This window comes from Chiloscyllium plagiosum, unplaced genomic scaffold (assembly GCF_037043375.1).
Source record: "Chiloscyllium plagiosum isolate Xiang-an unplaced genomic scaffold, Cpla_swu_hap1 HiC_scaffold_46, whole genome shotgun sequence".
NCBI classification, from domain to species: Eukaryota; Metazoa; Chordata; class Chondrichthyes; order Orectolobiformes; family Hemiscylliidae; genus Chiloscyllium; species Chiloscyllium plagiosum.
The window spans coordinates 41,089,799-41,161,887 of record NW_028270184.1 but is presented as its reverse complement, the minus strand read 5'-3'; positions in this window follow the sequence as shown (position 1 = coordinate 41,161,887).

The window sequence follows — 72,089 nt, the reverse complement described above, 5'->3', positions numbered from 1 at the left end:
CTGTATTGAATTGAAAGGGGTGAACTGGAGCTATTTGTTCAGCGACTATGATTAATGTCAGTCGCTGTGGATCCTAAATGTGTCACTGGAGAATTAGCCTCTTCTTCAAATAAGGACTGGGTTCGATGTGATATCCCATAGTATGAGCAGGAGCATCACCGACAGCAATAACAGGGATCAGCAACTCCAGAGAGAGAGGAAGGAGAGATCAGCTTCTGAGAACAACAGACTGGAATATTCCAAAAATGGATCAGAATCTGAGAACATTTGACTGGAATGTTCCAATAATGGACAGGAGTTTATCCGAGAGGCTTTACTACCTTTCTCAGCCTTGGATATCATTAGCATCGCGGATCGAAGATATACTTTGGATTACTCAAGGTGGTTACTATCCCATCCTCGCTATAGGTGGTGTTTCTATTAAGTCATTCTCTTTGTCTAATATACCGGGCTGAACTGTGTTTCTGCTCATGTTAGGTAAATTTTGAAAAAAGGGAAATCAGTGTCTTCACTTCCAATCAAAAATTCCTTTCCTGATAAACTCTATGAAGCAAATTACTATTTATAAATTGCTCACTGATATGCGAGGAGGAACTAGACTGTTCTCAAACTCCATAATCCTTCTAGCCCTGCAGAGATCTACACTTCCATATCCTCCCCACTCACCAATCCGGCCCAGTATCACAATTATGATGTCCCAGTCTAATCGTCACCCTCTGTGCAACTTCTGAATAAACTTCTTTATTTGTGCCACGATGAAAAATGGATTCATCTGTTTCAAGTCCCTTCTAACCACATGTCCATGACAAGACAATTGTACTTGAGATGTTTAACCTGTTCTCTCCACAGAATCTGTCAGACAGGAAGATAGTGCGTGGTGGTCAAGTCATTGACTCTTCATGTAGAAGCACAGAATAATGATCTGTTGATGTCTCATAAAGCAAGTTGACGTAATTTAAAAGAAACCATTATTATTTGTAATAAACAGAAGCCCATCTGCTTGCGTCATGTCCTTTAGAGAAGGCAATGGGTTATCCTTCCTTGGCCAGGGCTCCGAGTAACTGCAAACCCACAGAAATGTGGTTTACTCTTTACTGTCCAGTGGAACAGCTGAACCAGTCACTCAGTTCAAGATAATATGCTTTTCTGACCAGGGCTTCATATACCTCGTGAAAAATAACAAAAGTAAAGATAACTCCCTTCTGCTTCCTGTTTCCCATATTCCTACTGCTCATTTCCATCAGGTAGGCGACTATTCCTTATTTTAGGTGTATTCCATCTCATTGAGTCTGTCCCCGACAGTGATGTCCATCTCGATAGGCACCTCTGGTGCTGGTTCTATTGACACTGACATACAGATGTAAGGAAGTTGTAAATTTCGCATCACTGGCAATATATAGAGAATGACGCTTTTTACCCCATAAGAACGAAATGGAGATGGCGAAGTGAGGGAAAGTAATTATTGTGATCATCCCTGAGAGTGTTGTTGAGGAAGTTTTTGGGATATTGTCCACAGATTTTCTCTCCTTTATAAGGAATGATCTCCTTACCACAGACAGAGTGCAAAGGAGTTCCACCAAACTAATCCCTGGGATGATGGTACCATGAGGAGTGAGTGAAGATTAATCTGTCGCACTGTGAGAGAATAAGATGGGATTGCATTTGACCTTCCGGAGGATGGACAATCTCACATGATGTTCTAAACAGACACTGATGCGGTGATAAATCCCACGGCTTCTTTCTTTACTATGTTTATGAAATTCCAGATACTTTTAGTCCCTCTGAGAACATTCCCCCCAACCACGCACACTCCCCATATCAATGAGAGAGCAGGAAATCCAGACACTGAACTAAAAACTCCACATATTAATACAGTGCATTTGGTGTGTGATCCCGCACTGAACGTAATGTTAGCCACAATACCGTCAATCTAAAACAGTTAACTATTCCCACCAGCTCATGACCCCCACGGAGAACATAGGTCTGCCTTTTCGGAGATGGAAGATGTCTCCAGAAAACATCTCGCTTCCCTCCTCACTGCCAGCAAACCACATTAAAGTAGCACATGTTCCAGAGACAATGGAGCCACGATGAACTTCATGATCTGCTCCTGTGATTTGTCATGTTGGAGCATCAGTGACATCCTCCTTTTCCTGTATAAGTCTTTGCGAGGGAAAATGACCGCCTCCTGGTCCCGTCTAACAGTTTCGAGAGACTGTCTGGGCTCGACCTGTTCCTGTTTAACAGTTTTATGTGCTGACCCGACCCCTCTTCTTCCTATGAAATAGGCAGGAGTATTGAATGTACTGCGACTCTTCCCGTTTAGTAGTGTCGATGGGCTGAAAGCTAGCTCATATTCGTGTGTAACCAGCTTGAGATGCTGAATGAGCTCCTTTTTTAACTCTGGAAATGTGCAGTGTCTGGCCGTGCTGTTACGTGAATGTTACCGACACCTTAACAGCACAAACTGGAATGCTGTCCGGGTCTTGCTGCACATGGACACAGACTGCTTCAGGAGATGAAGGGGGGAAATGTTCTGAACATTGTGTGATCTTCAGTGATCATCCCCATTTCTCACGTCGTGATGGGGAAGGAAATTGATGACGCAGCTGAAGATGATTGTGTCGAGGAAGCTACCCTGAGGATCTCCTGTAGGGATGTCCCGGGACTGAAAGGATTGATGTCCACCAACCATGAACATCTTCCTCCGACCCCCAATGGAGAGATTGTGACTGATTCCTATTATATTTAATTTAGTCAACGTTTCTTGATACCATCTTGAGTCAACTCCGGTCTTGCTATCAGGGTCTGTCACTCTTACATGAGCTGCTATGTTCACCTCTTTTGAACATACAAATCGGTTATTGTATATGTTTGGCGAGTGTAACCTTCTCACAGAGGATAGTAAATGTCAGGAATTATCTGGTCCAGAGAGTTCAGGACTCTAGATCACTGCAAGTATTTACAGAAGAGGTAGGTGGGCTTTTGACCTGCCATAAAATTGAGGGATGTGAAGAACTGGGAAATAAAGCAGAGTTGATAACAACAGTGGATCATCCATAATCTTATACAATGGCACGGCAGGCCTGATCATCCGAATTACAATCCGATCCTGTTCCTTAAATTCTCATATTCTGTAATTAGAAAGTTATTGGTTGTAATTTTCCCAAACATTCCATCATTGGACGTTGCAGTTAGAGAGAGCATAGCATTTTATGAGTCATCTCTGGGTGAGGTATGGGATTGTATTCACAATGAATCTGGATCTGCACCATGACCAACAAATGAAGCACAAGTTGCAGAGAGGAGACATTCTAGAAACAGACCAGAGGCGTTTTTTGAGCACAGGCTGGGTTTTGAATTAACATTTTTCAACCCACGCCAAACAGTGTGTGACAATTGTGAGGGACAGAAGGAGATCCTGTATTACTGTGGACCAGGTATTTAGAGCAATTGGCCTCCATCTACTCCTGTGCAGGAGCTGAGCGGCTGAATGGAATATAGGAACATCGGGCTGAGGAATAGGAGTCGACCTTTAGGCTCTTTGTCTTTGCTCTGCCACGCACGAAGATCGTAGCTGATCTGATTGTAGTCTCAGCAGTACTTCTTTTGTACGTGCACCATTTTCCTACATTCACTTGATATTTAACAGACACAACTTGAATAAATGTAAACATCCAGGCACCACAAACCTCTGGGGAAGGAATTCCCACTTGAACAGCCCTTCTAGAATTTGTGATTCGTGCTCCAATCAATGTTGCAGGGTCAGTGTTTCCTTTTGCAGTCACACTGCCCCACTGTTTACAACAAATTTCAAAGTTTAGTGATATAGCTAATGATATAAATGTCAGCTTGGCTCATCTTCTAGAAAAATGTGAAACTCGCACACACACATCTTAAGGCAAAACAGAAAAATGAAAGCTTTCCAGAGTTTCGTAATAGTTGAACTTCTAACAAGTGGATAGATGACAGACTGTCCCAAATGTTATTCTGTCCTCTGAAGTTATTAGATTAGATTCCATACAGTGTGGAAACAGACCCTTCAGCCCAACAAGTCCACACCGACCCTCCGAAGATGAACCCACCCAGTGCCATTGCTCTCTGGCTAATGCACCAAACACTCTGGGCAATTTAGCATGGCTAATTCAACTGACCTGCACATTTTTGGACCTGTGGGAGGAAACCAGACCACCCGAAGGAAACCCACGCAGACACGGGGAGAAAATGCAATCTCCACACAGACAGGCGCCCGAGGCTGGAATCAAACCCGAGACCCTGATGCTGTGGGGCAGCAGTGCTAACCACTGAGCCACCATGCCGCCCATTCTGCTTTGTCAAGTTAATTGTGATGTGATTTCTCCCCAGAATAGTTGGATTTAGCTGAATTCCCTTTGCTTCAGACGGTATAGAGATTCCAATGAACCTGTCATCAGGAATACTCCACAACTCATCATGTAGAGGTGAGTCAGGAATTTACTGTTGTCAGTTGGAACAAAAGAAGACAGAGGGATCAATCGGCTGCTGCTTCTCAGCCAGGGAACATTGTTCTCCCTCTCTGTGTTGAAATATGCAATCATTTCAACTGAACACCAACCTGGACCGTGTGCGCTCGTCTGGAATGGATCAGAATGGACGATAGGCAAGTGCATCATTGCTGTTGTTATACACAGTGCCTTTCATTAGCAAACGAGAAAATTCCTGCTTTTTAATTTGATGATATTTTGGTATGCATATGCTTAATTTTTAAAAATCGTTTGATGTCTTCATAGTATCAGTGCTAAAATCAATACATTTTATTCTTAAAATTTATTCCATAGTTTTTGCCTCCCTGAGAAAGAAAATGTGCATCTAGCTGATTTTTTTCAAAATCGTGTATGCTTCAAAAAGATTTCTCATCTAAGTCCAAAACTGATAATGTTTCAGAACAAAAGGCCTTCATTCCAGGAAAGTGTGAACAAAACACTATTGATAAACTTCAAAAACTTATTTTTAGGTTAAGGGATCAATACTGCACATAATGTGCCAGATGAGGTATTAACAACGCCCTGTCCAGATGTAGACTCGAAAAATGTGATGTTTGAAAAGCACAACAGGCCAGGCACACCCAACGAACAGGAGGCTCGATGTTTCGGGCAAATTCCTGATGAAGGACTTATACCCATGACGCCAAATTCTCCTGCTCCTCGGATGCTGCCTGATTGGCTGAGCTTTTCCAGCCTCACACTGTTCAACTCTGATCTCCAGCATCGGCACTCCTCACTTTTACCGGTACAGATGCAGTAAAACTTTCCTCATTAAACGTCGTACCCTTTGCCAGAAACACAATCATTCCACTTAGCTTTCAAATCACTTACAGCAAGTGCAGACTAACTACATATGATTCGTGTACCAGGATCATGAATACCGTCTGTATCTCAGAGCTCTGCAATTTCTCTCCACTTAAATTGTTTACCATTGTTTTATCGTTCCATCCAAAATAGACAACTCACATTATGCTATATCTGCTGAAGGTTTGCTCACGAACCTCCTTTTGCCTATATCACATTGATGACACACGACCTCCATTTGATGACATACTGGACGATCAGCTTGGTGTTTAAGCTAATTGGGCTTTGATATATTCAGTCCCTTCCTCCAGATCTTTGATACAGATATTGATCATTGATCATCCCATAGTGATCTCTGAGGCACTCCACCAGTTACAGCTTTGTAATGTGAAAATAAGCATTTATCTCTACTCTCTATTTCCTGTTAGCAACAGCTTCCTGTGTAGCAGCTCAGATGTTTACATGGCGTCCTGTGCAGCAAAATGTACTCCATGAGCTGAAATGATTCGTTCTATTTTCCTCTGTAACTCGTTAAATAGGCAGAATGGTCTCCTCCAGACTCATGGTAACGATAATGACTGGCTGAATGAGGTGGCCCACTATCTCTGTCACAGCTTCGAGGGGTGGATGGAGGTCACAAAACCTGGGGTAGTGGCAGCAGTATATCCCTGTAACAGCATCGAAGGGTGGCTTGAGGGAACAACACATTGGGTAGGCCCAGCAGTATATCTCTGTAACCCCATCGAAGGGTGGCTTGAGGGAACGACACATGAGGTAGCGGCAGCAGTATATCTTTGTTACAGCCTCGAGGGTTGGATTGAGGGAACAACGCATTGGGTAGGGGCAGCAGTATATCTCTGTAACAGCATCGAGCGTGGATTACGAGAACAACACATTACGTAAGGACAGCAGCATGTTTCTGTAACAGCCTCGAAGGTGGATTGAGGAACAACACATGGGGTTGGGGCAGCAGTTGGCCATTTGGCGCCACCACTCAGAATGCTTATGACTGATCCGATTGTGTTTGACCATTGTCTCCTGTCTGTTCCTAATAAATATTGACTCTTCTGTCCAGCAAAGATCAATCGAGCTCAGCTTTGAATATCTTCAAAAACCGAGTCTTCACTGCTCCCTGAGGCTGAGGACCTGACAGATATTTCAACATTAAAGTGAAAGTGGCGACCTCATTTCAATGTGGAACCTGTTATTTTAAACTGGGTTAACCTAACATGAAATCGCCACGTCTGTTGAAACACAAGAACAGAATAATTAGGCATAAACATAAACTATTCAGCCCTCTAAACCTGTCCAATAGGACCACTGACTCTTTTCAATTAAATATGTATTAAACTCATTCTCTGCTCCTGTCTCAGGAAGAGAATAACTGATAGCATGACACCACAAGAGCATTAAAAACGCAGAATTATTCCATTCGGCACATCGACTCTGAATGCCATTAAATAGTGGCATAGAAATTTCTCAACATCATTCTCCTGACAACTCTCTGTAACTCTTGACATGCTTATTCATCAAAAACCTATCTATCTCTGTCTTATAAGCACTAGTGTCTGTGTCTCTGTGCATCCGTGTGTGCACTTGTGTGTGTTTGTTCATGTGTCTGTGTGTTTGTGTATTTATGTGCTGACATCGGTTCATCTGTGTATTAGCCTGCGCGTTTTACTTGTGCTTGTGTCTATTTGTCTGTGACTGTCTATGTCTCCGTATGCCACTACTTGTGTGCGGTTCTATCTCCGTGTATGTACTGTGAGTGTCAGTATATTAGCGTGTTTACATATGTATCTGAATACTTTTGTGTCTGTATCTCTCTGCAATGAGATATTTGTTGTTTTGGGAGGGAGGAAATTGTGAGAACAAACAGAATGGTTTAAGTGCGAATTGCCCTTCACTGAATATTGATTTTTTACTCAGTTGGAGGGGCATGGATGTCACGGAATCTCCAGACGACACGTCCCGGTCCACTCCGGCTCATACCAGTGTCCTCCCAACATGGCTGGGGGGGGGGGGGGGTGGATGAGGGATCAGATATCGGGTGCTCCACAATCTGGTCTGGCCCTTTCTCTCCTATTACAGTCCGTTTCTCCTGGAATGGAGAAAGGGGGGAGGGAGTGATGGTGGGAATGTGTGGCCCTGCTGTTAGTGCTGGTGTAGGTGGAGGGGGAGGGGGAATGGTGAGGTGTCCGGAGGGAGTCAGTCCACAGTGTTGTATCCATGCAGGGTTATTAGTGTTGGGAGTACAGTGGAGGGAGAGAGAGCGCGCGGGGTGGGGGCGGGGTGGGGAGGGTGCTGAATTCAATAGTGAGAGTAGCAGTGCGTGATCCTTATTTGGAGATGGAGTGTGAGCCTTGTTAGGGGTTAGGTGCTATAACAGGTAGTGAGTGTGAGGGAACAGAGAGAGTACGGTGACAATTAATCTGACAGAGTGGGGAGGATATTGATACTTGTCCTGTGATGCTGGTCATTTCTTCAGATCATCTCAGCGTCGAGATGACCCTGCCCGAATGTCTTGTCCAAGTCTATCACTAATAACGCCACAGACCCTGTCCCTCAGATTCCACAGAATCAGTTTTGGTGGATCTTACAAATAGGAAAGAGAACCAAGCATTGGTGTATTATGTATCTAAACCACTGCTCTCGTGCAAATTCTGTGCAATGTATACTCTGGAAATTAGAGATACAAATATTGTGGGTGCTGCAGTATTATTGCATGATCTCAAATTTCACCCTAAACTGCGTTAACTAAGTGACTGCTAATGTTATGAAAAATGAATTCCATAAGCGTATGACAGGTTGGTTGAAGAGTACGTTGTGACTCATTAGTAACCTTGATCTGAGGGCGAGAGACGTTAATATGTTGTATTTTACGCGGCGCCTGCATACAATATAGAACCATTGAGCATGAAGTGGTAGACACGCCATGGTTGTTAGAGTCATAGAATCATGGAGCCCTGCAGCATGAATACAGGCCCTTTGGACCAAAGTGGTCCGTGCCGACCAAAATGTCCATCCTGCTAATTCCATTTCCCTGCCCTTGCCCTTATTCTTCTAAATCTTTCCTGTTCGCGTATTTGTCTAAAAGCATTTGGAACATTTTGAACCGCTGTCTGCTAATTCCATATGTGTACCATTCTCTGCATAAAAACGTTGGTGCTCAGGATACTTTTTATTCTTTCACCTCTAACCTGATGTCTTCTAGACCTGGATTCCCAAAACTGGCAGAAAGAATGAGTGCATTCACCTTATCCATGCATCTCATGATTTTATACTTTTCTATACGATTTCCCCTCAGTTTTTTACACTCAAAGGAAAATGTTCTGGCCGGTCCAAACTCTCGCTACAACTCAGACCGTCGAGTACTGGCAACATCCTTGTAAAGTTCTTCTGTCCTCTTTCCAGTTGAGTCACATCCTTCCTATGGCAAAGTGAACAAAACCGAACACAATACTCCAAGTGCATGTTTCACCAGCGTCCTGTCCAACTGCAATATAACTTGCCAACTTCTATACTCAATGCCCGGACTGATGGAGGCCAGTGTGCCAAAAGCCTTTTTCACTGCCCTGTCTACATGCAACTACTCTCAGAGAACCACGGACCTCAGCTCCAAGGTCCCTCTGTTCCTCTTCACTCCTTCAGGGTCTAACATTCACTATTAAACTCCAACCTGGATTTGACTTTCCAAAATGCAACACCCCACATATATCTATATTAATCTCCATTTGCCATTTCTTGGCCCACTTCCCCAGCTGTTAAAGGTCCTGCTCCAATTTCTGATAACCTTTCTCAATGTTCACAGTATTGCCTATTTTATTGTCATCATCCTAATTACTAATCATGCCTTGTGCATTCTCATCCAAATCATTGATATAGATAACAAACAGTAATAGGCCCAGCACCGACCCCTGAGACACTCCACGAGTCACAGGCCTCAAGTACAACAAGCATCCTTCCAGTATTAACCTCTGCTTTCTACCATCAAGCCAATTGAGTATCTAATTTGCTAGATCCCCCTGGATTCCATGCCATCGAACCTTTCAGAGCAGCCTATCACGTGGAACATTATCAAAGGCCTTTCTGAAATCTAGATAGACTACGTCTACCACCCTACCCTCATCAACATTCCAGGTCCCTTCCTCAAAAGAACGCTAAAGAATTGTGAGCCATGATATCCTGTGCACAAGGCAGTGCTGACTGCTCCTTCTGAAACAGTGTCTTTTCAAATGCATGTATATGTTATCTCTCAGGACCTTCTCAAGGAAATTGCACGTCACAGTTGTTAAGCTAACTGGTCTATAGTTCACAGGTTCTTCTTCGCAGCCCTCCTTGAGCAAGGGCACAACGTTCACGACCCTTTAGTCTTCCGGGACCTTCCCCGTGGCCAGCGATGATGCAAAAACGATCAGCTAGGATCCCTGCAATATCTTCTCTCGCTTCTTGCTGTGTTCTTGGATACACCTGGTCAGGATTATGAGATCTCCAGAAATACTGCAATGACTGACAAATATGTCTATTTCTTTAAGGTAGAATCACCAAAGAAAGGGCAAGTGACTTAATGAATGTTAACATAATAAATTAAAGATTATATTAATCATAGGTAGTGAGTTCAGAAGAATTTTAGACATTGTGGAAACCGGAGAATTCTCAGAAATTTGTTTGTGTGGAGTTTGCATATTCTCCCCGTGTCTGCCTGGGTTTCCTCCGAGTGCTCTGGTTTCCTCCCACAGTCCAAAGATTTACAGGTTAGGTGAAATTGACATGCTTATTTGCCCAAAGTGTTCAGGGATGTGCAGATTAGGAGCATCAGTCGCAAAATGTAGAATTGGATGGGAATGGGTCTGGGTGGTTACTCTTCGGAGAGGCAGGGTGGACTTGTTGGGCCCAAGGACCTTTTCCACACTGTGGGCTTTTAATGATTCTGTGAAAGAAGAACACGAAGACTGCATAAATCTACAATCTGTATTGCAAAGAAAGCAAAATAAAAGCAAGGTCAAATGTGGAATTTTGTAATCGGGAGAGGAGAGGTTATTGTGGAGAACAGGGAAATTGCCAAGAAAGTAACCAGTTACTTTGCATCTGTCATCTGTGGCACAGTGGTTAGCACTACTGCCTCACAGCGCCAGAGACCGGGGTTCAATTCCCGCCTCATGCGACTGACTGTGTGGGGTTTGCACCTTCTCCCCGTGTCTGCTTTGGTTTCCTCTGGGTGCTCCGGTTTCCTCACACAGTCCAAAGATGTGCAGGTTAGGTGAATTGGCCATGCTAAATTGCCCGTAGTGTTAGGTAAGGGGTAATTTATGGGTAGGGGTGGGTTGCGCGTCGGCGGGTCGGTGTGGACTTGTTGGGCCGAAGGGGCTGTTTCCACACTGTAAGTCATCATCATCTAATCACGGAGGATGATCCATAAAATCGCTGAGAAATACCAAATGATCACATGGAACTTGTGGAACTAAAGACATAAAGTCAATTCATATCAGTAACAAGGTAGAAGTTGAAATCTAGCATACTAGTAGTGTAGCTGGTTTTAGCATTGCTAAGTCTGGTGAGCCAATTGTACTTCGTATCAAAATATTAGAAATAAGTCAGCAATAAACGCATTAATTGTGCTGTCGATGACTGTTTTATTTTCCTGTATATTCTGCAGAGGCTGGAAGTTAGTAAATGTGTTCCAAGCATTGTAGATGAATGGAAGGAATTCAAGCATCTGCAAAGGGAAGAAGAGATAGTGTGGAGAACTGCAGACCAATTAACTTGACATCTGTAGGGAAACCGATGGAATCTATTATGTAGGATGTGATATTGGATATTTAGAAATTAACAGCAACATTGGAGAGAATCAGTATACACTGACAGAGTCTGACAGAGTCTTCATCCTTGACAAATTTCAGAATGATTTGAACTTGTTTATTGCAACATAGAAATGGCGTATTTCGATTTTCAGAAGGCTTTTTTATAAGAACTCATGCAGTGAATTCATAAATAATGTGAATGGTAATTGGAGGAATATATAGAAGTGGAAAGTTAAAGTCATGTTCGCCTTCATTTAAGAGAATCAGAAGATAGTCGGAAGGTTATGTTGAAGCAGTTTCACAGCTTGCTAATGAAACTGTACATAGAGTATTGAGTCCAGTGTTGGTGATCCAATCGGAGAAAGAATATACTGACCACGGAAGGTGTGCAATGGACATTCTCCAGATTAATCCCTCAGATGGCAAGATTGCCTGTGTTATTTAGAGTTTCAAAGAATGAGAGGTGATCATAGTGAAATTTAGAAAATGTCACTAAACATATGACAAGGTGGAAATAAACAGGATTTTTCTCTGGCTGTCTACTTTACGTTTAAGGCAAATAATGGCAGGTAAAGGATGGACCATTTCAGACTGCAATAAGAAGGCAATTCTTCATTTGAAGTGGACTAACGAACACAGAGACATGGAAACCTGCTGGCAGGAAAAGATTAGGGAGAATCCCCAGATATTCTACTAGTACGTCAAGTGGAACAGAATAACCAGGGAACAGGTAGGAATCATTAGTGACTTGCCAAATTGCATCCAAATCAACTTAGTAGTAGGAGACAGAATGTCTGCTGGTAGAAGTCTGTTTGTTTGACTGGAGACCAGCATCCAATCGTGTACTACAGGGATCAGTGCTGTGTCCCATATTATTTGTGGTTCGGAGATGCCAGTGCTGGACTGGCTTGCACAATGTTTAAAAATTACAGAACACTAGATGATAGTCCAACAGTTTATTTGGAGGCACGACCTTTCGAAAAGTATAATCACGTGATAAAGAAGCAGCGCTGCGAAAGCTAGTGGGTCCAAATAAAACTGTTGGATTATAGCTTGGTGTTGTGTGATTTTTAACGTTATTTTTTGTAGTATTCATAAATGATGCAGCTGTGAATATGGAGGGGGTTGGGGTGAGAGTGATAAATCAATTTGCGTTTGACACAAAGTTAGGCTGGTTGGTTGGCAGTGAGAAGGAAGGCCTTATATTACAGGAAGATACTGATGGAATGATCAGATGGATGGATCAATGGCCGGTGGAATGTAATCCTGATAAATATGTGGTGATGTACTTTGGAAGAGGAACCAGACGGCGGGGGGATGGGGGGGGGGGGGTGCTCAATGAATAGCACCACACTAGGAAGCTCAGAGGGTGCTTCTCCACATATCCCTGAACGTGATTAAACGGGTTAATGCACAAGTTGACAAAGCATAGTGACCATAAACATAGCCTTTATTCATGGAGGCACAAATTATAAGAGCTATGTGGAACTTTGGTTAGGCCAAATGGAATACTATGTACAGTTCTAGGAGTCACATTACAGGAAGTATGTGATTGCACTGGAGAGGGTGCAGTCGAGATTCACCAGGATGTTCCCTTGGATGGAGTAGATCAGCTCGGGTTGTTTACTTTGAAGCAGAGAAGGCTGAGAGGGACGTGCTTCAGTAGGATAAGATTACCAGGGGCATGGACAGGATGGACAGATCGCAGCTGTTCCTTTCAGTCAAAGGGTGAAGAACAAGGGAGTATCATTTTAAAGTGAAGGGTTTGATGTTTAGTGAGGATTTGAGGATTGGTTTTCATTCAGAGGCTGTTGGGGTCAGGAATGCACTTCCTGAGAGGGCTGACGGCACAGGTAACCTCACAACCGTTAATAAATACATGGTCGTGTTTTTGAAGTGCCATAACATACATGGTTATGGGCCTCGTATCGGAAAGTGGGACGAATGTAGATCGTGCTGTATTTATGACAGTACAGAGCCAGTGCTTCTGTGATTGTATGGGTTGGACGGTCAATCATTGAGTGGCATAAGTCAGGAATTGATGAGTTTCTGAAGAATGCATTATCTAGGGTTATAAAAGTGAACTTGTCTCCATGAGCTAGAACAGGGAAAACTAAAAGTCTCTAATGCCCTGCTCCCTTCCTGATGTTTCTGTGCAGTGTGCGGGAAAGCTCTGTCATTGTTGTCACAAGCTCATAAACATTAGGAAGGCAGCATCTGTCTGGTTGAAAGGACTGTGTTTCCCGTTCCCTTTTCCAAAGCTCGTTGCCGGTGTTCTGTCTGGGTTTATCCTTTAAGAACTCAGAGCAAGTTGATACAATTGAGTGTCTTGCTTGGCCGTTCCAGAGACCATTGCAGAGTTTATCACATGCCTGTTTGTCAGGAGACACTTGGAGGCCAGACCAGGAAGCACGGGAGATTTACTTCCTGAAATTACATTGGGGAAGGAACAGATGTTTACAATGGACATTAGATTCAAGGACAATATTACTGGCAGCAGATGTTATGTCTCTATATTTTGTTAATCGTTTTTAAATTCCACCAGCTGCCAGAGCATTATCCTGGTCTGGATCAGTAATCCAGTGACATTTCCAGTAATCCAGTGAAACAGCTTCCCAGCGACACGACTTGTTGTGCAGCACAATCTTCATTCCTATTGCAGGAATGGTGTCAGGGCCCATTGCCTTTGTCATATCTATTGTGTTCAGCTGTTTCTTCATGTCACGTGCAGCGAATCGAATTGGTTGAAGACTGGCATCTGTGATACTGTGGGCATCATGAGGAGGGTGAGGTGGATTATAGAATCAACACTTTTGGCTGAGGATGGTGCAGATACCACATCCTTGTCTTTCACACTGAAGTACAGGGCTGGGGATATTTATAGAGTCCTCTCCTCCAGTAAGTTGTTTATTTGTCCATCGACATTGATGACGGGATGTGGCTTGGCTGCAGAGTTTCGATCTTATCTGTTTGTCTTGGGATTATTTCCCTCTCTCCACCAGATGGTAGTTCTGCTGTTTATAATGTAACCAGTCAATTGCAGTAGCTTTAATGGGTTGTCATCAGGTTTAGATACACATGGTTCTGACTCTGGCATGGTCACCCAAACTCGTCACTGAACCATCACTCGGCTTGACGATAATGATAGAGTGATGGATTATCCTGGGGGAAAATGTTATGGATTGTGATTGAATGCAATTCTGCTGCGGCTGCGGCTGTGATCGACAGCATCATAAGATAACCCAATGTGAGCTGCAATATCTGCAAATCAATTCTACTGACTTTCCCCCGTTCACACCGAGACCCGTTCACCTATCAGCCCTGTACTCAGTGACGTAACCTGGTTTCTGATGAGCGAACACATCCAGTTTCCTAATCTCATTCTGATGAGGGTCTCACCCTGACGTCACGCCTCCAATTTGTTACATTACTCAGATACTTTAAAATATTACTCTGAATCGTTTCCTTTTCCATAATACCGTCTGCTGTGCTGAAGTGAATGTTTTTTTTTTCCTCTGTCTTTCTCCCTGACCATGATTAAGACCTCAGTCGTGTCAGCGATGCCAGCCTTATGTCGTTTCAGAGCCAATGAACTTGTGCGCTTTGCGTTTTTGTTCAATTCCCAATGTACAGCGCTCTGTGCTGGACAGGGCGTTTGAGCAGATTCGACACACGTCTTTGGAAAATGTTCAAAAACAGAAATTGCTGAAGAAACTAAACAGGTCTGGCTGCATCTTGTGAAGGGAAAGCTGAGTTCATCTTTCGGGTCCAGTGACCCTACGACAAAGCTCCCACTTTCCAGAGCAATTTGTGCATTTTTTTTTCCAATATCCATAGTTATTTGTTTAATTGAAAATTTGTGCTGTGCCTATTCATTTCTGGAGAAACTCAACAGGTCTGACAGCATCTACAGAGACAGAGAAACAGAGTTAGCGTTTCAAGTCCAGTCTGACACTTCCTCAGAACTGAAAATGATTGGAAACTGGGCATTTTAGTCCCGTGCCAGAGGTGGGGGGTAGGTGACAGCGAAAAGAGGGTGTAACAACAGATAAACAGGCTTTTAGCAGTGGTGAACGAGGAGATGATATAAAATGAGTTTAAATTAAGATGTGAATGGGGGAAAGGGGTTCTCTCTATTGAATGTAAGATAAAGAAGACACAACCACAGAAGGTCATACGGAGGCCAGGAGGGAAAATGTTGAACATGTGGTCTTATATAGATCTGGCCAGAGATACATTTTCGTTGTAGAGATCATCACCGCCGTCAGACAAAGGAATTCATGTGCTTGATGGCTTATTGGCACTAGTAATATTTTCATGCTGCCTCAGTATTGAAAGAAAAGAAGAAAACAAATAACAGTATGAAGTTTGGGCTGAGTATTGTTTACCTGACACTTTTAACATTGATTCAAATTTGCAGTGCTGATCTTTAAATGTTTGTTTTTGAAGTTATTATCAAATGGAGTGTAGGAGGGTGAGGGGTGACATTATAGAAATTTACAAAATCAGGGGAGGCATGGATAGGGTGAAAATCCAAGGTCTTTTCCACAGGATAGGAAAATTAAATCATAGAGCCATAGGTTTATGGTGGAATAGGGAAGATTTAAAAGGGAGGAAGAGGGAATTTATTTTACACAGAGGGTGATGTGTTTATGGAATGAGCTGCCAGAGGAAGACTGGCAGATGCAAGGGAGCAAACAGGTAATTTACACCAGCATTTTACATCGTTCCTCACAGGTGAAGGTGCTGTAAATATTTCAATGGTATAAACAAAATGATAATAGGAGGGATGATCTAGAACTCTCTCACAAAAGGAACAAAACATTTCTCAAACAGATAAGAGCAAGGGTAAACAGGTCATCTGCAATTCATAGCTTTTTTTAGAGAAGTGGTCACAGAGTGGCTGGTGGCACTGTGTGAAATATTCCATAACTCTCTGGATCAAAGGAGTGTTCCAGTGAAACTGGAGACCCTCCAATGTGGTGCCTGTGTTCAAGAAAGGAGCGAGACAGAAAGCAGGAACTACTTAGCCTAACCATTATTGCTGGGAATCTGTGAGAGCCTGTTATTAAGGAAGGGACTGCAAACCACATAGAAAAGATTCACAGAGAGTCAGCGTGGTCATGTTAAAGGCGAACTATATTTTGTCTGTAAAATAATGCAAAGGTTTTCTGGAGATCCATTAGAATGCAACAAGCGGCCTTGAAAAATGGGGATTGGTAGACATAGAGTCATCGACATGTACAGCATGGAAACAGACCCTTCAGTCCAACCTGTCCATGCCGACCAGATATCCAGTCTAGTCACACTTGCCAGCACCTGGCCCATATTCCTCCAAACTCTTCCTATTCATATATCCATCCAAATGCCTCTTAAATGTTGCAATTGTACCAGCCTCCACCACATCCTCTGGCAACTCACTCCATACACGTACCACCGTCTGCATGAAAAAGTTGCCCCTTAGGGCTCTTTTATATCTTTCCCCCTCACCCTAAACCTATAGCCTCTAGTTCTGGACTCCACGTCCCCAGGGAAAAGAGTTTGTCTATTTATCCTATCCATGCCCCTCATAATGTTGTAAACCCCTATAAGGTCACCCCTCAGCCTCTGACGCTCCAGGGAAAACAGCCCCAGCCTGTTCAGCCTCTCCCTCTTGTTCAAATTCTCCAACTCTGGCAAATCCTTGCAAATCTTTTCTGAATCATTTCAAATCTCACAACATCTTCCCAATAGGAAGGAGACCAGAATTGCACGCAATATTCCAAGAGTGGCCTAACCAATGTCATTTATAGCCGCAACATGACCTCCCAACTCCTGTACTCAATACTTTGACAAATAAAGGAAAGCATATCAAACGCCTTCTTCACTATCCTATCGACCTGCGATTCCAATTTCAAGGAGCTATGAACCTACACTCCAAGGTTTCTTTGTTCAGCAACGCACCCTGGGACCTTACCATTAAATGTAGAAGTTCTGCTAAGATTTGCATTCCCAAACTGCAGCACCTCGCATTTATCTGAATTAAACTCCACTTGCCACTTCTCAGTCCATTGGCCCATCTATTGTAATCTGAGAAAACCATCTTCGCTGTCCACTACACCTGCAATTTTGGTGTCATTTGCAAACTTACTAACAGTACCTCTTATGCTCACATCCAAATCATTTATGTAAATGACGAAAAGTAAAGGACCCAGCACCGATACTTGTGGCACTCCACTGGTCACAGGACTCAAATCTGAAAAACAACCTTCCACCACCACCATCTGTCTTCTTCCTTTGAACCAGTTCTGTATCCAAATGGCTAATTCTCCCTATATTCCATCAGATCTAACCTTGATAATCAGTCTCCCATGGGGAACCTTGTCACCATCCTAACCCCCAGAACCCTGAGAGGAACAGCACCCCTGCTCATGACTCCAACCCCATTCCCCCCACCACCACACCCACTCCAGTTACACGATCCGCCCCCTCTCCCATCTCCACACTCACACCGGGTCCCAGCTCCCAGCCCTGCCGAGTTTTCACTATCCTTCCAGATCTGCCCCTCACGGAGGATGAAAGATCAGTCCATGGCAAAGGACTCGCCTGTATCACCCTCCGCCCACGCATCAATGAATTTAATACACGCCGTGTCGTCAAACTCTTCTTCTGCCACCTCCGTGCTCACTTTTATAATCAGGACCCCCGCCCACCTTCCGAGGACCCCTTCACCCACCTCCAACACGCTCCTTCCACCTGGACACCCCGTGCCAGCCTATTACCCGTCCTCAACCTCTTCATTCCCATTTGCCACTGGGATGTTAACCGCCTCAACCTGTCTACCCCCTCCCCATTCCAAACTCTCACCCTCACAACGCGCAGCCCACCACTCCCACTGCTCCAATCCCGACCTCACCATTGAGACAGCAGACAAAGGGGGTGCAGTGGTAGTCTGGCGCACTGACCTCTACACCGCTGAAGCCAGACGCCATATCGAAGACACCTTTTCCTACCATCCCCTCGACCATGACCCCATTCCATCACCAAACCGTCATCTCCCAGACCATACAGAACCTCATCACCACAGGAGATCTCTCGCCCACAGCTTTCAACCTCATAGTCCGGGAACCCCACACTGCCAGATTCTACCTTCTTCCCATGATCCATAAGCCTGACCGCCCTGGCCGACCCATTCTCTCAGCATGCTCCTGCCCCACTGAACACATCTCTACCGACATCGACACTGTCCTATCCCCCCTAGTCCAGGAACTCCCCACATACGTTCGAGGCATCACCACGCCCTCCACTTCCTCTCAGACTTCGCTTACCCCGGCCCCCAACGCCTCATCTTCACCATGGATATCAAATCCCTATACACCTCCATCCGCCATGACCATGACCTCCAAGCCCTCCGTTTCTTCCTCTCCCGACGTCCCCAACAACACACTTCCACCGACACTCTCATTCGTTTGGCTGAACTGGTCCTCACACTCAACAATTTCTCCCTTGAATCCTCCCACTTCCTCCAAACCAAAGGGGTAGCCATGGGCACCCGTATGGGCCACAGCTATGCTTGTCTCTGTTGGTTACGTAGAAAGGTCCATCTTCCATAGTTACACCGGCATCACTCCCCACTTCTTCCTCCGCTTTGTTGATGACTGCATTGGCGCTACTCGTGCTCACACAAGGAGATTGAGCAATTCGTCAACTTCACCAACACATTCCATCCTGCCCTTAAGTTTGCCTGGAGCATCTCTGACACCTCCCTCCCCTTCCTGGACCTTTCTATCTCCATTAATGACGACCGACTTGACACTGACATTTTTTCCAAACCCACCAACTCCTGCAGCTACCTGGAGTACACCTCTTCCCAACCTACCTCCTGCAAAAATTCAATCCCGTATTCCCAATGCCTCCGCCTCCACCGTATCTGCTCCCATGATGACTAGTTCCACCACAGAACACACCAGATGGCCTCCTTCTTGAGAAACAGCAATTTCCCTTCCCACGTGGTTAAATATGCCCTCCAACGCATCTCATCCACATCCCGCATCTCCGCCCTCAGACCCCACCTCTCCAACCGTAACAAGGACAGAACGCCCCTGGTGCTCACCTTCCACCCTACCAACCTTCACATAAACCAAATCATCCGCCGACATTTACACCATGGTCAAACAGACCCCACCATCAGGGATATATTTCCCTCTCCACCCCTTTCCGCCTTCTGAAAAGACCATTCCCTCCGTGACTACCTGGTCAGGTCCACGCCCCCCTACAACCCACCCTCCCATCCTGGCACCTTCCCCCGCCACTGCAGGAATTGCAAAACCTGCGCCCACACCTCCTCCCTCACCTCCAGCCTTGGTCCCAAAGGAGCCTTCCACATCCATCAAAAGTTTAAAAGAACACCCACCAATATTATCTATTGTATCCGTTGCTCCCGATGCGATCTCCTCTACATTGGGGAGACTGGACGCCTCCTAACAGAGCGCTTTAGGGATCATCTCTGGGACACCTCCACCAATCCACCACACCGCCCTGAAGCCCAACATTTCAACTCTCTCTCCCACTCAGCCGAGGACATGGAGGTCCTGGGCCTCATTCACCGCCGCTCTCTCACCACCCAATGCGTGAAGGAAGAACGCCTAATCTTCTGCCTCGGAACACGTCAACCCCAGGGCATCAATGTGGACTTCACCAGTTTCTTCATTTCCCCTTCCCCCCTCACCCCTGCTCCAAGCTTCAAGCTCAGCACTGTCCCCATGACTTGTCCCACCTGCCAATCTTTCTTTCCACCTATCCACTCCACCCTCCTCTCTGACCTATCACCTTCATCCCCACCCAAATTCACACATTATACTCTTTGCTACCTTACACCACCCTCCTCCCTGACCTATCACCTCCATCCCCATCCCCATTCACCTATTTTACTCAATACTAAATTTCTCCCTACCCCCATCCTCCTCTCATTTATCTCTCCACCTTGCAGGCACTCTGCCTCTACTCTTGATGAAGGGCCTTTGCCCATAACGTCGATTTTCCTGCACCTCGGATGCTGCCTGAACTGCTGTGCTTTTCAAGCACCACGCTAATCTAGAATCTGGTTTCCAGCATCTGCAGCCCTTGTTTGAACCTTGCCGATCGCCTTACTGAAGTCCATATAGATCACATCTCTCTGCTCTGCCCTCATCAATCTTCCTTGTTATTTCTTCACAAAACTCAATCAAGTTTGTGAGAAATTATTTCCCACCACAAAGCCATGTTGACTATCCCTAATCAGTCCTTGTCTTTCCAAATACATGTACATCCTGTCCCTCAGGTTTTCCTCCAACAAAGTGCCCACCACTGAGGTCAGGCTCACCGGTTTATAGTTCCCTGGCTTTACTTTACCGCCCTTCTTAAAGAGTGGAACCACGTTTGCCAACCTGCAGTCTTCTGGCACCTCACCTGTGACTATAAATTTTACAAATATCTCAGCAAGAGGCCCAGCAATAATTTTGCAAGCTTCTCACAGAGTTCTCGTGTATACCTGATCAGGTCCTGGGGATGTATCCACCTTAAACCGTTTCAAGACATCCAGCACTTCCTCCTCTGTAATCTGGACATTTTGCAAAATGTCACCATCTATTTCTCTACCGTCTATGTCTTCCATATCCTTTTCCACAGTAAATGCTGATGAAAATATTCATTTAATATTTCCCCATTTTCTGTGGCTCCACACAAAGGCTGCCTTGCTGATCTTTGAGGGGTCCGATTCTCTCCCTAGTTACACTTTGTCCTTAATATATTTGTAAAAACCCTTTGAATTCTGATTAATTCTATTTGCCAAAGCTATCTCATGTCCCCGTTTTGCCCTCCTGATTTCCCTATTAAGTATACTCCTACTTCCTTTATATTCTTCTGAGGAGTCACTCGATCGATCCTGTCTATACCTGACATATGCTTCTCACTTTTTCTTTACCAAACCCTCAATTTCTTTAGTCATCCAGCATTCTCTATACCTACCAGCCTTCCTTTTCACCCAGACAGGAATATACTTTCTGTGGATTCTTGTTATCTCATTTCTGTAAGCTTCCCATTTTCCAGCCGTCCCTTTACCTGTGAACATCTGCTTCCAATCAGCTTTCGAAAGTTCTTGCCTTGTACCGTCAAAATTGGTCTTTCTCCAATTTAGAACTTCAACTTTTAGATCTGGTCTACCCTTCTCCATCACTATTTTAAAACGAATGGAATTATGGTCGCTGGCCCCAAAGTGCTCCCCCACTGACTCCTCAGTCACCTGCCCTGCCTTATTTCCCAAGAGTAGGTCAAGTTTTGCACCTTCTCTCATAGTTACATCCGCATACTGAATCATTAAATTGTCTTGTACACACGGAAGAAATTCTTCTCTATCTAAACCTTTAACACTATGGCAGTCCCAGTCGATGTTTGGAAAGTTAAAGTCCCCTACCATGACTACTCTATTATTCTTCCAGATAGCTGAGATCTCCTTACATGTTTGTTTCTCAATTTCCCTTTGACTATTCGGGGATCTATAATACAATTCCAATAAGGTGATCATCCCTTTCTATTTTCAATTGCACCCACATAACATCCCTGGATGTATTCCAGGAATATCCTCCCTCAGCACAACTGCAATGGTATCCTTTATTAAAAATGTCACTCCCCCTCCTCTCTTGCCTCCGTTTCCAGCATTCCTGCAGCATTTGTATGCAGGAACATTAAGCTGCCAGTCCTGCCCATCCCTGAGCCATGTTTCTATAATTGCTATAATATCCCAGTCCCATGTTCCTAACCATGCCCTCAGTTCATCGGTCTTTCCTGTTCGGGCCCTTGCATTGAAATAAATGCAGTTTAATTTGTTAGTCCTACCTTGTCCCTGCCTGCCCTGACAGTCTGACTCGCTTCTGTTCTCAACTGTACCAGTCTCAGATCGATCTCTTTCCTCACTGGGTCCCAAACCCCCCTCCCCACCACACACTACTTTAAATCCTCCCACGCAGTTCTAGCAAATTTCCCTGCTAGTATATTAGTCCCCTTCCAATTTCGGTGCAATCAGTCCTTCTTGTACAGGTCACTTCTACCCCAAAAGAGGTTAAAAAAATCCAAAAAATGAATCCTTCTCCCATACACCAGCTCCTCAGCCATGCATTCAACTGCTCAATCCTCCTATTCCTGCCCCCACTCGCTCGTGTCACTGGGAGTAATCCAGGTATTACTACCCTTGAGGACCTCCTTTTTAACTTTCTGCCTAACTCTCTGTAATCTCTCTTCAGAACCTCAATCTTTTCCCTTCCTACATCATTGGTTCCAATGTGGTAATGACCTCTTGGTGGCCCCTCTCCCCCGTGAGAACATTCTGCACCCTCTCTGAGACATCCTTCATCCTGGCACCAGAGAACCAACACACCATTTTGCTTTTTTTTTCTGCTGGCCACAGAAACGCCTGTCTGTACCTCGGACCACAGAATCCCCTAACACAATTGACCTCTTGGAAGCCGACGTACCCCTCGTAGCCACTCTCAATACCAGAAAATTGGCTGTTCGTGCTACGTTCCCCTGAGAATCCATCACCCCATACATTTTTCAAAACAGCATACCTGTTTGAAATGGGTATCACCACAAAAGGTGCCTACCTCTCTTACCCTTCCTGGAGATAATCCATCTATGTGACTGTATCTCAGACTTCACCCCCTTCCTATAACTGTCATCCATCACATCCTGTTGCTGTTGCAAATTTCGTCATCGCTTCTATCTGTCTCTCCAACCGATCCACTCAATGGCAAGAGCTGCTTACAATCTATACTGATAGCCTGACACGGGAGCTGAGCGCAATATACATCCGAGTTTGTGGATGACACTGACAACCAAAAGGCAGGCTGTTATTTAATGGAGATGACTCCCAAAAAAGGAGCAGTACAACGTATTGGACTGTTCCTGTATATGAAACGTAACGTCAGCATGCTGATGCAGAAATGTTGGTTCATTAGACTGGTTCCTGGGAAGAAAGGGTACAATTATGAAATAAATCAAAAATGCTGAGACGATATTTCATTGTGGTTTAAATGATTGAGGGTGACATTTATGAAACGGACAAGATACAGAGGGGGCTTGACAAAGTAAGTGTTGAGAATGTAATTCCACACCAGGGCAGAGTCTGGAACACAGGGATGTAGATGCAGAAAAAGCAATATCGATTTCAAACTGAAACATAAAGAAATGTCTTCTTTCAGAAGGTAGTGAATGGCTGGAATTTCCTAACCCAGAGTTTTGTGGAGGCTGGGTCACTGAATGTATTTACAGACGGGGTTGATTGGTTTGTGACATTTCAGCGTTTTGAGGGATGCAAAGGGTTAGCAGGAAAGTGGAGTTGAGCCGTGGAGTAGATCAGCCATGTTCTTATTGAATGTCAGAGAAGGTTTGAGGGGCCAAATAGCCTGCTCCTGTTCCTATTTCGTATATTATTATTTATGCTTTTGGAAAATAGCTGGTTATTTTCATGACGTAAAATGTTGCATTCAGGGAGCGCAGATGTTTTTTCTGAGTTGATCTTGTGTGATGTATGGGGGCTTTATTCACTGCGAATCTGGGTCTGTAACATGACCCACATCTCGAGCAGAAGTTACAGAGAGGGGAATCCTGGAAACAGGGATTGGGGGGTGTCACTTCCTGACCCACCTTTGAATTTCCAAGTACATTTCCCAAACTGCACCAAACCATCTGGGTGGCCTCAGTCTGCTCCTGTACTGCAGGACCAAAGGGCTGAATGGAACATCAGAACATAGGGCTGACGGACACGACTGGGCCATTCGGCCCTTTGACACTATTCCACCAGTCAATAAGGACATGGCTCATCCCATTGCGTTCCCAGCTGCACTTTCGTCTCATAGCCCAAATTATCCCTGATTCACCTATCTATGGAAAATCAGACAAAGTCAGCCTCGATATAATGTAAAGATTCAGCCCTCCCAAACTTCTGGGAAAGAGAATTCCCACTGGAATGAATTCCCACTTTGTGAATTTCTCTTCACTCCAGTTCTGACTGAGGTTGGAGGATGTCACTGTTTCAATTTCTAGTCCCACTCCTTCACTTCTCACAACAAATTTTAAATGTAACCAGGTTGGTGATATAGCCGAAGATAAAGGTTTAAGACTGGGTCAGGTTCAATTATCAGAACAAGAGAGTTAGATTTCGTTAGTCAGCTACAAGTAATTAATAGAACTAACTGAGGAGTATGATGGATATGTGGTTAGCACTGCTGCCTCAGATCACCAAGGAGCTGGGTTCAATTCCAAACTCAGGTGAGTCTGAACATTCTCTACGTATTTGTATGGGTTCCCTCCCAATGCTCCAGTTTCCTCCAAGAGTACAAAGGTCTGCAGCTCAGAGTGGATTGGCTATGCTATATTGCCCATTGTTAAGAAAGTGTCCTCGTCATGGTAACCGCTATCCATGTGGGGAATTGAACCTGCGCTGCTGACCTCCCTCTGCATCACAAACCAGCCGTCCAGCCAACAAAGTGGGAGACTGTGTGATTGTTACAGACAGAAACAGTCACAGATAAAGTGAAAAAGAAACTTCATAACAAAGAAAGTGATACATTTCAAATAATGTTCAAGATAACAGTTGAGGATAAAAAGTTCTATACTAGAAATTTTATTTCAGAACGGGACAAGTGTTTAGAAGCGGTTTTTCGCTGAATACTATATAGTGAGACAAAGTGAAATAACCAGAATTAATAATTGTAATTGGATATAAAATAAGTGCCTATGTAGAGTGAGTCAGAGAGAGAGAGATGAAAAATCGTCGTGTAATTTCCCTTATCTGCCATGCGCGGGGTCGCTCCAAACTGAGAAAGTTCAACAGTGTGCCCATTGACCTTTGAAAGATGGGACAAATGCCAGTGATCACGGAATATCCAGGGGCTTCAGTGCAATGGTGAGTCCCTCCAGCCATGATGGGTTGAAGAAACGGGCTGGCATTGAATGAGAGGAATACTATGAGATTGAGTGGGTAGTTTTTGAGGTGAGTTGGATAAGATAGCATCAAGAAACTAGATCAGCCTCGTACAGACGATCCCACTGTCACAATTAATAAAATTGTCACTGAAACAAATTATTGTTAGATGCAGCCCAATGAAACAAAGACTCTGCTGACCCCACACCCAGTTACAAAGTTGCAGAACAAATGCTCATCCAAAACTCTCCATCATCTGTACTGACACCTATATCCCCTTCAGCTATCATTCCTGGGAATACTGGCTCATGTTGCTGTCGAAATTCTGAATTCTATGACCTTACATGAAATTGTCCCTCAAACTGCCTTTCTCTTTTTTCTCCAAAATCCTTTTGATTGTTGGTAGCTAAACTGATTTCCTCGCCATCTCTCTCTGGCAGGGGCGAGGGAATACGGACTAGGCAATAAGGACTCTGTATCAGAGTGATAATGTAACTGACGGGTAATTCAAAGCAAAGGGCTGTGCTTCCAAGGCAGGGTTTAAATCCTACCACGGACGATGCCAGAGTTTAAATTCGAATGGCAAAAATTGGAATGAAACCTAATTTCACTCATGGAAACCAGAAACCATCAGGATTTATTTTTATTATTTCACTGATAGTCTTTGGTGAAGAAACTTAACATTATTGCCCAGTCTGAACTCAGTGTGACTTCAGATCCACAACAAAATTGTTGGCTCCATTTTGTCTTGACAAGTGGCCATTTGGTCAAGGACAATTAGTGATGGACAACAAATGCTGTCTTTGTCCATGATGCTGGCATTCCGGAAAACAACAACATTAAAGATGAAATAAGCCAAGGAACGGTGGGTGCTAGAGATCGGAAATAAAATGAAACACTTCACGATGGCACAGTGGTTAGTACTGCTGCCTCACAGCGCCAGAGACCGGGGTTCAATTCCCGCCTCAGGGGACTGACTGTGTGGAGTTTGCACGTTCTCCCCGTGTCTGCGTGGGTTTCCTCCGGGTGCTCCGGTTTCCTCCCACAGTCCAAAGATGTGCAGGTCAGGTGAATTGGCCATGCTAAATTGCCCGGAGTGTTAGGTTAGGGGTCAATGTCGGGGTATGGGTGGGTTACGCTTTGGCGGGTCGATGTGGACTTATTGGGCCGAAGGGCCTGTTTCCACACTGTAATGTAATCTAATCTAATCTAAAAAAAAATGTAAAACTCTCCGGCATCTGAAGGTGTTGGAGAATCTAAGCAGGTATGGCAGCCTCTGTCAGGAGAAACCCAGATAACGGTTTGAGTCCAGTTACCCTGCTTCACAACTGAAAGCAAACTGGGAAATAATATTATTTATCCTGGAATCAGGGATGGTTGGGTTGGGAGAGAGAGGTGGGAGCTCGGTTTAAATAGAATGGAAAGAGAAATGGCCAGAAAAAGAGAGGAAAGGAAATGAAAAGTGAGCAAAGGGATTGCTGATGATGAATTGAAAGGAAAACAAAATGGCAAGTTATTCTCACATTTCCCTATTTCCCATATTCCTGAAAAGCACGTCCATTTTGATATGTCCCTGTTTAATGTAAGTTAGGTTCCCTCCATCTCTCTTCTCTGAGTGTGATGATCAAATCCATTGGCAATACTGGTGCTGCCCTTATAGTTGCTGAGATACAGAGAAAGGTAATGTGACACTGTCAACTGCTTCTTTGGAGAGAGAAACTGTTACTGTGGGACTATACGGGGATGCAACGGCTTTCTCAGCCAGGAAGAGAAACTCAGAAGTGGAAATAGATTTCAATGCTGAACGTGTGCACCATGCGTGCGGGAAATTGACTTGTTCCTGTCATTGGAAAATCAGTGGAGTGTCTGTGGATGCTTATCTCAGGTTTGTATTGCCAGCTGCTGGGTCTGGTGACCCCACTCTATACACTGCATTTACAGACAGTCTGGTTCCATGGCAAACAAATGGACATGAGACTCCACAGAAGGGAAGCTCTATAAATAGGGTGGAGCAGGACAGTGCACTATCTTCCCTGGGATTTCCCGGGATTTTTGTCTCAGCTGGACTAGGTGTAAGGTATGAAACCAGTTTGTTTCAAAATTGAGGTGGTCTCTGAGCTGTGTCCCCTCCTTCAGTCATTTAGCCATTTAGCCTCACACCAGTGACAGGACTGTGCTGATGCTCACCATGAATTTAACTGGATTAATTCTGGAACTTTCCAGACAGGAGTGAGTAACATATCCATCATCACCGAAGTGCAGTCCTCCGGTGTATTCACTGGCTGACAGACGTCACCTGTCTGCTGAGAGCAATATATTGAGTCCATCTCCCTGAGGAAGGTACAGAATCAAACTTCGAGAATCACTAGGAAAAGAGTGACTGGTTAAAATGAGGAACAGCAGGAAATTAGAATTAATAAAAGGTGTGTCTTTGAAAATCTCATTGAATTGAAGGTCGGTATGTTGCTGCATCAGATGAGCTACATCCCAGAGTAGTGAGGAGGTGGCACTAGAGCAAATAAAAGAATTACTGATTATTCTTCAAAGCTGGTTTGATTCTGGAAAGGATCCTGCAGACTGGAAAGCAGCTATTGTAAATCAAAGTATTTAAAATACAACGGAGAGGTCAAACAGAAAACTAAATTGTAGTTAGCTTGGTATCAGCTGTCAAAAAAACATTGGAACCTTTTGTGAGGAATGTGAGAACTAGACACTTGGAAAATAATGACATAATTTGGCAGAGTCAATCTAAATTCAGGAAATGGAAATGATCTTTGATAAACCTGCTGGATTTTGTGGAGGTTGTGCGTTGTGACATCGACAATTGTGAATCAATGGAATTGGAGTATTTGCATTTTCAGCAGACGTTGACATGGTTGAATACAGTGAGTAGAGAATGTTCGAGCCCATGGGTAGGTAGTGGTGGAATAAACTGAATGTCTTAAAAATTGGATAATCGAGAGAATGAAGAGAGTTGTGTTTTTATCTAGAGTGAAGACTTTGGGGTATCTGAAGGATCAGAAGAAATAAAATGTTTCAGATGGAAACAACAAATATCATCATTCACATTTACGTTCATTAAATACTTAGAGGTTGCGAAGTGCTGTTGTTGAAACAGACCTGGATGTGCTTGGTCATAAATGACTGACAGAATGTTTAATCAGCAAGAAGTAAATGATATGTGGCTCTTCTTGCAAAAATGATTAAAGTACCTGAGTAAATGTATCTTTCCCAATCGTATTGTTATGTTTCGAGACTATTTAGCGTATTGTGTACAGGTTGGAAATACTTTATAAATAATGATCTTGTGAGTGATGCAGTCCGAAGGGATTTCACCAGACTGAACCCTAGCATGGTGTTACCATGAGGAGAAATTGAAGAAACTTGTGTGTAATATGTAGCACTGTGAGGGAATAAGAAGTTGAAACTTGATGATTATGGATGGACACTCTTTATGTCCCAATCAACTGAATAGGGTGAAGATTCCATCCTTCTCATTGGATGCTTGTTTCCCGGTAGTTTCTGTCCCTATGCAGAGCCCCATGTATATTGACAGATAAGTAAAGACTTTGAATGAACTTTACTGTCCAGTTGCTGTGTGACACTGCACTGAATGCTACATTGTCAGCAGCAGCAATACCTTCACTCTGAAACAATTTGCCATTCCCCACCAGCTTCTGACCTCCATAGAGACCATGGATCTAACTTCTTGGAATGGACAACACGTTGGTGAATGGGTAAAAATGTTGTCTTCACTCCCACTGCCAGACAACCATTTTAAAATAACACATATGTACTATGAGTAATGTAGCAATGTGGAACAAGTTAGAACAGTCTATCTGTTCAGCCAATGCACCATTGGAGCATCTTTGACACCTTCCTCTTCCTGTGTCAGTGACCGAAGAAGCTGAATGACCACTTCCTGTAGCTTTGTAAATGGCTCCAGATTTGAAATGGTCTCTTTCGGACCCCATGTAAATGATGCATGGGAGTGAGTGGTCTCTTTGTCTTCCGATGGAATAGGCCGGAGGGACTGATTGGGCGATACCATTTCTTGCCCAGTAGTTTTGATGGGCTGAATGACTTCCCCATATTCTTGTGAACACAGATTGAGGTACTGAATGAGCTTTTTCTTTGTCTATGGAAATGCGTTTTGTCTGTTACGTGAATGTTACCCAGACTTTACCAGCACAACTTTGAATGTTGTCTGCATCTTGTCGCACTTGGACAACGATGGCTTCAGAATCTGAGTGCTGAATTTTTTTCTGAACATTGTGTAGTCTTCAGTGAATATCCTCACTTCGGATCGGAGTGAACTCAATGGACTGAATGGCCTGCTTCCACACTGCAGGGATTCCCCGCTGGCCAACTGCAGATGCCTGGGCTGAGGGAGATACCCAGAGAATCTCCTGCATAAATACGCTATGGCTGAGATGATTGATGCCCACTGATAATAAATACCTTCCCTTGTGCAGTGAATAACTCCGAGCAGTGGAGAGATCACAATTTTATCTCATTTTTGTGACTTTGCTCAGGCTCCTTGATGCCATCCTCAGACTAATACTGCCTTGAGTACAGGGCAGGTCTCTCTTACCTGAGTCCTTGTGTTCCCTCTTTTGTTCATATCAATAGGTCATGGTGTAGAAGTAAAGAGTGATTTCTTCAAACAGAAGGACATGATTGTCTGGAAGTTTCTTACACAGAGAGTTAATGGAGCTAGATCACTGAAAAGGAGCAGTGGTGTCCTGCAGGGATCGGTTGTGGGACCGCTGCTTGTTGTGATTTTTATAAATGACTTGGATGATGAAGCGGAAGGGTGGGTTAGTAAGTTTGCCGATGACACGAAGGTTTGTGGAGTGGTACATAGTGTGGAGGGCTGTTGTCTGTTGCAATGGGGCATTCACAGGATGCAGAACTGGGCTGAGAAGTGGCAGATAGAGTTCAACCTGGAAAAGTGTGAAGTGATTCACTTTGCAAGCTCGAATATGAATGCAGAATACAGTGTTAAAGACAGGATTGTTGGCAGTGTGGAGGAACAGATGGATCTTGGGGTCCATGTCCAAAGATCCCTTACGTTTGCTACCCAAATTGTCATGGAGTTGTTAAGAAGGTATATAGTACTTTAGTTTTGATTAGCAGGGGACAGACACTTCTGTCCAAATTGTCCATGCTGACCAGACATCCTAATCTGATCTAGTCCTATTTGCCAGCATTTTGCCAATGTACCTCTGAACCATTCTTATTTATGTATCTATCCAGATATATTTTAAATGTCTAATTATACCCGCTTCCATGGGTGCTCTTGTACTCTGAGATAATCTTCCTCACTGTCCACTGCACCACATTTTGCTGTTATCAGTAAACTTAGTAATCATGCCTTTGATATTCACATCCAGGTTGTGTATATACATGATGAAAAGCAGCAAGCTCTACACTGATTCTTTCAGCACACCACTGGCCACAGGCTTCTAGTCTGGAAAATAATCCTTTACCTTCAAGACAATTATGCATCCAATTGGTTAAATTTCCCTGGATTCCATGGGACCTAACTGCTTTAAATTTTCATTTTTATGCTGTAACTCAATTAGTTTAGCTGATCTAAACATTTTTTCATAATCACATATTTATTCCTGTTTAGTTTCAAGTATCTGATGAAACAACATTAATGCCAATGCCACTTCAGATTCCTCGTCTTTACATTTATGATCTCTCCTGTTTGAGCTGGTGACATTGTGACCTTGTGACACCACAATCAGGAAAGATTCCAGGATAAGGCTCCTGCATTGCTTCAGTTGCCTGTGACTCCACTGGCTTTTCAACCAGAGCAGGCAGCACTTCAACCGGTGAATCAGCTGCATACTTTACAAGGACAAGTTGTATTCCTGGTGCTGAAAGTTTGTCCAATACTCCCACCGCAATTTCTCTACACTTTACTGGGCACTCCATCCCGGCTTTACATAATTGTACGCTTTTTGTCTCACATGAATTCACTTTTGCAGTACCTTTTCTGGAAATAGTCCTTCAGGAATACATACCTTCGTATCTTTCAGCACACAGACTGAGAGGATCCTGCGTCTCTAAATAGTGCATGCTCTTTATCTGCTACTCCTGACCTATGTGAATACACTTTCCCTTTGCAGGTATATTTAATAAGCAGATCTGGCACTTCCTCCTTGACCAACCTCCGATCAGCTTGTACACTCTGATGAAGCTTTCTAGCCTCCACTGTGCTTTCTGTTACCACTCCAATAAAACTCCCAGACTTATCCTGTTTTACTACATCTGTTTTTTTTCCCTAGCCCACCAACAGAGTACTCTCCTGTGACCTAATTTATTGCAACGAAAACACCGGAGCTTTTTAGCTTTTTTGTCCCCTTCAAGGATTTCCTTTTTACGCTGTGGTAAGTTATCCTTCTGATCTTCACTGAGATCTACATATCCATTTCCACGTGAGGATTTCTCTATCCCTCATGAACTGAAATTGATTCTGAAAGGCAAAATGTGTTTTATGAAACAATTCATGATCATCAACTTCTTCAGTTGCTAACTATGCTGTTTTAACTCTCTGCTCTTCCATTGCACTAATTCATGCAATGAATCTTTGAATTTTTCCAAAATAATTATCTCTCTAAGTGCATCATACATTTGATCGATTTTTAACGTTCTTATCCATTTATCAAAATAACTTTCTTTGACCCTTTCAAACTCAATATAGGTTTGACCAGGGTCACTCCTAAGATTCCTGAAATGTTGTCTTTAGGTTTCTGGCACAAGCCTATATGCACTTTCTTCGCCTCCCCATACTCCCTGGATCCCTCCTCTGGTATTCTTACGGATACCTCGCTCGCTCTACCTACAAGTTTCGTTTGGATCAAAAAGCCCACATGGTCACTGGCAAATGCAATAGTTTAGCCACTTATTCAAATGAAATGAAAATGTACTCCATGTCCTACTTAGGCAATGCGTGAGTATACCTAAAAAGTATCTCACCAGACTTTTGACTATGATGGGTTTGCTAATCCTCATGCTACTCCTCACTAAGCTTACTTTCAGCCTTCATCTCCATCGTTTTCAGCTGAATTTCCACTCTCAGTGTCCATCTCTGAAGCTCAGACGCTCTCTCTTTTTGTTTCTCTCCAGCTAAAGCCATTCGTTTGTTTTTTTTCTCTTTCCTGGATAAAACCAATTCGTTTTCTTTGTTTCTCTTTTAATTTTAGTCGTAACGCAAACTGCTTCACTTCGGCTTCTGACTCAAGCTGCTTTATTTCCGATTAAAGTTTAGTCATTTGTACAGACCACAATGGAGTTTCCAGCAAATTGGAATGCTGAACTATTGTTGCAATCATCTAATCTTTCCTCACATTAGGAGGTAGCTTCAACTCCAGCTTGTCTTCTAATTCCCGCAGCTTGGTCTTATGTGCATTTTGTAACAGTCCCAAGGTCGATTCTCCCATCTCCAAAACACCCTTTGTGACTGCAAGAGCTATTGTTTTCTGAAGTTTTGTTTACCCACCAAATCCACACACGAAAAAAGAGACTCTAAAAACTGCCATTCGCTGTCTAAATTCCGCAAAGGCCCCCCAACCTGGCCCGACCCCTCAAAACATTTTTAAGCAGGTAGTCCAGACGTAACTTTGGTATTTGTTGAAGGTTACTGTATAGTGGATATTTCCGGAGTGAATTAGCTGGTCAGACTGCCGAGTTTTAAACAAACATTTTTACAAAATTACGGAATGAAGCACATGAAACTGAAAATAGAATATTCAACTAGCTTACTTTATCCAACCAAGAGGCTATCCTGACTTTCGGATGTTGTTCCAAAATGCTTGCAAGAATTCCAAAAAACAAATGTTTTATCACAAAAAGCAAAACTGATACAAAAAGCTTACAGGTCATGAGGTTGGAAGAGCAGGAGGGGGAGACCGTTCAATTTCAACAGTGACCCTAACTCATTTAACCCCCAACTGAATCGATCTGCTCAGCTAGAGAGCTGGCCACGTCCTCTTGATTATACAAGTTTTTATTTAAAGACTTGAAAGCGTTCTGCCTGAGGCATTACCAGTTAGGTATAAACAAAAGGACCCCAAATTAACCTTTCAAAACTCAGAAATATTAGAATCTCGGGTCATTTAGAACCTCACTGAAGAAGAAAATACAAGGATAATATAACCTTGTAAAAGGACCGGCTTTGTGACAACATACCACATTTGGCTTTGGACTGAATTCAAACAATTTAAGTCTTCCTGCTTTGAAGACAATAACGTGTGTTAAGGTGTTTGTAAGTTTATATTTAAAAATAATGCTGAAGCACATTGAGTATTGAAGATACAAAATTGCCTCATTAGGTCAATGAAAGGAATACCCAGGCAAATCCACATTTCCTGTGTAATGGAGTGCAAAGGTGTCATCTGTAAATACATTAGCTGGTGCCTGTTCTAGTCGAGGAGCGATCAGCACGGTAACAACATCTAGATTGTGGTTTTTGAGGTTGGTGGTGGTGGAGGTTCAGGCGGTTACAGTATTGCAAATGAACAACGCCTGTTTGTTCAGTGACTATGATTGAAATCAGTCTCCATGGATCTTAATGATGTCACTGAACGGTTTCCCTCTCCTATTAGTAAGGGGTTTCTTGCAATGCTTTATGCCATTGTATCAACAGATGCATCACCTCCGTGACTAACAGGGGTCAGCAGGTGCAGAGACAGGAAGAGGAGAGGTAAGCATCTGAGAATAGTCTGGAATGCTCCATTAGTGGATCAGAATCTGCGAACATTAGACTGGAATGCTGCAACAATGGACAGGGATTTGTACTGGGGACTGTTCTATCTTTCCTGGCATTGGTCGACATTATCAGATCGGATATACGGTGTACTGATGATTATTCAGACAGGTTACTATCCCATGCTCGCTATTGTTGGTGTTCCTGGTAAGTATCTCCATCTCTATCCATTTACTAATTCCATAAACCATGGTGAACTTCCTTGCTATTTCTGTTACCTATATTTGGCAAAGGTGGAAAATGTTGTCTTCCGATACAAATGCAAAGCCATTCCTTACCACAAATTTCAGAACCGCCCACACCCCTGCTCTCACAAACACCTGAGAGTAAGATTGTTCACAATCTCGAAGTACATTTTTACCCGGAATTCACTTACGTCTCGATATTCTGTCCATCATCAAACTTATCCACTATCAGCTCAATAATATCCCCAGTCGCCATCTTGGCATCGATGCTGACGCTTAATAAACAATTTTTCATGCCTTTACGGTTACAGGTCTCCTCGAAGCATGATTTCAGTTGCAAATATTTCGATCACAACCTTGTTCTTGTCTCTAAAATAATCTCATAACAGGGACACTGTCAGAGTAATAATGTTGCAATAAATGTAATTCAGTGGCACAAGTTATTACACATAAAGGCACTGTTTCACATCCTACCACAAATTATGTCAGAACGTAAATTCGAATGACAGGATTTGGAAATAAAAACAAGTTTCACTAATTCTGACCATAACATCACCTGCATTTAGTCTATAAATTTATCTATTTCACTGATGTAGTTTGCAAATGAAATCGAGCATTATTACCTGATCTGGCTTAAGACTGACATCAGTCCCCCAGTAATGTGCTTGGCTCTGTACTATCTTCGGGAATGCGCTCACCGTAAAGGGTCAACTAGTCCTGTCCCTGTCAGCCATCCAGACATCCCATGTAATAATAAAAGTAAAGGTTAAATAAAACAAAGAATGATGCAAGAGATCAGAATCAAAAAGAACGAGAAAGTGCCAGAGAAACTGAGCAGATTTGGCAGCCTCACATCGGGAGAAAAAAATAATTGGCATTTTGAGTCCAATGACCAGATATCAGAAATGAACGCCGCTGGGAAATAGTGTGATTGATGTTGGTGACATGGATGACTGTTGTAAATGGGAAAAGGATTGAGTAGAATAGATAGAGAAAGAGAAGGATAGAGGGAAAGAAGCAAACAAACAGATTGTTTATGATTAGCTGGGATGGAAAACAAACGAGATTAAGCTTATTTATTTTTCTCCTGTTACCATATTCCTAAAAACTGTGACCATGTAAGGTATACATCAAAACCACTGTTTAAAGTGAGTCATGTCGCTTTGTCTCTCTTCCTTGAGTGTAAACATATTATTTTATTCATTAATGGGATGCTGAGCCAGTATTTAATTCCCTTTCCCCATTGTCCTTGAGTAGGTGTTTATGAGCTGCCTTGCTGACCAGTGCAGGCCGTGGGCTGTAAGTAGTCAGTTCTGTCCGGTTTCATTTCTTTGAGACTTTATAGTGACTGATATAACTGAGTGGCTGGCTTGACCATTTCAAACTGCAACTGAGAGTTAACCATATTGCTGTGGGTCTGGAGTCACACGTAAGCCCGATCAGGTGAAGATGTTGGATTTCCTTCCCTGAAGGGCATGGGGGTGCCAGGTAGGATAATCGACAATGGTTTCATTGTTTTATTTGATTCTTAATTCCTGATATTTTATTGAATTCAAGTTCCAACATTTGCCGAGGTGGAATTCCAATCCTGGGTCTGGGTCATTACCTGGGTCCCTGAATTAATAGTCCAGAGATCATACAGCAAGGCCAGTGCCTATTCAGCATCTTCAACCATCTCCAATGGCAATCGTGATGATGCTGTTGGAGTGGCTTTGCTTCATAAGGCATAAAATGCTTTGGCAAAATATACCATCCTTCTCATTTTGTATTTATGAGAAGGCGAGATAATGGAAAGTGCTACTGGGGAAAATGAGCTAGATGTCCTTGGTGATGAGTCACTGACAGTAAGTTCATTGCAAAATGATTAAAGTGTAGGAGTGAAGCCACCTTCTAGCATTTGTAGAGTGTTCTTGCGATAGTACGTGGGACACTGTGAATAGATGTTCTCTCTTTTATAATGAATGATTTCCTTGCTACATAGAGACAGAATAAAGGAGTTTCACCAGACTAATTCCTGCAGTGATAGTACCATGAGAAGAGTGTGAAGGAAATTAATATGTAACGGTACAAAAGAATTAAAATTGATTGCATTAAAACTTGATGGACTAACACTAATTATTTCCAAAACAAAACGTTGATAGCGTGAAATATAATGTGTTTTCTGCAATACACGTCTTCACATTTGGACAAATATATAGATAGGCAACATTGACAACGATATGAGCCAAGTGCAGGGAAATGGGCTGAGCATGGATGAACATTTTGGTCAGCATGAACCAGTTTGGGCTAAAGGCCTGTCTCCGTGCGATAGGACTCTATGATAATGTACATAGCTCTTTGGACACACACCCCCCCCCCCCCCCCACCCCCACCATGTTGGTTGAGAGAGAGATCTAGGTTCTGAATGAACTCTCATCATCTCAATGTGCAGTTGTTGTGTAAGCCTGCACTGAACGTTATGTTTTTCACAAATCTGTCAGCAGTCGAATTGTGATAGAGTTCCCCATTTCCGCCAGCTACTGGCCACCGTACAGAACACTAGCCTATTTTTTCTGCCACAAAGCTAGTCCTTTTTTTTTGTTTAAATGCTGTTCCTTGGCTCAAGGAGACCCTGTCTTTGATGTTTATCAGAGGGACAATAAAACGAGGCCTGACTCCGATCAGTCTCCTTTGGTACAGAGATGAAAAGGATTTCCAGAGGCTTTTTGCTTATATGTAAACAGATGAGACTTCTGCCCTTCAACTTTAACCTGAAAGCATGTGCTTCATTTATACTGGTCTTTAAATGGAGTTTGCTTATTGTGACTGTTGTGTATATTTGGAACAGCATAATTAAGTCTATCTGCATAGGTTAAGTTCAGTAGGGCTTCATTATTCTGTTCTTTGTGTTTCATTGTGTAATTTTTTGAATACAGTTTTTGTCTGTTTTAAAATCTAGTAGACAACCTCACTAACTTAGTCCAGGTAATTTACATTGTGCACTTACCGAAACAAGTTGCAATGTTATGCTTTGGGCGGCCTACTTAAGAATGCTTTAAGTGGTCTAGCCGAGTCCATAACAGACTGGGGGCTCTTTGCGGGAGTTCACACAGCGAATGTGAGGTGCTTGTGTCTTTATTTGTGGTGTTGGGTTTGTTGGGCAGACAAAGCTTTGGATAGCAATGGCTGTTTCAGTCGCCAAAAGTTTTCTGGATGTAGATGCAATGACTTCTGAAGGTTTGAAAAAAGTGAATAACACCAAGCTGCAGGAATTAGCAGAGAAGCTGGACTTGGACCTGCCTGCTTCTGTGAGGAAAGGAGAGATACTTACAGCAGTAGCTCGTCAATTAGACTTGCTAGAAAAACCATCAGAATCTACAGAGCTGGCAAGAATTCAATTGTAAATGAGGCAGCTTGAGTTTGCGGCGAGAGTTAAGGAAAGGGCAGCAGAAATGAAACAGTTAGAGTTACGTTTAAAAGTAGAAGTGAGGGGAAAACAGCAGCAGAAGAGATGGAAAACGAGAGAGCAGCAGAGGAGAAAGAAAGAGAGAGCTTTTGAACAGCAAAAACTGTCACTTTAAAAAGGAAAGTCAGCGTAAAGGGCTGGAGATAAAGGCTGAGGGTAGGGTGAGTAAGGAAATGAGTGAGGATGAGCAAACCCCTGGTAGTCAGAAGCCTATCCTCGGTAAAGCATTGCCTAAATTTGATGAGAAGGATGTGGAAGGCTCTTTCAACTCATTTGAAAAGGTGACTAGACAAATGCAATGGCCAGAGTCAATGTGCGTTTTGTTAATCCAAATGGAACTTTTAGGTAGGGCTAGTGAGGCATTCGCATCCCTATCAGAGGGCGGATCTGGTTTCTGGAATCTAATGAGGGATCCTGGTCAAAACTACATTGAGTTTGAAAGGATCAAACAGAGTAATTTTGATAGATGAATAAGAGCTTGAAAAAAGCAAGCAATCCTATGTTGCATTACGAGCGGTAAGTAATTTGGAGAAATTCAAAAATTTACTGCTTGAAGCAGTGCGACCTCATGTGAATAAAAAGAGAGTTAAAACAGCAAAGTTATCAGCTAAAATGGCTGATGATTATCAGTTGGTCCATAAACTCAGTTTGGCTTCCAGACAACTGCCTCAGAGTGTACAAGATGATCAGAAGTTGATCAAGGAATACGTGCCAAATATGCTTAAAATATACATACAAGGGTAAAGTTTATTCACATAGGCCAGGAGTCATAGATAAGGCGGTCCCAATATTGAAGGAGACAGGATCTTCTCAGTCTGCAGTACTGAGGGATGAGAAGATATGCACGCCTGAAAGACTATTGCCAGAAAATGTGCTGGTAACAAGAATTCATGGTGAGACAAAAAGTGCTCAGTTATGTAAAGGGAGAACAGTGGATAATGTGTGATAGGAGTACTGGACCCCAAACTCTCAGCTCCAGGAATAAAATTTGTCCTTGTAAATGATATAGCTGATTCGTCGGTAGGTGTGCTGCCTACTCTAGTTGAAAATCCAGTGGAGATGCAGGCAACGGAAGACGTGCAGAATGTTTATCCAGGAATTTCCCCTGACTGCGTGATCACAGATCACAATGTTCAGGTTGAAGCAGGAGGGATCAAAAGGAAGCTGATGTAGAGTTATCCGAATCGTATTTTGATCAGACACGTAGAACAGAGAAGGAGCAAGTAGGAGAACATGCAAGTATTTTTAGCTCTGCTAAGTTGATTGACCTGCAGCATAAAGATGAGGAATTAAAACAGTTATATCAAAAGTCATTTAACAAGAAAGAAAGAAAGCATTCCTGTCTGTTATTACTTAACAAATTATGTCTTAATGAAGAAATAGAGACTACCACACTTTCAATCAGATCAGAAATGGGCAGAAATTCATCAAATTATTTTGCCAGTTGGGTATAGAAAGGAGGTGCTACGACTGGTACTTGAGCTACCAGTTGGAGGTCATTTTGGGGTGAGTACAACACCAGCTAAAATATAATGATTTGTTTAGAGGCCTGGACTATACAAAGATGTACCTGAATTTTGCCAGACGTGTCAAACATATCACGAAGACAGTAATAAAACTTGCACCTTTAATACCTATTCCAGCATTTTACGACCCTTTCACAAGAGTCTTGATTGATTGCGTAGGTCCTCTACCACAAACAAAAGGTGGCAATAAGTATTTATGTGTCGACAAGATATCCAGAGGCAATCTCATTATGCAGCATCACAGCTATAAAGGTTGTAGAAAAAAAACAACTTAATATTTTTCCGAGATACGTACTACCAATGTGATACAGTCAGATCAACGAACAAACTTCACATCCAAACTATTCAAGGAGGCGATGGATAACTTGAGAATAAAACAATTCAAATCTACTGCTCACTATCCAGAATCACAGAGAGCACGAGAGAGATGGCATCAATAACTGAAGACCATGTGAGCGTTTATGGTCAGGATTATCCAGATGACTGCGATAAGGAAATTCCTTTTGAACTTTTTGCGATCAGGGATGCACCGAATGAATCGACCAAATTCAGTCCATTTGAATTAATTTTTGGATTAAAAACATTTAAAAGTATCACAGCATACAATGAAACAGGAAGCGGATAAGAAATCACAAATTTACAATTTTGCATTTGGGAATAAGGTATTGGTGTTCTTTCAAGTAATAGGTGAGCCTTTAAAAACAAGGTTTTGCGTACCTTGTCAAATTGATAAGAAATTTAGTGAGATGTACTACTTGCTAAGGACTCCAGACAGGAAGAAATCTCACAAAGTGCGTCATGTATATGTGCTCAAAAGATAGGTTGATAGTGAAAGAAAGCATGACGAGAAGGTGTTCATGATTCCAGAACAGAAAGAAGAACCAAGTTCAGAGGGTTCTGAATGGGACATTCCTCAAATCAGATTGAACAATGAGAAAGTTGTCAAACATTAGAATAAATTATTGATTTACCTTCCACAAGAAAATCGAAATGACCCAAAAGATTTATTACTATCACCTTGGGAGATATACGGAGGTAAACTGGGAAGTACTAGCATAATTGTGCATCATGTAGATATAGGAGATGCTGTTCCGATTCAGCAACATCCTTATAGGCATAATCCTCCAAAGTTGGCACAGGTTCAGAAAGAGATAGAGTGAATGCTCCAAGATGGCATAATCGGAGTGGAACTCACCTATAGTCATGATGCCAAAGCCAGATGGTACCCCACAGTCATGTAGGGACTATGACAAAGTCAACACTGTTACAAACCTAGCAAAAAGTGAATTTACGAAAGCCCCACTCACGTTCCTAGGCCATGTTATTGGACATGGACCATTAGCCCCATGAGATACAAAATCGTAAGTAGTGCGAAAATTCCCACACTATCGACAAAAAGTAATATTACGGTTCCTGGGATTGACTGGATTTTACTGAATGTTTGTGCCAAACTTTAGTAGTGTGGCTGCTCCACTCACCAAGTTATTAAAAAAGGGCAAGAACCTTCAGTGGATAGCAAACTGTCAAAAGGCATTTGACAGCCTTAAGAACTGTTTTAACGACTGCCCCCAGTATGAGCTCCACCGGATTACACAAAGCCTTTCAAGGTGGCTATCGATGCCAGTGATGTGGGTGTCGGTATGGTGCTCCTGCAGGAAGATGACGAGGGAATCAATAGATCCATCGGATATTTTTCCAGGAAGTTGAACTTCATCAACAGAAATATTCAACGGTGGATAAAGAGACTTTAAGCTTGGTGTTGGCATGACAACATTTCAGTGTTTATATCACCAGCAATGCATCTGAGACAATAGTATACGCTGATCACAACACATTGATATTTGCGGAAAAAATTAAGGACAAAAATTCCAAACTGTTTCGATGGAGCTTGTTGTTGGAGCCATTCATTATGACAATTGTGCATGTGGCAGGTTGTGAAAATGTGATTGCTGATGCGTTTCTGAAATTTGAATGAGATATGGAGGCGTTTGGTTGTGAGTGTACTGCGGCCTGAATTTGCATGGGATTGTGCATGTTTGCATGTTTACAGTTGCTATAGTGCGTATGTGCATTTTTAGACTACCAACTGGGTTTGAATGGTTAAAAATGCAGTCATATTTTCGTATTGATGTTTTTTTTTTAAGGGTGGAGGCGTCACAAAGCTAGTCCCTTTTTTGTCAAGAAGCTTTTTTTGGCTCAGGTGGACTCTGTCCTTGATTTTTTTTCAGAGGGACAATAAAAAGGGGCCTGATTCTGGTCAGTCTGGCTTGGTACAGAGACTAAAAGGATTTTCAGTGGTTTTTTGTTTATCTGTGAACAGATGAGACTTAAGGCCAAAATGTTGGCTTTAGAAGTGACCTGAATAATGAAAGGGGAGTGGTGAGCTCTTTTAGCTGAACTAGCTGAGCTGAGCTGAGCTGAGCAGCTTCAGTTGAGTCTAGAACTGGGTTGTTCAACAGGGAGCTGTGTGGAAACTCTCTCTCTTTTCTGCCCTTCAACTTCAACCTGTAAGCTTGTGTTCCATTTATACTGGTTTTCAAAGCGAGTTTGTTTATTGGGACTGTTATGTGCATTCGGAACAGCATAATTAAGTCTAGCTGGATCGGTTGAGTTTTGTAGGGGTACTTTATTCTGTTCTTTGTGTTCCATTGTGTACTTTTGTGAATAAAGTTTTTGTCTGTTTTAAAATCCAGTAGTCAACGAAGCTAAACTATACCACGTAATTTTCATTGTACACTTAATGAAACAAATTGCAAAGTTATGCTCTAGGCTGTTTGCTTAAGAATGTTTTGAGTGATCTAGACTCGTCCATAACATCTCGGTGATGGAAGATGCCTCCTTAGAACTTGATACAAACCATTGACTTTCCCTCCTCACGATCAGGAAACGTTGTTAACTTAACACGTGTGTACCATTAGCAATGGAGCCAGGAGGAACAACATGGATCAATCTGTCTCTGCAGTCTCTGTTTCATTAGTTTGTCATGTTGCAGCATCAAATACATCCTCCTGTTTCAGTATCACAGATTGGAGGGGCTGAATGGCCTCTTCTTTTTGATTGGTCAGTGTCTCGAGTGTCTCGAAAACACTGAGTTCTCCAATTTCAAATAACCTCCCTTCCAATCTGCTGACTCCCTTTCCAATTCCTCCCACTCTCTACCCATCACCTCCCCTTCCCTTCCCAGCCCTTCCACCTCCCTTCCATTCCTCTGATTCACCCTTCTTCCAGCTTCCAACTGGATTCATTCCTGCAATCGACTAATCTGGTGGTACCCTTTATAAGTGGTGATCTATCCCCAACTCACCACACCACCTCCTCGTCCCCACGCCGCTTCTTTATCTGTAAACCTCCTTACGTCCATCCCTACTCCTTAAGAAATGTTACACCCAAGGTGCTGACTACTCCACCTCCTGATGCTGCTTTGCTTTGTGTGGTCTTCCAGCCTCCTGGTTTTCAATTCTTACCTTTTTTCAAAAATCTCTTCAGGTGTAATAGGCAGGACAGAGTGAATTGGCTGTGGCCCTGCTTGTCCAATAGTTTCGATGGGCTGAATGGCATTCTCACATTCTTGTGAAACCAGCTTGACATGCTGAAAGAGCTCCTCTTTTTATCCTGTGGAAATGTTCAGGGTTGCGCAGAGCTGTTACATGAATGTTACTTACACGTTAACAACATGAGCTTGAATGTTGTTCAAGTTTTGAAGTTTTATGTGATTTCGACAGAACATCTTCACTTCTGATAGAATTACATAGGGAAAGACATTGATGAAGCAGCTGAAGGTGTTTGTGACGTGGAAGCTACCCTGAGGATTGCCCACAGAGATATCCAGGGACTAAGAGGATTGCTTTCCACTAACCACATTGTTTTCTGAATGACCCAGTGGGGAGTTTACTCCTGATCCCATTCAGTTCAACCTTATGCAGACTCCTTGACACCTTGCACCATCAAGTCCTGCCGTAATGTCAGGGCCAGCCACTCTAACGCTGAGTTTGTATCTTTTGTTCATGTCAATAGGCCAGGGTATATGTGTGGGGAGTGTTGCCTTCTCTCAGAGGGTAGAGAATGTTGGGGACTCTATGTCTCACACAGCTGCATAACAGAAATGATTGGGAGGGGTGGTAGTAGGTGTCAATGGATTTTGACACGTCAAGAGATTCAAGGGCTACAAGGAATTGGGCATGAAAGAGAAATTGCAGCCGAGACCAGATTAGCCCTGAGTTTACTGAAGGGAAGGGCAGGCTGAAGGAGCTAAATGGCCTCGTGTTATTCCAGTATACTCCAGAGTCCAGTCAGTTTGTGATCTCTTTGATTTCCTGTGTTACGGACTTCAAGTAACTGAATAGATTGATCCTGTTGCTGTTTATCTGGATTCTGGTGCTGCGTGATCTACTCTGGGTACAGTTTTATAGGCTCGAGGGGCTGATTAGCCTCCTCCTGTAACTGTATATCAGTGTCCAGGGGCCGAAAACATTCATCCTGTTCTGTTGTAACTAAATCCATACAGACTCATTCTACCATCCGAGGAGGAAGTGAGCACTGCAGATGCTGGAGATCGAAGCGAAAAACGTATGGCACTGGAAAAGCACGACAGGTTAGGCAGCATCCGAGAAGCAGGCGAATCGATGTTTGGACATTCCTGATGAAGGGCTTATACCTGAAATATCGATTCTCCTGCCCCTTGAATGCTGTCCCTGGGCTGGTGTGAATTTCCAGTCCAATACGTTTCGACGTCTAACAGCTAGCAAAAGTCAACCTTCCGGTTCACATCATCAATTAGGTTTAAAACGGTTTTAGGCATAAAGCTCCATGCACAAAGCCATACTTACTATTCCTAATCAGATCCTGCCTTTCCAAATACATGTACATCTTATTCCATGGTATCTTCTCAAGTAATGTACCTACCAATGATGTTAAACGTACTAGTCTATAGTTCCCACACGTTTCATTTACAGATCTTTTTGAATAAAGGCTCAGCATTTGTAATCCTCCAGTCTTCCAGAATCTCAAATTTGGTTAATGGTGATAAAAAGTTTTAACCAGGGTCCCCGCAAGTTCTGCTCTAGCTCCTTGCAGTGTTCATGGATATACTTGTTAAGTACCGTGAGATTAATCCACCGTCAAACATCTTTGTGCGCCCAATACCTCCTCTACTGTGATATGGATTGCCCCTAAGGTATTATCACTAACTTCCTCAAGTTCATAAGTATTTATATCTTTCTCCATGGTACATACAGTGAAGAAATATTTGTTGAGAACCTCGTCCATCTCTTATGGTTCTACACATATATGTCTAGTTTGGTATTTGAGGGGTCCTATTCTCTCACTTAGTTATTGCTTTCCTTTCATACTCTTAAAGTACCTCTTTGGATTCATCCCAATTTTCTCAGCCAAGGTTCTTTCGCACCTTTGTCCCCTTCTTGATTTTCATCAGAGATAGACTCCTATATCCCTTATATACCGCCAGGGAATCCGTTGATCCCAGTTGCCTGTACCTGAGCCACGCATCTCCCTTTTTTCAGTCAACGCCTAAATATCGCTTGTCATGCTGAGTTCCCCATTCCTGCCAACCTTGCCCTTCACTGTCACAGGAACATAAAAATCTTTGAACTCTAGCTATCTCTCGTTTAAAGGCCTCCCACTAGCCAGGGGACCATTCACCTGCAAACATACTACTCCACTTGACACCTGCAAGCTTCTGTCTAATCCCATCAACATTCATCTTGTCCCAATTTAGAACTTGAGCCTCTCCGTAGTTTTGTCCCTCTCCATAGCTATTTGAAAATTAATAGAATGATGGTCACTGGTCCCAAAGTGCTCCCCCACTGTCACCTCAGTCACCTGTCCTGGTCTGATTCTCAAGAGTTGTTTGAGTTTTGACCCTTCCCAAGTAATACCCTCTACATACTGCTTGAGGAAACTTTCCTGAACACACTTATCGGATTCCACTCCATCAAATTCCGTAACGCTCCCGCCGTCTCAGTCTGCTACAAAAATTAAAATCCACTGTTATGACAACCACATTGCTCCTGCATGTCTTTCTTCTCCATGCATATTTGTTACTCTAATTCACGTTGGCTATTTGGAGGCCTATAGTACAACCCGGTGACATCATCATCCACTTCCTACTTCTTAGCTCCACCCACAAAGCCTTACTGGTGATTGGTCAGTTATTTTATCTCTGATTACTGCTGTGATAATCCCCTTAATCAGAAATTCAATTCCTCCTCCCCTCCTTCCAGCATCCCTCTCCCACCTAAAGCACATGTACCCTGGTACGTTAAGCAGCCAATCCTGTCCTTCGCTTAGCTATGTTTCTATAAAGGCGGTATTATCCCAATCACATCTTCCTTTTCCCGCCCTTAGTTTATTGGTCTTACCTGCCAGCACTCTTGCATCGAAATAAATGCAGTTTAATCCAACAGGCATTCTTTGCTCCCTGTCGTTTTCCAGCCTAACCTGTCTCCTCGCTTTACTGTTTTTGATTATTGTATCTCCTTGCAGCTTCGCACTTGACTCCCTGATCATGAGAATACCCTCCTCGCCAGTATAGTTTAAACCCTCCTTTGTAGCACTAGCAAAATTCGCCAACACGATATTGGTCTCCTCCCCATTGCATGTGCCACCTGTATCTCCTGATCATGTCAACCCTGTCACAGAAATGACCCCAATGATCTAAAAATTTGAATCTCTCTGCCCCCCACCCCTGCACCAATTCTTTAGTTACTTATTTATCTGCCATATCCTCCTGTTCTTACTATCATTAGCTCATCCCACTGGAAGTAATCAGCAGATTACCACCTTCAAGGTCCTAGTTTTTAACTTTTCTCCTAGCTCTCAGTAATCACTCTGTAGGACCTCATTCCTATATTTACGTGTGTCATTTATGCCGACGTGCACAATGACTTCTGGCTACTTCCTCTCCCCCTTGAGAATGTTCTGCAGCCACTCGGAGACATCCTGGCACCTGGGAGGTAACACACCATCCTGGATTCCTGTTTGAGGCCGCGGAATCTCCGATCTGTCCCTCTAACAATCGACTCTCCTATCTCTAAGGTCCTGTTTAGTGCAACTGTACTAACTGCTGCAACACTAAAGTTGAATGGACTTTACTTGAGCTTCTCTGTAGGTTTTGCTAAGCTGTTGCTTTGCAAAGCATCTTGAGCCAAACATTACTACTTACTCTGCTACCAAAAGCGTGCCTCTCAACCCCTTCGCACTTACCTTTGGTTAGGGAAAGAGGGAGACACTGCAGTGATGTAACACTTGAGCTTTAAGCACTCCTTGACACCTAGCCACTGACTACCTGCTCTCCAACCAAGGTCACTGCTTGGCCTTGGAGGGTGTCCTACTGAGGTCTTCCTTTTGGTAGCGCTGACTGCGCTGATGCTAAACTTCACGCCGACAGCCAATCCGCGTTGTCACAGTCCCTTGGTCCTTTCTGTCGAATAGCACTGCATTTATGAATACCATGAATCCGTCGACTGCATTGCAAACTGTGTCTAACTCCATAGCGAGAGAGGTTGATGTTCCAGTGAATATAAGGCTATTGTAAAAATGATACAATTCGACATAGGAACAACAGTATGTCTATCCGCTCACTGAGTCTGCTTTTCTACTCAAGTAGATGAGATCTATTTTGATAATCCTCCATTCCACTTCTCTGCATTTTCCTCATAAACCTTGTATAAAAATCAGTCTGCCTCAACCCTGAATATATTTAATGAGCCAGCCTCAACAGCCCACAGAATCTTCTACAAATTTTCCCTCTCACTGATGTGAGACATGGTGGTCTTTAGTCCCATGAGGTATTTCTAGCACTCTGTTTGAAAGTTGTATCAATATTAGATATTATCCTGTCCTATCACATCTTCTCTGTGGCCAGAGGCAAAAAAAAATGAAAGGTTAAGAGACTGCAATCTCTTCACTCATCTTCCACGTCAGCCTAAGATACAGCTCTTCCTGATCTGTGGATTTTCCCACTCTCTATCCCGCATAAACTTCCAATTCTTCGCCAGCTTCAGTATCAATTCACTCAAGGATCACACGGTCTCTCTCCCTGAATGCAGGAACTCCTTCCTCAAAGTGAAGACCGAAAGAAAGTCCCCGTTTAACATATTCTCTGGCTCCGTGCACCCCCTTGGTCCATAATACTCCCACTTCTCTCCCGTGTTATCCTCTTCCCCTTAATAAACCGAAAGAATGTCTTTGAATTCTTGCTAATCTTACTCTCGAATGTTTTAACTCCCCGCCTCCACTTCTGCTCTTCTACTGACTTTTTTAAGTTTAGCCCTTCACGTTCTTATATTCTTTTTGGACCTCCATTGACCTGCTCACTTTGTAACTGCTTTAAGCTTCTCTTTCCTTTTTAATTCTGTTCGAAATTTGTGTCGACATCTGAGGTTCTCTTGGCTTGTTTTCCTAAATTGTATCTGCGGTGTAACATGCTGGGCCGACACTGTCATCAATTCCATTTTGATCAAGTGATCACCCCCCCCCCCCCACCCCCCCACACTGTTCTGCTACAGTTTCACCCAGAAGCAACTGTACTTTGGTCAGATCCTGTCATATTTTTTCATAAAATCGGTCTCTCAAATCCAATAAGCTTTTATTTTTCAAACATTTTTGGGTCTTTTCCTTAGCAAACTCAAAACATGTGAGTCACGGCCACTAGTCCTTTCATGCTCTCCCAATCTTGCCTGTAACATCTTACTGGTTTCTTTCCCCACGGTGAGGCCCAGCACAGCCCCGCCCATTGTTTTAACTGCTACATGTTGATATAAGGAGCTCTGTGGAATAATTTTCGAGGCATCTGTCCCCTCTGAAAACGTTATCACTGCCTGAATGAATATTTGGAATTGAAATGCCTGAATATAATGATCATATTGTTATATTAACACACCTCAGGAAATTGGTTTTATATCAGCTCCTGTACTTTCTTTTATCTGGGAGTCTACAATATATCCCCAACGGTGTGTCTCTCATGGTTTTGATCCTGAGCTCTAACCACCAAGCCTCATTAGAAGGTCCTTCTTACTGCAGTAACTGACTCCATAATTAATAATGTAACAACACTTCCTCTTTTACCACCTCTCCTGTCGTGCCTCTTGATCTTGTACCACTGGATATTGTGTTGTCAGCCCTGACCTCCCTCAAACACATCTCTGTGATGGTAAAAATGTCACAATTCCCCATTTCACCTTGTTCCCTTATCATCTCTGTCTGTCGGATAATATTCCCAACATAGAGGTAAATGACATCCAACCTGGAATATAACACCTGGAATACTCTATAATGCGGAGTTCTTTGGTCATTCATTGTTTGTTCTCAAGCTGCCCAATTCATGAACAAAACTGTTACTCTGGGAATGAATGAATATTTGTTGAATTGTAATTTCTCTTTTAATAAATGTATTCATCAAATGCAACTTTCCAGAAATAAACAGGCAGCTCCACATGCAATGAGTTTCTGCTGATTAATTCCCTGTTCAGTGTGTCGAGGGGACAGCTCTAAGTAATGGAGAAAGTGAGAACTGAAGGTCCTGGAGATCAGAATCGAAACGTGTGGCGCTGGGAAAGAACAGCCAGTGGGGCAGCATCTGAGGAACATGAGAGTCAAAGCTTTGGGCATCAGCCCTTCATCAGGAAGGAATTGGTCCATTCCCATGTTTTCTACTTCACGGTTGACAGGATATTGTGAACCATACGTATCCCAGAAGGCATCACTGTATATAGTCCTGAAATGGAAAGTAGTCAATCATTTGTTTGGGCAGAGAGTAGACATTTTGAGGTGAAGTACAGATTGAATTCAAGTACAAACACAAGAATTGATAAATCCCTTGGGCCAAACGGAAAAAACCCGAGGTTACTACAGGAAGACAGGGAAGGGATTCCTGCGCCCTTGGCGATGATCTTTACATCCTCACTGTCGAGTGGATTAGTGCCAGATGATTGGAGGGCGGTAAATGTTACTCCTTGTTCAAGGAAGGTACTAGGGATTATCCTGAGAATTACAGACCAGTCAGTCTTACATCAGTATTGGGCAATGTATTGGAGGGGTTTCTGAGAGACAGAACTTATGATTACTTGGAAAATCATAGATTGATTAGAAATAGTCAGCATGGCTTTGTGAGCAACAGGTCATGCCTCACAAAACTTATTAAAAACTTTGAGGATGGGATCACACACATTGAAGAAGGTGGAGCAATGGATGTGGAGTGCATGGACTTTAACAAGGCGTTTGATGATATTCCCCAAGGCATGTTCATTCAGAAAGGAAGGAGGGATGGGATACAAGGCAACCTGTCTGTCTGGATACAGAACTGGCTGGCACACAGAAGACACAAAGTGGTGGTAAATGGGAAATATTCAGTCTGGAGCTCAGTGATCAGTGGTGTTCGGTTGGGATCATTTCTGGGACCTCTGCTGTCTGTGATTTTATAACTGACTTAGATGAGGAAGTGGAAGTGTAGGTTAGTAAGTCTGTCGATGTAACAAATATTGTTGAGGTTGTCGGATTGTGCGGAGAGCTGTTGTAGTTTGCAATGAGACATTGACAAGATGCAGAACGGGGCTGATAAGTGGCAGATGGAGTTCAATCTGGAAATGTGTGAAGCAATTCATTTTGGAAGGTCGAATTTGAATGCAGAAAAAAGGCAGGATTCTTGCATTGTGGAGGAACAGGGTGATCTTGTGCTCCATGTCATACCTCCCTCAGAGTTGCCACCCAGTTTGATAAGATTGTTAAGAAAACGTATGATGTTTAAGAGTTTAAGAGCTGTGAGGCTATGCTGCAGCTCTATGGAACCCTGGTGAGATCACACTTTGAATATTGTGATCAGTTCTGGTCGCCTCATTGTAGGAACGATATGGAAACTTTAATGAGGGTGCTGAGGAGATTTATCAGGTTGCTCACAAAGAAGAGTTCAGGGCTTTTCTCATTGGTGCAAAGAAGGATGAGAGATGAATTGATAGATGTGTACAAAATGATGAGAGTCAAAGATAGAGTGGATAGCCAGAGACGTTTTCCCATGGTGGAAATATCTATCACGAGGGCGAAAAACGTTAATGTAATTGGAGGAAGGTTTAGTGGAGATGTCAGAGGTAGGTTCCTTACACAGAATGGTGGATGGGTGGAATGTATTGCTGGCAACTATAGTAGAGTCAGCTGCATTGGGGATACATTAAGCGACTACTGGATTGGCAAATGAATGATAGCATAATGAAGGGTATGTAGGTTAATCTGATCTAAGAGTAGGATAAAGGGTTAGCTGGACGTCAAGGGACGAAAGATCTGCATTGTGCTGTACTGTTCTGTGTTTCATGTTTCACTCAGCTTGAGGATTCTTATCAATTGTTGAATGTGTGTGAGTGATGTGTGTCAGATCAGGAAGCTTTGTAGGGGCGTTAGGCCAAGTCGTCTACATATGGTGAGCATTCTTACAGTCACCTGAGTATCAGTACAATATGTGTGTGACGACCTACACCAGACAGAATCCGTAGAGTTCAGTTATTAATGTGATGCTGGACTTGCTATTTGCTGCTGTTTTCTTCAGATAAATTCTGTTGGGTGACCCATGTATTAATTTTTGTCCATCAACAGAGATGTACAATTTTATTTTGATACTGGTGAATGTGAAGGTGACATTTATTGGACACGGTTCGAGAGGTTTCTTTACGAGACACAATGTGCTGCAGAATACTGTCAACTTGTTAACGTCTTCGCCCAGTATCTGGTCGAGGTATCAGATGCTTGGAGTCTGGGAGGCAGGCCAGATGCCATCGCCATAAGTAACTTGTGCGATGTGATTCTGACACTCCATGTACATTCATCTGCCCCCGGACAAGGCTCAGACCTAAGATGGAGTCGAAATAATTTGTTGTGAACTAATGATTGAACGACTGTCCTGACCCAGGTGGAAGCTCTCTGGATTCATTTAAGAGCAGATCAATGTCTTACCCAGTATCACAGGCAGCCTTGACCGAATTCCAATCTTTCAAAATCTTTTTTCAATGTAGGTTATGATTGCAAGCTGATCTGAAAAAATCAGATATTTGCTATGTTTGTAAATTGTGATATACCCAAACATATAAATAGAAAGCAGGAATTTTCAGCATTGGTTCGCATGAGGCCCACTGAAGATGAAGATGGTTAAAAGTCTGGAAATGAACCTCCAAGCTCGACGAGCAAGCCTACATCTAAAAACTCAACCTGAGCTACAAATATTCTCAAAGCTCGCTACAATTACATACTCATTGTCAGTATTCAAAAGAATACATCGTTGCTGCAACATTTGGAAAGTCGTTGGCTTCTGAATTATTGCATTTTTAGAGTGAGAAAACAATTGAGCCATCATATAGAAATAGCGTTCTTACAAATTTATATATAATCAATCAGATTGATTTCTCACTAAATGTGCAAGGTTCAGCTCTTTACCAACAATTGAAAAATGACAATTATTCAACATGAACAGAAAATATTAGTTTGAATAAATGATTTGTGTTATTAAATTGAAGTGAACAATAATTTGAAACCTTGCAATTTTTAGAATGAATGGTATTTAATGTGTATTGTGAAAACGAACGATGTACATACATCCGTGTGATTGAAGTCAGACAATTTCAAAGGGTTTTGTGGCAAAGAAAAGGAAATATTTGTTTTATTTGTAGGGATACATGATTTAAAATATTCGTGTGCTGAGTACTAATTAGACTTCATCATCAAGCTGACCTTCAAATATTTGCATTTTATATGGTTATGCTGCAGCAAAATGATCAGACATTTGCCAACATTTACAACTGGAAATAATCTGATACTGGCTTTGACTTGCATCTGTACATGATAGAGTACAGAACTTTAATGTACACAAGGAGGTTATTGGGCCACAGTGTATGCATCAGCTTGTGAAGTGTCTCCCAAAACCTCCCATTTGCCACCTCTATCACTGTTGCTCTTTAATTTCGGAACTTTCAAATATATCTCCAGTTCCCTCTTGAATCTTCATGCACAAATCTCCCAGGCAGCGCATTCCAATTCCTAACAACTCTCTCAATAAATAACTTTTGCCTAATCTCACTCCGAGGTCTTCAGCCGACGATCTTGAAATTGGGATCTGTAATGCCAGCTACCAGACAGGGAGTATTCTTATTTTACACTGTTTTTTTCATAATTTTGATCACTGCAATAAGTTCGCACTTCGTCTTTTCTGATCAATAAGGAGTAATTTCATTACTCTAATTTCTCGCATCCTACCTTTAACTAATTTCTTCATTCCAATTATCATTCTGATTATTTATAAGGTTCCAGGTATTCTTCTTCAAAGTAATGAAGGGTGTGTGTGTGTGTGTGTGTGTGTGTGTGTGTGTGTGTGTGTGTGTGTGTGTGTGTGTGTGTGTGTGTGTGTGTGTGTGTGTGTGTGTGTGTGTGTGTGTGTGTGTGTGTGTGTGTGTGTGTGTGTGTGTGTGTGTGTGTGTGAGAGAGAGAGAGAGAGAGAGAGAGAGAGAGAGAGAGAGAGAAAACAATTCTCTGTAATGTCTGAATTACACCCAGTGCCTCGTGTAAAAGGAGTAAGAATTAGGTAACGATTAACATATGTTAAAAGAGCTAGCTCAGGGACGAGAGTTTCAGATTTCTGGATCATTGGGCCTCTTCCAGGACTGGTGGGGGCTTTAAGAAATGGGCAGATTGCATCTTAACTGGACGAGCAGCAACATCCTGGTGTGGAGGTTTTCTAGTGCAAATTGGGTGGATTTAAACTAATAAACCAGGAGGCTGGGAAACAAAGCAGCAGGTCAGGAATTGAGCAGAAGGTAGAGGTGAGTAGGACATCAGGCACGGCCAGTCTCAAGACCATGCTGCGAGAAGGAATCAAATCAGTCCAAAATGTGAGTTGAAGGTTGGAATAAATGATAGAGATATTTATCAGAGATTAACAAATGAAGATGGAATGTATGGGGGACGTGAAGGAGTGAGGTGTGTGAGATCAGGAAGCTCGTACTCGAGAAAACATTAAAGTGGAAAAAACAATCCAAAGAAGTTATTTAAAAACCTTCGGCCTAAAAGCACACAGCATTTTGAATAAAATTGATGAGCTGTCAGTAGATACAGAGATAAATGGGTATGACCTGGTAAGGATGATTGAAACATGGTTACAGGAAGATCAGTACTTGACAGTGAACTATCCATGGGTACTCGGTATTCCGAAATGATAGACATGAAGGTAAAGGAGGTGGAATTGATGTATTGGTTAAGAAGGATATCAAGGCTTTATTCAGAAATGATCTTGGCAATGGGAACAAAATGAAGTTCAGTCCAGGTGCAAATAAAAAGCAACTGAAGAAACCTCTTTGGAAGAGTAATTTTCAGCCACCGTCTCCCCAAAGTACTTCTGAGGGCGGAAATAATGAGGGCTCGTGACAAGTTAACAACGGTGGGATGAACGTGCATATTGAATCAATTAATCAACTTGGCAATGGGTAGGCTCCAAATACAAATCGTAGAGTATATGAAGGATTGTTTCTGAGAACACATGTCATGGAGCCACCCAGAGAGCAGGGTACTTTAGATTTGATATAAGGAAGGAATGAAAAACGATCTTGCAGTTAAGGATCCTCTTGGAAAGAATGACCGCAACATACTGTAGTTTCAAAATCAGATTGAAAGAGTGAAAACAGAGTTACATACGAGAGCCTTAGTGTTGGGTAATAATACTTACAGTGGCCTAAGGAAGGTGTTGGTGGGGGGTGGGGGAACAGTCAAAGGCAGGACGGATGAAGAAATTTGGCAAATACTTAAGGGGATACTAAATACCTCTCAATTAAAGTATATTTGTGAGAGAAGAGGAATTGCATGACAGAGAAAAATGATCCATGTCTAGATAAGGAATTGAATGACAGCATGAGGGAAATAACGAGGGCAAATCATACTGCACAAGTTCGTCACACACCGCGGAATTGGGGAAGGCAGTGGTCTAGTGCATTATAGCTGAACTGTTCATCGAGAGACACAGATAATGCCATGGCAGATGGTGGAATTTGGATACAAATTTGGGATTAACAAACTGATGGTGAACATGAATAGATTGTCAGGAGAAGCTCACCTGTTTCACTAATGTCCTATGGGGAAGGAAACTGCCATCCTTACCTGGTCTGACCGATAGGTGACTCCAGACCCACCGCAATGTAGATAACCCCTAACTGCCCTCTGGGAAATCAAGGATGGGTAATAAATGCCAGCCTACGTAGCAATGCCCTCTTCCTGTGAATTAATGAAAACAAACAAAAAAATCAGCAAAGGGTTAACACACAACATTAAAAGAAGCTATGACAGGAAATGAACGGAAACATAAATACTGATACCAGTAGCTTTCATTAGTACATAAAAAAGAAGCGAAGAGTGACACTAAGTGATGGCTCTTTGCAACTGACAAGGTAACGATGAAAAACTCAAAAATGGCATCGGCATAAAATCAATGCTTTCTGTTTTCATAGACTACGCCATAAACTGTAGTTCCTACAGAAGAACTTGTTGGGATTACTGCTGTTTGTTATTTTTATAAATTACCTAGATGAGGGCATAAAAAAGATGTGTTAGTAACTTTAATGATGATACTAAAGTTGGTGAAGTGTGGATAGTGCTGAAGGATGTTGCAGGTTACAGAGGGACATAGATAAGCTGCAGAGCTCGGCTAAGAGGTAGCAACTTGAGTTTAATGTGCAAGAGTGTGAGGTGATTCACTTTGGAAGGAGCAAAAGGAATAAAGAGTACTGGGACAATGGTAAGATTCTTGGCAGTGTCGATGAGCAGAGAGATCTCGTGTCAATGTACGCAGATCACTGAAAGATGCCAATCTGGTTAATAGGTTTGTTAAGAAGGCGTACAGTATGTTAGCTTCTATTGGAAGAGGGATAGAATTTTGAAGCCATTCGATCATACTGCAGGTGCACAAAACTCTGGTGTGGCCGCACTTGGAGCACTGCGTATATTTTCGCTTGCTCATTACAGGAAGGACGTGGAAGGTTTGGAAAGGGTTCAAAGGAGATTTATGACGGTGTTGCCTGATTTGGAGGGAAGGTTTTATAAGAAAAGTCTGAGGTAGTTGACACTGTTTTCATTCGACAGAAGAAGGTTGAGAGGTGTGTGAATTGATCTATATAAGATAATCCGAGGGTTAGATAAGGTGGACAGTGTTATGAATTTTTATGCGTACTATCCCTTCAAGAGAGTTGAAAGGTTGGGCAAGGGTTTAACAATCGCACAGAGTACTGAAAAATTAAAAATGCAATATTTGGTCAAACAGCTAGCAGTATCTGGGTTGTTGTGGTTCTGTTCGCTGAGCTGGGAATTTGTGTTGCACACGTTTCGTCCCCTGTCTTGGTGACATCCTCAGTGCTTGGGAGCCTCCTGTAAAGCGCGTCTGTGATGTTTCCTCCGGCATTTATAGTGGTTTGTCTCTGCCGCTTCCGGTTGTCAGTTCCAGCTGTCTGCTGCAGTGGCCGGTATATTGGGTTTACGTTTGTTGGTAGAATCTGTGGATGAGTGCTATGCCTCTAGGAATTCCCTGGCTGTTCTCTGTTTGACTTGTCCTATAATAGTAGTGTTGTCCCAGAAACCAAATGAAACAATCCATTCTTTAGGGGTATAAATATCAAACATTTTGAACAGTTGACGAGAGTGGCAAAGAGCAGCAAGCCGCCAACAAGTCCAGCCTGGCAGCAGAAAGATCCGCTCTCTGACAGGTACCTTTATCAACCAAAGACCTGGGAAGCAGAATCCCCAAGAATAAGTTAATAAGACAGGAATATGGAAAAGAATCGACAGCTGCTTGGTGTTGAAATAAGATTTTTAAAAAATCTTAATCAGGATTTTTTGATCGGACTATTATTTTAGAGGTGGAGGTATCAGTGTGCATATCAGTCTATTGGTACGTAAAAACGGCGAACTTGCAAAATTCTGGGCAATACCATGATAACCTTTGGAAAGTTAAGGTGCTTTTCGTTGATTAAACAGAAGAACGAATGTCTGTGGGTAAGCAGTTTGCAGGTGCCCAAATTGACAGAATGGATCAAACCCGTTCAGTTAGTAGGCCCAAGCAGCATTTTTACCCAGGCAACAGTTCAAATGTTGCCAATTAACTTAAAACGGCACTTGGAGATTAAGAATCCATTTTAGTGTTAACAATATGAAACCAATCATATGATAAGAATTTCTTGTGTCAAGGAGGTTTATATAACAGAGAGGCAATTAGACAGAGGGGGAGAGTCAACTACTATCTGAAAAAATGATGACAGAGAAGTGTCATCTGTGAAAGAAATATTGGAGTCTCACATGCCCTGCCTAAAACGCTCGATCCATCAATAAAAGCGCACAACACGCTGAGCAAATATTCTTGAAGCCAGAAAACAACTGATAAGGTATTTCAGGCAGAGAAAGACGATGGAATAAGATGCAGAAATTTCAAAAGAGTCCATTGTGGATGAACTTTGAGAAACTAAATTTAATTTTGTTCTTACTAATAATTGATTTATGAGTGGAATCCGCAATAGTGAAACCACGTATCAGGAAAATCTTGTTTTATTCCAGAATAAGTGATTGGTTACAGAGTGTTTGTTCAGTTTGTTAGTGATTTGTTCACTGTTAAAGTTAGAATCATAATATGCCTAGAGTAGGGAAGCTGGCCCTTCAGACGAACAAGGACCACATTGACCCTCCAAAGAGTAAACCACTCAGATGCTTTCCTCTATTAACTATATTTACCCCTGACTAATGCACCTAACTTACTCATCCGTGAACACTATGGGCAATTTAGCATGCCCAATTCAAGTAACCTGCACATCTTTGGATTGTGAGAGGAAACAGGAGCACGTATTTGAAACCTATGCAGACATGAGTAGAATGTGATAACTCCACATAGACAGTTGCCCGAGGCTGGAATCAAGCCTGTGTCTTTGTCACTGTGAGGCAGCAGTGCTAGCCCCTGAGCCACGGTGCCACCCCTCAGCAGGCAAATAGTACTTGTTAATTACAGAGTGCGTGAAAGGATTACATTTCATTGAACCACTCCTTTATACCAAACTGGGTGTCAAAAAGCAGGTGGGTTACATCACTTGTCACACTCCCTTACCACATTATAAGGCGAGGAAACCTTCGCTGGGTGCATTGCATTTAATTATCAGATGGATGTTGACCTCCACTTCATAATATTATAGAGAGTTCGAGGTGGTCAAGTGAATGATATATTGATATAAGGAGCATAGCAGGAAAAATGTGTCTGTGTTTGAATAGATTGGTGGTTTGAATGGCAAAACAGTATATTATTCCAATGGAGAGATTGCAAAGCTGAGGCACAGAGGAATCAGGCACCTGAATCACAAAAAATAAACAAGTTGCGTGCACATCATAGGGAGACAATATAAATTTTCAAACCTTTTGAAAGAGAATACATTCAGGAGGAGGGAAGATATTCTACAGTTTTGCAGGGTATGGTGAGACCACTTCAGGAGAGCTGAGGGCACAATTATATGAAAAGCAGTCCAGAGAAGATTTACTCAACTGATTCCTGTGAAGAGCATTTACCTCTGGAGGAAACATTGTCAGATTGGCCTTGGATCAGTTGGAGTTTAGGCAAATGACACATGATCCCGTTTAAACCCATATAATTCTGGGTACTCTATTCAAGTTGAATGCTGAAACAATATTTCAATTTGTGCGAGAGATTTCCAGAAATGGATGGACTGCTGGAAACTGGAGAATATCGCAGTGAAGGAGTTGGTGATTGTTTTAAACATCTGAAAGGGTTCTGCGTCTGTGGGAACTCTCCTCCCAGAGATGGATGGAAGGTAAGACATTGAATATTCTTAAGACACAGGCAGACAGTTTATCGTCTAAGAATTATGAATTAAAGTTATAAGGCGTAGCAGGAATGTGTGTTTCAGGCCACAGTCAGATCATCCATGATCTTATCACATGGTGGACTTGGTTCAAGTTGTCTATTCGCTTATTCCTGATCTTAGTTTCTACGTTTCTATTGCCTTTAGATACTGACAAATAATGAAAGCATTCCCAAACGCACAAAGACTCTCTCTTTCAGAATGATGAGCATAACTTGCAAATGTGATTTTTAAGCAGCACTGCGAATGCATTCGTGGAAGTTTTATGGAGTTACAGAAAGATCAGATGCTTAGGTCAATGTAAAAGTCTCATTAAAACTACGTTAGAAATCAGATCGGTTAGAATGGGTGCCTTTAATAGTGCAGATTCCGTTTAGTTGTTCTTGTAAGGTGAATTCCGTTGGCAAGACCAGCATTTATTGCCTGTGTCTAATTTCCATTCAGAATATGGTGGTGAACCCTACTGATCATCGTGTTGCAGAGAGAGCCACAGTAGTCTTAACAAGTGACAGTGAAAGGACAATGATATTGATTCAAGTCAGGATGCTGTGTAACTTTGGAGATTATATTCCACACCACATGATGGTCACAGCCATGGAAATAGTGGGACTACATCTTCAGTTCTCAAAACTTTAATTCATAAAGCCGTACGGCATACAGCCCAACAGATATATGCGAGCCAAAAGCCAACATACTGCATTAATCTCACTTACATTGAGATTATAGCCTACTCTGCCCTGGCACTTGTATTGATGGATCAGCTGCTTCTTAAATGCTGTGTTATCTTGTATTATCTGTGCCTGAGTTGTCAGTTAGTCTTTTATTTTATGCGTGAAATGGTTTCTACAAATAGATCACACAACGTCAGAGGCAGAGACTGACTTATTAGATCAATAAAAATATCTGCATTGTTCAATAATTATTAGCAAATTTAGTTGAAGTTTTAATTCATGTGGGATTTTAACGGAGGTAGACTAGCATTAATTGCCCTTGAGAAGCCCCAGTGCAGTTGATGTCGGTAATTCACAGTGTTATTGGGACAGAATCTGAACAGTGCACCTTGTGTGTCAAAGTTGCAGCGAGTCAGTATTACTGACCAGTAATGCAGGCAGAGTTCAACTAGCCGCCTGCTTTCCCCTCGACAACAGTTGTTGCATCTGTACTCATCCAGGCACCAGAGGGTCTTCCTTTTCACTCTCTGCCTGGTGCCATGTAAATAATAGACAGATTTTGGGGAGCTTTAGGAGGTGAGCTACTCAAAACAAAATTACTAGCACCTGAAATACTGTTTTTCCATGGCCAGTACAATTGAATCTTTGAGCAATACTTATACACTGGATATTTGTCTTTGGATATTGATTATGTCACTGATATCAATAGAAGGCTTGTGGATTCTCTCCTATTTGAGATAATTACTGCCTGGTCAAATTAAAGAATTTTTCTTGTTTGCCACTCATCAGCTAAACCTAAATAGTGTCCACATATTTCGGAAGAGGGACACAGCCTGTTCCAGTACCTGAGGATTTTGAAATGATGCTGAAGAATGGGTTTGAGTTCTATTGGGACACTAATGTTTTTCTACCCACTCAAAGGGGCCTGTCTCAAATACTAACATTCTGTTTGGAATCACATGTTCAAGTCAAAGAAACATGGAACCGAATCAAGAAAACAATGAGCAAAATCATCGGACCATGCATGTTGGGTTGGGGTGGGGTGGTGAATGCTGTGATGACCAACCTGCAGGCTATCACTGGAAAACTTGCTGTTTGTCAAAGCACATACATGTGAAGGAACTTATTATGCTTCAGAGAAATAAGGACATTACAGCTTGAAATCTGTATTATAGTGAAGGAAAAGCTATATCCATCTTATTGCTGCAATTATAATGGGGGCAGTCAGCTGGAATACTGTCAGTAGTGTTCCTTTGTTCTTTAAACTTCCACTGAATGGAACAGCTATTCATCTTGTGGCCTTAAACACCTATTCAACTTTCCCTGTTGCAAAGGAATACCGAGCAAATTTATCCCCCCTTCATAGATTGAGTACTCTCTTGTCTTGTTACTTCGAACGTGCATCACCTCACATTTATCAGTGTTACATTTTATTGGGCATTGTTCTGGTCATCTGAATAATCTGTTTATACCCTCATGCAACCTAACCCTTTCCTCCTCACTGTGAACCACCCAGCTAATCTTTGTGCCTTCCACACAATTGTTTATCATTCCACTGCCAGCATCTTCCATATTCTCACCATCATCATTTATGAATATCACATACAAACCTTGATTTTCTTCCTGTTATCCAGATGGTATTCACAGAGGAAGAATTAAGAATACCAGTCTCTTGCTGTTCTTATTTTGGTTTATTTACAGAGTGATGTATTTAAGGCCTTTTATGAGGGAGCCAGAAATAGCATTTTGAACACAGACCGGAACTCTCCTTTTACATACGATCTGCCACCTCTGCATAATTTATTTATAAAGTTTGTAAATAATTTAGGATGGACTAGGAGTTGGCACTTTGCAGTGGAACATTTGTATTTTCCGTGACACTGAAGTATGTCTTTTGTAACATTTCCAGCGATAGTCAGAGCTGAAAAAATAAATCTGCAGGATTTACGGACTCATTCATTGTTTGTTTGAAAGAGAGAGTGTGATGAGGATAGAGATTCAATTCAATTGTATCTAATTGACACACTGCCGGAGTTCAAATCATATTCTCACGTCTTCCTTGAATTGGAAGCAATTTATCAGAACAAATGGCCATTGTTGCACATACTGTAAAAAAAGTTTAAGAAACGTTGAGGCACCACACTCGGCGAGAAAAAAAAATGTCGTCTGCCCTTGATGGAGATACAAAAATTCAGAATAACTGTACAATCTGAACAAGAATCAATTGATAGAAAAAACATAAAACAAGTCTTTTCTTAGACCATGACCCTACCATTGCACGTCAGGACATTGTATCAACCACGATAAGTGATCTAACTTCTCCTGGTGATCCCCTCCCCGGACACTGCCCTCCCAAACCCCATCCAATGCCAAGCTGATAGCCCTCTGATAACACAAGTTGCGTCCATCTCCTCCATAAATCCACAAACAGGATGGCCCAGGCAGACACATTGCTTCAGTCTGCACCTGCTACAAACAACTCATCTCTTCCTACTTTGACTCAGTCTTCCCTCCTGGTCCAGTCCCTGCCCAACGTTCATCCGTGATTCCTCTGACACTCCACACCAATTTCAGAATTTCCATTTTGCAGGCTCCATCCACCTCTTTCCCATGGATGTACCATCCCATTACACATCCACCGCCCCTCCCCCCCCCCTCCCCCGCCACACACACACCCCTCCCACGAGGATGGTCTCAGGGTTCTCTGTTTCTTCCTGGAACAAAGGCCTGAACTGCACCCAACCCCTGCTACACTCCTCCAACTGGCTGACCTCGTCCTCACTCTCAACAACCTTTCTTTAAAACATTCCCATAATCACTCTAACCTTGCCTTTCCTACACATCTTTTATCTCTTCTGGTGTATCTTGTACCCCAGCTCCTGACCACTGTTTGGAGCCCTGTACAAGACTCCAATTATGTTTTTTTCACCTTTTAGATACCTCAATTCTACCCACACAGATTCCCCATCTTCTGACCCTACTTAATTTCTTACTATTGATTTAGTTTTAATTCTTATTAATAAGGCAACCCCACCTCCTCCGCCCACTTGCCTATCATTTCAATAAGATGTGTATCCTTGAATATTCAGCTCCAAACCCTGATTCCCTTGCAGCCATGTCTCCGTGACGCCCGCCTGGTCATACCTGCCAATTTTGATCTGCACCACAAGCTTATTTATCCTATTCTTTACACTGCATGCATTCAGATATAACACTTTCTGTCCTGTATTAACTGTTCCTCTTCACACTGTCATTCGCTTGTTCAGTGTGCTTGAAGTTTGATTGCTAACAATGTCCATTTTCTTTATCATATTTGTGTCTGTGTTGGAGATTTTAATAACTTCTCCTGAGTTCTGCACTCTTACCTCCTCCTTTAACTCGGGTTTTCTAATTTCGCCAATATCTGACCTTCCCCAACTCGCCACATTTAGTTTAAAGCCCTGTCTACAGCCCTGGATGTGCAATCCCCTCGTACTCTTGTCCAAGCACGGTTCGCATGAACACCACCCTATTGGAACAAGCCTTTGCTTTTCTGGTACGGGTGCCAATGTCCTATGACTTCAAACCCATTTCTCCCACTCCAATCTTTGACCGCACATCTACCAGCTTAATCTTATTGACCTTGTGCCAATTAGCACGTGGTTAAAGTAGTAAGCCAGAGATCATAACATTTTGGGTTCTGCGTTTTTTATTTTTGTTCCGAGCTCTTAATAGCCCGGAGCAGAAGGTCTGCATTGGTTTTATCTATGTCGTTGGTCCATACATGCGCCACGACCACCGAAACTTTACTCTCCCACTACAACTTCCTCTGCAGCCCAGATAAGATACTCCAAAATTCGAGTCGTGCTGGAAATGCACATCAGGTCAGGCAGCATCCGAAGATCTCCAAAATAGATGTTTCGGGCAAAAGCCCTTTATCAGGAATGAGGTTCGGAGCCTTGAGCGTGGAGAGATAAATGTGAATGGGGTGGGTTTGGGGAGAATGTAGCGGAGACTTTAGTAGGTGGATGGAGGAGGTATATCCAAAACACGAGCACCCGCTATCGTTATTCTATTTAGCTCGTGATGAATTTGTATTTTATTTATATTTAACTGTTTTTATATCTGTGCTTATGCAACTTTTAACCAGTAGATGAAGAAAATTCAATTTAAGGCAGATTCATATTTCGGAGAATCCCAATTAGCCAATCAAATCACATCCTTCCTTTGTCAAACTTGCACATTATCTTCTGAAAGAATTCTGACAGACTTGTCAGCGGTACCTCTTTTTGACTAAGTCATGCTGACTCAGCCCTATTTTACTATGCACCTCCAAGTACTGCATTACAAAGACCCAGTTCTTCAGCGAAATATCCCAGGTCAACCCATCTCCAGCTGCTTCATCAATATCCTTCCCTCCATCATAAGCTCAAAAGTGGGAATGTCCAATGACAAATGTGCAATTAATACCCACAACTCCTCAGTTGACATTTAACATAACACTATCAATTAGAGATTGGGCGACTTTAGATTTAGTCCTGTGCAATGAGAAAGTCTAATTAATAACTTTACAATAAGGAACCTTGTAAGATCTGACTGTAGCGTAGTTCATTCTGAAATTAGAGTTTGAAACTTGAGCAAAGGAAACTAAGAGGGCATGAGTGGTAATTTGGCTGATTTGACAAGTTGGTGGCTTGGGCAAATCAGTTAATGCTTTGCCAGTAGACAGGCAATAGCTAATATTTGAAAATATACATCATTTATAACAGATATACATTCTTCAAATACATAAAAGTCTATCTGAAAAGGTAAATCAACCATGGCTAATGAGGCTGGTACAATTGAAACATTTAAATGGCATCTGGATGGTTATATGAATAAAAAGTGTTTAGAGGGATATGGGCCGGGTGCTGACAAATGGGATTAGATTAGATTGGGATAATTTTTACGGCATGGATGAGTTGGACCGAAGGGTCTGTTTCCATGCTGTATATCTCTATGACTCTACTCTCCAGCCTCATTGTAAATAGCGGGCTCGAAAACCCGATTAATGACCGATGTCAGACCAACTGCCTTATGATTTCTTGTCTTATGCTTCCCTTCCTTCCTTGCACAGAGATTTTACATTCCAATTTGCCACTTTCTAGGACTCTCCCTGACGACAGTTATTTCTGAAAATCCACCAGCAGTGCCTCCACAATCTTTTCCTGTATTTCCTTCAGAACTTTGGGTTGTCATCCTTCCAGTCTGTGTGATTTATCCATCTTCAAACATTGCAGCTTCCACAGCACATTCTCATGAGCACTCACCACGACACTCATCTCTCGCCCTTGACTGTCTTGAAGTTCTGGAATGCTGCTAGTTGTCAACCATTGTGAGGGCTAATGCAAAGCACCTATTCAGTTCATTCTCCAATTCCTTGTTCTCCATTTCTCTGCAGCCACACTCATTTTCTAGTTGTCCAATGTTCACCCTTGCATCTCTTCCTTTTCTAGATTTCAACTGAACTCCCGTAGTCTCCTTTTATATGGGGAGCAAGCTTATACGTTCCATATTCTCCAACTTATTGCTTTTTCAAATTATCCTCTGCTGCTAGAGAAAGGCTTCCCAATCCAACAAAAAAGACTGAGTGAGAGTATTCCACGGAATTGACTGCTGAAAGCAACATGCAACTACACTAACCTTGTTAGCCATCGTTGGGTGGCACGGTGACACGACTCTGCTGCCTCACAGTGCCAGGGATTTGGGTTCAATTCCAGTCGCTCGAGCCTATCTGTGTGGCGTTTGTACAATCTCCCCATGTTTGCAATAGGAGCATTAACTCCTTTCATCTTTCCACTGTCTGTATTCGTGTTTATGCCACCGACAGTATTTTTGTTTTCGGTCGATGAAGAAATGCAACCGGTTTTCGTAAGAGCGACTCTAGTGCTCGGGCTGCCCTGTGTGGTTAGGAGACCTGCCTGGCCACTAGTGTGAGTGCAGTGTCACTGGTTCCCACTCTATCCCTCTCAGTCCCTCAGTCCATCCATTACTGCATGCGGCCTTTCCTCGAGCCACTCCTGAGACTCCCCAGACCTCATCGCCTGGCACTGGATGCTGCCTATGCAGGACTGTGTACGCAAAGACACTGGGCACTTTCTGATACACTAGTGATGCTGGGTAAAGACCCTGCCATTGAAAGGAACAGAATAACTAAAATCCAATTGAAAAACAAAGCAGAGTAAACGGACTGAATGGCATCCATCTGCTCTATCTCTTTCTGGTCTTTTGGATTAACTTCTGTTTATCCTTGTCCATCTGCAAATAGAAGCTCCATATAGAACAAAGAAAATTTACAGCCCAGGAACAGGCTTTTCGGCCCTCCAAGCCTGAACCAATCCAAATGTACTGCCTAAACTTTTCGGTCAATTCCTTAGCATCTGTATCCCTCTGCTCCACAAGTAATCATGTATCTGTCCAAACGAATCTTAAATGAATCTACCGTGCCTGTCTGTACAAATTCCATGTATATGACATCAACAGGCCTTCCTTCATTTAACAATTTGGTCTCTTCCTCGACGAAATCTATCAATTTTGTAAGGCACGATCTCCCCCGCAAAAATACCATGTTGCCCATCACCAATAAGCTTATTCCTTTCCAAATATAAATAGATCCTATGTCTCAGTACCCTCACAAGCAACTTCCCAACCACCGACCGCAATCCTAACCTGCAGTGTGACCAGTTCATTTAATACGCTATCTACTAACTCCTCAGCAGTGAGTCCATCCCCAGCTCCAGAGCCGTCATGCGGTCAAACAAGAGCTGCAGCTGGACACACTTCTTGCAAGTGTAAGATTCAGGAACGTCAGACACATTCCTCAGCTCACACATCAAGCAACTCACATGCCACGGATCTGAGGTCCCCTGCCATTGTAGGCTAAGCTGTGTATGAACTAACTAAAAGCAAACAACGCACTTAAGTAAATGAAAAAGAAGCATAACAAATAAAAGTCTTACCTTACAGGGTCTTATCATTCCGGTTAATGCGGGGGGGGGGGGGGGGGGGGAGGTGTTCGTGAGGGAGATACACATATAGTATCTTGGTTATCGCCACTGCTCAGATATAAATTAAGCCCGAACCTTCCCGGCAGCCCACGCTTTACGCCTCCTTCTCTCCTCGCCGCGCTGGCAAAATGGAGGCCCGACTCCCGAGATAAGTCCCTTTTTATGCAGGTAAACTTAACCTTCACTGCAGCTCTCGCTTCACTCCTCCTTCTATCCACGCCGCTCTGTCAAAATAGGGTTCGTTGTCAAGCAGTTTTGGTGGAGGTGATAGATATCAGATCCTGTCATCACTGGACTGATTCAGAGAACTCCTCTTTCCCAGTTAATGAAGTCACAGTTAAGTATTTATTATCAAATCTGTCCATTTAAAGAAAACAATTCTTGCCAGAGTAGTACTGAAACGATATTTAAATATTGGTGCGACAATGAGTTTGGGACTTGGAAGGTAGTACAGTCAAATACATGGGCAAAGAGCTGTTAGAGGAGACAGCACTTCCGATATGTGTATCATTGGGATTCCCGGGTCGGTAGGATATACACAAGAAGGACGGGATGGACTTGAACTGTCAGCAATCTCCTGGCAGGCAGGTTTGCTATTGTCACTCAGGAGGGTTTAAACTAGTGTAGCCGTTGGGGGGAGGGGGGACACAGTGGGAACTAGAGCAGTAGGTCCACAAGTACACGACTGAGGCGGGTTTGGCGACAAATCCCAGTACAGCTAAGACCAACAACAAACAGGCAGACGTTACTGAACGCAATGGGCCTGGCAGTCTGAAGTGCGCTGATTATATAGTGAGGACTATGACAGGCAAGAAGGATGAACTTGGAGCTTGGGTGAATACATATAACTGCTATGTTAATATTATAGAGGTTTTTTTGAGAGAGGGACAAGAGAGATGTCAATCCATTCGTCCAGAGAGCATTGTAGAATAGACAGTGAGTGGCTGGAAACAGTTGTTTAATGTAAAATAATTATCCAGCACTTTACTGGAATTGGACAGAGTATGTGATTCAATGTACGGATTGAAGGGAAAGGGAGGAAACTGGAATTGTCTGTTTACAATATTGTCTGTTTTATCGATAGTAGTTTGTAATCTTCTATTAGCTGAGAATAGAAGAGAAGAATTTACATCAGGGAAACTCAAACTAACTATCAGGTCAGTATCCGATGGCATTGGGCTGAAGTGTGTTTATGTCAACGCAATGATTATTATGGGTAAGGCAGATGAGCTTACAGCCTGAATCAATACATGGGACCATGATGTTGCAGCCATTGCAGGCACTTAGTTTGGGGAGGGACAGGACTGGGCGTTCAACGTTCTAGGGCTTTGTTGTGCTAGACGAGATAGAGAAGGAGGTAAACTTGGTGGAGGAGTTGTATGACTAATCAGAGATAATGTTGCATTTGCACTTAGAGAGGACGTACTGGAGATCTCATCCACTGAGGCAATATAGTACGGCACAAAAATAAGATTGATGCAATTACTGTGTTCGGATTATACGACAGACCATTCAACAGCCACCGAGACTTTGAGAAAAAATGTGTGAGCCAGTTATGGAAAGGTGTAATAAAAACAGAGCTGCCATAGTGAGTGACTTCAACATCCCCAATATTGACTGGGACTCCCTTACAGCTAGTTGTTTAGACGGGGCAGAATTTGTTTAGTACATCCAAGTAGATTACTTGAAATGGTATGCGGATAGTCCACTACAGGAAGGGCCATACTGGACCTCGTATTGGCTAATAAGCCTGGACATTTCAGGGGGATAGCATTTTGGAATCATTTTGGAAACTCCTTCAGTTTTCAGCTAAGAACATCGATAAGACAGGACCTTTTGAGAAGCAATGGAATTAAGGTCAGGCAAGTTACATCAGTATCAGGCAGGAGCTAGGGAGTGTTAGTTGGGAGGAGCAGCTATCAGGCAAATCCACATTTACTATGTGGCAACTATTTATTAAATCTTGATTGCTATATCATCAGGCGAACGTCCTCACGACTGTTCGAATTTCAGTCTATTTTATTTGAACAGATATTTCGAGGTCGATGTATACCAGAGAACAGCAAGAGATAATGGATGATTGTGCCCTGTGTCCTTCACTGAACCAGCTTGTCTCTACAGGCACCTAACGTTTTTATTGTGGGTCAGAGAACCTCAGAATTAATAGAGCACAGACGGAAGCCATTCAGTCCTACATACACCCACAAGGTCTCCAAGTACATTATCTGAAAGGAGAGAGAGTTATTGGAGATAGACAGACAGAGAGAGAGAGAGAGAGAGAGAGAGAGAGAGAGACAGAGAGAGAGAGAGAGAGAGAGATAGAGAGAGACACAGAGAGAGAATTAAATAGAAAGAAAGAATGTGAAGGGAGATAAACAGAGAGGAGAGAAAACGGAGTGACAGAATGAGTGAGAAACGAAGGGGTGTGAAACGGTGATGAAATTGGATAGATCAGGAAACAGCATGAGGAGAAATAGACAGAAGATGGAAGTTTTATTTAAAAATTCCCCTGAACCGCAAGCTCTTTGTCTGGGAGCCATACCCTGTGAACCCCATGCTGATACTGGTTGTGATCCCAGATCATTTATCTCCTTTAATATCACAGCGTTGAGTGGGTGACCGCTAAACAGAATCCAATAGTCCAATTGACTGGTTCCAGAGAGAAAGTGTATTAATTTAAATAGACTGTGCCAACAGTAGCAGGGACTGATCACCCCCTTAGACACTGTGTTAGAGACAGGGCCAGAGAATCTCAGTGAGGGGGATCACTGACAGAGGGGAAATCAGCTTCTTAGGTGTGGGTCAAGTAATGACAAAAACGTTTGCACACCACTTCCATGGTTTAGTATACTACATTTCACTTCAGAAAGCTCGATATCATGAGTGTGTTTTAACAAACTTATCTCTTTGTACATTTCATATATTGGTTTGTCCAGATTATCATTTTGTCCCTGTATTTTGTGTTGGAATAAACACATTTCATTTCTGGGGAAGAAAGGACCTGTTCCGATGGGACAGACTATATCGGATCCATGCTGGGACCAGAGTCCGAATGAATTGCATAACTAGGGCGGTAGACATGGATGTAAATGGAATAGGAGTGGTGGTGGGGGTGGGGTGGGGGAAACGGGAATCAGTTATAGGGGGAATTCGAATAGCTGAATTAAAAGAGGAAGTAAGAGTGCAGAATTCAGGATAGATTATTAAAATCTCCAGCACAGACAGAAAGAGGATAAAGTATCCAGAAATGGTTAACAAACAAACTTCAAGCACACTGGAAAACGAATGACAGTGAGAGGAAGGATGGTTAATACAGGACTGACGGTGTTATGTCTGAATGCATGCGGTATAAGGAGTAGGGTAAATGAATTCGTGACCCAGATCGAAATTGGCAATTATGACGTGATAGGCATCACGGAGACATGGCTGCAAGGGGGTCAGGATTGGGAGTTAAATATTCAAGGATATGCACCCTATCCTAATGATACGCAGGTGAGCAGACAAGGTGGTGTTGCCTTATTAGTAAGAAATGATTTAAATCAATAGCAAGAAATAACATAGGGTCAGATGGTGTAGAATCTGCATGGGTAAAACTAAGGAAGCACAATGTTAAAGAAACCACAGTTGGAGACTTATACAGGCCTCCAAACAGTAGTGAGGAACTGGGCCATAAGATTAATCAGGAGATAGAAAAGATGTGTAGGAAAGGCAAGGTTACAGTGATCATGGGGATTTCAATAAGCAGGGGGACTGGGAAAATCAGATTGGTAGTGGATTGTAAGAAAAGCAGTTCATGGAATGTCCACAAGATTTGTTTTTGAGTAGCTTGTGGTGCAGTCCACGAGGGAACAGACAATACTGGTTTTAGTGTTGTGCAAAGAGGCAGACTAGATAAGGGGGCTTAAGTTGAAGGAAGCCATGGGGAGCAGCGATCATAACATGGTTGAATTTATTCTGCAATTTGAGAGGCAGAAGATAGAATCAGAGGCAACAGTACTTCAGCTGAATAAAGGCAACTGCAGAGGCATAAGGGAGAAGCTGGGTAGAATTGACTGGGAGAGTAGCCGAGCAGGAAAGACAATAGAACAGCAATGGCAGGAGGCTCTAAGAGTAATTTAGGACACACAGCAGAGATTCATTGCAAGGTGAAAGTGGCATGGTACGGAAGGATGAGGCAACCATGGCTGACGGGGGAAGTCAGGGATAGCATCAAAGCAAAAGAGAGAAGTATATAATGTGTTGAAGGACAGTGTGAAACTAAAGGATTGGAAGCTTACAAAGACCAACAGAATGCAACAAAAATGTATAAGGAGGGAGAAAATTAAATAAGGGGGTAAGCTAGCCATTAAGATATATAAAGTCCAAAAGAGAGGCAAAAGTAGATATTGGAAATGATGCCAGAGAGGTAGTGATGGGGAACAAAGGAATGCCTGAGGAACTTTGCATCAGTCTTCGCAGTGGAAGACTCCATTTGTTTCCCAAAAATTCAACAGAGTGAGGGGAGAACGGAGTATGGTATTCATCACCAAAGAGAACGGGTTAGAAAACTGAATGGCCAGAATGTAGATAACTCATCTGGACCAGATGGACTACACCCCAGCCTTGTAAGTGAGATAGCTGAAGATGTAGTGCAAGTATTGGTTGTGATCTTGCAGGAATAATTAGAAACAGGAAAGGGAAAAGTGGACTGGAAAATCGCTAACGTGACACCCCGTTTAACTAGGGATTAAAGCAGAAGAGGGAAAATTACAGTCTGATTAACCTAACCTCAGTTGTGGGTAAGACCCTGAAATCCATCGTGAAGCATGCGATTTCTGAATACTTGATGTAGATGGTAAAGCAGGGCAGGATGAAACCTTGATGGGTTCATCAAGGTGCGGTCATACCTGACAAACCCGTTAGAATGTTTTGAGGAAGTATTGAGCAGATTAGGAGAACCAATGGATATTTACTACCCGCAACTCAAGATGTTCTTTGGCAAATTGCTGCACTGGAGGTTAGTGAGAAAGGGGATCCTTGGTGTCAGAGGCAACGCGCTAGCATCGATAGAAGCTAGCAGAGAGTAAGGATAAAATGTGCCTTCTCACGATGGCAGTCAGTGACAAGCATTGTTCCACAAGACTCAGTGTTGGGATCACCAAATTTCACATTGTACAGTTAACGATTTTGATGAAGGATCTGAGGGCACTTTGGCTAATTTTTAGTATTAAAATCACTAGAGTGTGGAAACAGGCCTTTTGTCAAAGTAAGTCCACACCAACCCTCCGAAGAGTAACCCAACTAGACCCATTCTCCACTGACTAATAACCTAATGTATGGGCAAATTACCATACGCAGTTCACCTAATCTACGCATGTTTGGACTGCAAGAGGAAAACAGAACACATGCAGATATGGGGAAAATGTGAAAATGCAAAACTGGCAGTGACCGGAGCTGGGAATCGCACCTGGGCCCCTAGCACTGTGAAGTAGCCGCACTATCCACTAAGCCACCATGACACACACAGCCAGGTGTTCAGACAGAAAAATATATGAAGAGGGTCAGATAGCATTGAAGAGGTGGAGAGCTTGCAGAAACGTGATCCACTGAATCTCCTCAACTTCCCACACCTCGGTATTTGAACCCCACCCTGCCGACCACAACAAGGATAGACCCCCATGGTCCTCAACTTCCTCCCCATCAACCTCCAGATACAAGTCATCATCCTTCACCATTTCTGCCACCTCCAGTCAGACCCCACCACCAAAGATATATTTCTCTCCCCACCCCTATCAGCATTCTGCGGAGACCATTCCCTCCATGACTCCCTCATTAGACCCATGTCCCCACCCCCCACCAAGCGATCATCCACTCCCGGCACCTTCCCTTGCCATCCCAAGTTGTGTCAAACGCGCGCCTACACGTTCCCCCTGACCTCCATCCAAGGCCCCAAAGGATCCTTCCACACTCCGTAGACATTGTACTGTGTCCATTGTTCCCCTTCTCCTGCACATTGAGGAGACCAGATGTCAAATTTTCGAACGTTTCAGGGAACATCTCTGGCACACACACACACACACACACACACACACACACACACACACACACACACACACACACACTCACAATGACCCCACCGCCCTATGGCCGAACACTTTAACTCTACCTCCCAATCTGTCAAGGGCATGCCAGTCCTGGGGCTGCTTCACTGTCAAACTCAAGCCAACCAACACCTGGAGGAACAACATCTCATCCTCCACCTTGGGACCGTCCAACCACACTGTATCAATGTCAATTTCACCAGTTTCCTCAACTCACCTTCCTCCACCTTATCTCGGATCGAACACTCCAACTTCGGACTGCCCCTTTGAACTGTCCAATCTCTCCATCTTCTCTGACCTTCACGATCACAACCCACCTTCGTCTAACTGTCGTCTGCCACTCTACCATCCCGCGAGCCTCACACTCCTATTTATCTTTCAGCCACCTTCCGCCCACCCCACTCGCTCCTGACAAAGAGCTTATGCCTAA